This window comes from Meriones unguiculatus, chromosome 21 (genome assembly GCF_030254825.1).
Source record: "Meriones unguiculatus strain TT.TT164.6M chromosome 21, Bangor_MerUng_6.1, whole genome shotgun sequence".
Classification (NCBI taxonomy): Eukaryota; Metazoa; Chordata; class Mammalia; order Rodentia; family Muridae; genus Meriones; species Meriones unguiculatus.
This window is the reverse complement of record NC_083368.1, coordinates 35093205-35165293: the sequence shown is the minus strand read 5'-3', so window position 1 is coordinate 35165293 and position 72089 is coordinate 35093205. Positions and strand designations below refer to the sequence as shown.

The following is a 72089-nucleotide window of genomic DNA, read 5'->3' as shown; positions in this document are numbered from 1 at the left end:
AGGATCATAGAAAGAACTAGTCTAGTCTAGTTAATAACAATGATGTTTATTGGCCTCTAATAATAGATGTTAGATGGCAGCACAGAATTCCCAAAAGCTACTGTAACCTAAAGTTTTCAGGATAGTTATGGGGGTATGGTGAGAAGGAACAGGAGAGAAAGATATTAAAATACAGTATTCCTAAGTGTGAAGAAACAAACAGGATGGAAACCACTGCGCTACTTGGAATTTAGGAGAAGCAAACAGGAATGAAGGAACAGAGATTAAGAGCAATATTTTAAAGGAATGTCATAATGTCTTGTTTAACTTCCAGACCTGGGATTGCTCAGATCAGGAACCCACCGACTATAAAGATTTCTTCAGTCTTTTCCCCCATACAGTTCTGTGAACACTCATGTAGTTGCTGCTGTGAAAATGGGAAATAAGCAGACATTTTGAAGAATATATGACATTGATAACTAGAGGCCCAAAGATTATTTGCCATTGATACATTATGGTCCTGGAGGTACAAATAGGTCACCCAGGAGTTAAGTAAGGTTCTGGCTAAAGTGAGTTTACTAGCTCCGAGGATCCGCCCAGTGCTTACCTCTCTGGAGTTGCCACAGTAGACTTTACTGGATTCTGGGTTGGTCTCGTGTAACAAGAACTACCATAGAGGCTGACGTGAGTGGACGACCCTGAGACTACTCCCTTTCATTGGCTGTGGTGGTAAGTTACAAACAATTCTGTCACCACTCAGATATTGATAGTTTGGCCACTCTACAGTGCCCAAAGGTGTGGGTTGGAAGTGGTTGCATTTGTCATGTTTCCATACTGTTAAAATATACCCGGTCGACTGGGTTGGCTCACAGTTTTAGAGTTTCAGTCCAAGTTCAGCTGCATCCATGGCTTTGGGCCCGAGACACGACCAAGTATCACAGTGGTAGGAGTGTGGGATAGAGAAGGGGGTTTACAGGATGGAGAGAAACAGAAAGGTCTGAAGACTAGACACACGGCTTAAGTACATACCTCAAGTGAATCACTTCCCCCAACCAGGCTTTACCATTGGGAGTGCTCATGACCTCCCAATAATGCTGTTAAATTATGACTTCATCTTTGATTAGGTCAGAGCCCTTGCGTGACAATCAGCTCTCAACAATTGGATCTACCAACAGGACACGTGGGTGGGTTAGCTTTTTTTTTTTTTCTTTTCTTTTTTAAATTCTAGAGACAACATATTCTTCTCCAAAGACTACTGCTCTGGCCATATGCCAAGTGCCAAAAGAGACAGACAGTTTTCAGAGGAGTTCTGAATAGAAAAAAAAAAAAGTTTTGCAGAATAGAATGCTTAAAATATGGATTGTATTTTTCACATCTTTTCATGTTTTCTTTTTTCTCTTTTATTGAAAATATAATCATTTCTCACATACTATACCCTGATATGCTTTCCCTTTGCTCTACCCTTCCCGTTTCCTCCCCAACTCCCCTCCCATCCAGACCTACTCATTTTCTGTCTCTCATTAGAAAAGAACAGGCGTAAACCTCAGCCTCCATTCCTGGAGGCCTTCGGCAACCAGGGACAGACAGACGCCTGAGGCCGTCAGGGATCCCAGCTCAGCCTCCATAACCGGAGGCCCCTGGCCTCCTGTGACAGACAGACAGGCGCCTAGGATAACTATCTTCTGCAACACTTCATCCAGCAGCTGATAGAAACAGATGCAGAGATCCATGGCCAAAGAACAGGCTGGAGTTTGGTGGAAGAGTGAAAAAAAAGGACGGGGGTCAGGGAGCCTGAGGGATCACGGACGCTTCAAGAAGTCCTATAGAGCAAACTAACCTGGGCCCATGGCGACTGAGAGAGACTGAACCAAAGAGCTTGCATGGGCTGTACCTAGACTCCCTACACATATGTAGCAGACATGCAGCATGGTCATCATGTGGGTTCCCATACAATGGGGGTAGAAGCTGTCTCTGACTCTGCTGTCTGCCTTTGGATCTCTTTCCCCTAGCTGGGCTGCCTTGTCTAGCCTCAGCAGGAGGGGCTGTGCTTAGTCCTGCTGTTACTTGAGGTGCCAGGGTGGGTTGGTTTGTACCCCTTAGGGGCCTTCCTTTCTCTGAGAAAAAGAAGAGGAGGGGCTGAGGGGGAAGGGGCTTCAGAGAAGGACTTGGAGGAGCTGAGGAAGGGGCTGAGATCAAGCTGTAAATAAGCAACTGAAATTTTAAAAATAATATAATCTAGATAACTTGAGCTAATTCACACAGAATTAAAAAAATAAGCATTGAAAGCTAAACAGCTTCAAGAGCAGTGTGTATGTTCCTTTATTAAAACCAGAAACCTAAGAAAGGAAAGAAAAAAAGAAAGAAAGAAAGAAAGAAAGAAAGAAAGAAAGAAAGAAAGAAAGGAAAGAATAGGATTCTAAGAGATAACAATGAAATATAACAAAATAAAATTAATAAGATAAAACAAAATTATCACATAGCTCTTGAACAAGATAAACCCACAGAATGAAAAAAGCCTAAGAGAAAACTTAAGAATTGGAAACGCCTGCCAGTGGATTTTATTTTTTAAATTAAAGTTTATATAAGAAATTAAAAGTCAGACTAGAAGGCAAGTAGAAACTGGGAATAGTAGTTTCAAAATTAGAAAAAAGGGTTATCATCCTTATTATACCAAAATGCTTATAGATGACCAAGAAAACTGTAAGCCTGTAAGTCCCATAAGATAAGGGAAACGAACCAGCATTTTTCTATGAGAACTGCAAATTGCTAAATGCAGTTTGACTCTCCCATTGACCCCCTGCCACTGCCACTAAAAAGCCACCTTCCTTTAAAGAATTCTTTACAGTGATGTGAATTCCTCAAGCGGCCTTTTCTGATCCTCCTAAAGAAGGGGCTTCTCCTCTGGTTATTTGGGCATGGGGCAAGGAGACCAATAGTCTAACTTCTTGTCCTGAGTGGCCATTCGGTCACTGCGTATTCACTGCCGTCTTCTCCGCTGTTATTTCCTCTTTGTCATAGGCAACACACGTTACGCACTCACAGATGAAAGCCTTTCTTAAGGGCAATAACATTGGGTCACCAAAGAAAGAAGGTATTCCTTCCAGAGACCAGCATGTCATTTCAAAGAAATTCCCTGAATCTTTTAGGATACATTGACGCACAGGAGTGAGGAGGGAGCAGGCAGCAATATGAGGACACCGTAGAGAAAAAGTAAGCAAGCACACAAGAGGGGCCTATTGTTCTGTGGCGGCAGGCATGTGCCACCACCTGTGGCTCATTTTCATTGCTGTTGTTGACAGAAATTCTCAGACCATAAGGCTACCTTGTTTCATATCTTATAGGTCTATATAAGTGAGTATATCCCATGTTTGTCTTTCTCCTTCTGGGATATTTCACTCAGAATGATCTTTTCTAGATCCCACCATTTGCCTGCAAATTTCATGATTTCCTCCTTTTTGATTGCTGAGTAGTATTCCATTGTATAAAAATACCACAATTTCTGTACCCATTCCACCGTTGATGGACATCTGGGTTGTTTCCAGGTTCTGGCTATTACAAATAGAGCTGCTATAAACATGGTTGAGCAAGTGTCCTTTTTGTGTACTTGAACAAACTTTGGGTATATACCTAGCAGTGGTATAGCTGGGTCTGGAGGAAGCACTATTCCTATTTGTCTTAGAAAGCGCCAGATAGCTTTCCAGAGTGGTTGTACCAGTTTACATTCCCACCAGCAGTGGAGGAGGGTTCCCCTTTCTCCACAACCTCTCCAGCATGTGTTATCGCTTGAGTTTTTCATCTTGGCCATTCTGATGGATGTAAGGTGATATCTCAGGGTCGTTTTGATTTGCATTTCCCTGATGGCTAATGAGGATGAGCATTTCTTTAAGTGTTTTTCTGCCATTCGATATTCCTCTGTCGAGAATTCTATAAGATATGATAAACATAATGAAATCTATACACCTAAAAAAGATAATCAATTGAGCGGACATGGGGTAAGATGATCAATCCTCGTTTAGAAAGACAGATGGGATGTGCATTGAACGTATGACAGGAGTCTACTGAGCGCATCTGAAAGACTCTAACTAGCAGTGTTTTCAAAGCAAAGACTCATGACCAAACCTTTGGCAGAGTACAGGGAATCATAAGAAAGAAGGGGAGTTAGTCTGATGGGGAAAGGATAGGAGCTCCACAAGGACCAAATATATCTGGGCACAGGGTCTTTTCTGAGACTGACATTCAACCAAGGACCATGTATGGATATAACCTAGAACCTCCACTCAGATGTAGCCTGTGGTAGCTCAGTAACCAATTGGTTTCCCAAAGTGAGGGGAACAGGGACTATTTCTAACAGGAACTCAATGACTGTCTCTTTGGTCTCCCCACCCCCGAAGGGAGGAGCAGTCCTGTTAGGCCACAGAGGAGGACTTTGCAGCCAGTCCTGAAGATACCTGATCAAACAGGATCAGATGAATGGGGAGGAGGTCCCCCCTGTCAGTGGACTTGGAAAGGGGCACGGTGGAGATGAGGGAGGGAGGGAGGGACTGGGAGGGAATGAGGGATCGGGACACGGCTGGGATACAGAGTTAATAAAATGTAACTGATAATAATAATAAAAAAAAAAGGCTACCTTGTTTTTAAGACAGGATGAGGACAAGGCAAAATGACCTCATCTGAAATCAACCAGAGAGAACAAGTGGCCAAGAACAGGGATGATGTGAAGAACCAAGTTTCCTGTTCTATGGGACAGATGACTTCCTTCTTAGTTCTTAGTAGTAAAACTTGAAGGCCAAGTTACAGCACAGCGGTGTCCGCTATTTGTTAGCAAGGAAACTAGAAGTGCTCCAATGTGGCCAGAATGGAATAATCAAAAGTGCATGAGAAAAGCTCGTTGAACACACTCAAGGTTCTCGGTGACACAATGGTGACTTTCATAGACTTGTTTTGTAGGATGAACGGCCACACAGATCATTGTCTTCAATACAAGAGAGATTCTGGGGCTTGGGCAGGAGTTATTATCTTTGCTAGGTGCCTGGTCAATTTAGTTCTGATGTACCATGCTGGAGAATTGTGTCAATTTGATTGGAATAAGAAATGTTTAGGTTCATCAGGGAAATGAACCTTTGGGTAGATCTGTAAGGGCTGTTTTGAGAGAATAGTGAGGTGGAAGACCATCCATTGTTTGTTTTTGTTTCTTTTTTATTATTATTCTTGTTTTGTTTTGTTTTTGGGAGGAGGGTCAACTTAGGCACTGGGTAGCCTGGAACTCACCTTGTAGACCAGTCTGGCCTCGGATTCACAGAGATCTTCCTGTCTCTGTGTCGGTGCCACAGCAAATAAAGTTACCTATTTCACACTCGGCAGAACATTTAAATATAGGAGTGCATGTGTCTTGGATTAATGTACTAGATGGTGGGGGGGGGAGGGACTTGGGGTGGGGAGGAAGCCAGCTGAGTGCTTGCTGGTCCAGTGAGCTGCCAAATAATTCTTGCAGCCATGCCTTCCCTACCAGGATGAGCTGTATACACACTGTGGGCCAGAACAAGTCCCTCCCCCTTTAAGCTGCTTCTTGCTACATATCTGATCACAGTGACAAGAAAATCATGCCGTCCAAATCCATTTTAAAGAATTGGAAGAAGGAACAAGGCGAACATTTTCAATATTCCATTGCAAACTGTTTGCTGCAGCCAAACCGGTAAACTATTTGTGTTACCATGTGGAATTCACTGAGGATAGTTTTACCTGGAGTTCAACTACCCCAGGGTCCCAGAGACAAGCATCCTAAGACACCGGGCAGGAGCGACATCTTTTGGAGAAACTTACAGTCTAACACTCTAGAGGTAGGCCAAGATTCTTTTTGGGAAGAAAAATAATATTGAATCTGTGTTCTCACACAGACAGATGGGCCATTTAGTTTCCAAATTTCCGCTAAATATAAGCTAGTCTTAATTAATTTCAGTTTGGAAAAGGTTGAAGGAAGAGTAAGAAAACACAGGGTCTATTAAGAAAAATTGCCCCTTCTCACCAGCTCCCAGAATGAGCCATATAGAAAGACTGTATTTTGTATGCTGCCTTCCTGATGTTCTTCCAAGTTAAAATATTTGTGCAATATACATTAAGGTGTGTGCATTAAGTGGCCTTCTGGACAGAATTAGCAACCAACTAGAATCTGGAGACAGCTTGGTATTTTTGTACCATAAGAGTCCTCTATATGCTCAGGGCATTAAATTTCTGTCAAATAGTCATGTTCTGAAAATTTCCAGGTTGTATTTTTTTTTTATTTGTGTCTTTTGGCGTGTTTAGGCTTTGACTTTTCATGTAGTGGAATTTGGAATTAACTTTTAAATTTTCATGTGCTGGAGTGCAGTGACTCTGAATTTAACTCTTGATTTTCCTTCATAGGGCATTTCTCATTTAGAGACAAGATCGTCATATTCACATTTCTGATTATTTGTGTAATATTTGGGCTGGCACAAGAATGGCAATTTAGCGCTTTCATCCTCCACATTAAACAATTGTTCCAGAACCATATCTAGTCTCTGTCTGTCCTTCCCCAGTAAAAATAACTAAAATCTGAGAAAGTTAATCTTCATTACCAGCTGCACCAGCTGTGGCATCACCATGGAAACACACTTCTGCCAGAACCTATGAGGTGTTCCCAGAAAGGTTTCACGGGGGTGGGAAAACCCGTTCTAGTGTAGGCATCGCCATCCCACGGGCCGGGGTCTTCAACAGAGTGCAACAGAGAAAGTGAGTGCCAGCATCCACCCATCTGCTTGCTGCCTGCCAATGGGATGTGGCCAGCTGATCCGCCCACAATGGCTTTTTCACTGAGGTGCACTATCCCGCCATGAGTCAACAGAATCACTTCCTTTAAGAAGTAGCTGTTGCTACAAACATGGTTGAGCAAATGTCCTTATTGTGTACTTGAGACTATTTTGGATATATGCCTAGGAGTGCTATAGCTGGGTCTTGAGGGAGCGCTATTCCTATTTGTCTGAGAAAGCACCAGATTGATTTCCAGAGTGGTTGTACAAGTTTACATTTCCACCAGCAGTGGAGGACGGTTCCCCTTTCTCCACAACCTCTTCAGCATGTGCTGTCACTTGAGTTTTTCATCTTGGCCATTCTGATGGGTGTAAGGTGAAATCTCAGGGTTGTTTTGATTTGCATTTCCCTGATGGCTAAGGACGTTGAGCATTTCTTTAAGTGTTTCTCTGCCATTCGATATTCCTCTATTGAGAATTCTCTGTTTGGCTCTGTTCCGCATTTTTTAATTGGATTACTTGGTTTGCTGCTTTTCTGCTTCTTTAGTTCTTTATATATACTAGATATTAGGCCTCTGTCAGATAAAGGGTTGGTGAAGATACTTTCCCAATCTGTAGGTATTTGTTTTGTTTTGATGACAGTGTCCTTTGCTTTACAGAAGCTTTTTTTTTTTCATGAGGTCCTATTTATTGATTGTTGCTCTTAGAGCCTGTCCTGTTGGTGTTCTGTTCAGGAAGTTGTCTCCTGATTGGCCTGCTCTTTGATCACCTCACCCTGATAGGGGAGCAGCCTTACCAGGCCACAGAGGAAGACAATGCAGCCACTCCTGATGAGATCTGATAGACTACTATCAGAAGGAAGGAGAGGAAGACCTCCCTTATCGGTGGACTTGGGGAGGGGCATGCATGGAGAAGGGGGAGGAAAAGTAGAATTGGAAGAGGAGGAGGGAGGGATTTATGGGGGGATACAAAGTGAATAAAGTGTAATCAATAAAAATTAAAATAAAAAAAGAACAAAAAAGAAGACGTAGCTGTTGTCAGGTATTTTGCCATAGCAATGAGAAAAATATTTAATTTGAAAATATTTAAATGTCTACAGCCATACCACCCTGAACACGCCTGCTCTCGTCTGAAAATATTTAAAATTGAAAATTAAAAATATTTAAATTAAGATATTTAATTTAAATACTTAATTTAAATAATTTAATTTTTAAAACTTTATTTTAATGTCTTTTTTAAATAAAGTAAAGCTTCAACATAGATCTATGTAGTCTTTCATTTCTTTCCACATGGACATCATTGTAATTTAATAATGTGCTTAAATGCTTAAATATTCAACTATGTAAGTCTTACCTTCCTCATTATTCTATCACAAAAAAGATATTTACTGACCAAAACAAAAAAGAAAAAAAAAAAGATATTTACTGACCAATCTGGTCTACGTACAACTTCTTTACGATTTCAGTTTCAAACTGTGAACCTGAGGAAGGCCTCCTGGCCTAGTTCTTATGCACAGGGGGGCCTTTTGCAACTGCTAGACGAAAGATTTCAGGTAAAGGTTTCTCCGTGGCCGACTCTCTGCAAATGAATGGATCCTGAGATGGAGAGGAGGAGGGGGGGAGGCAAAATGAGGCGGTGGGTGCTTGGTTCCAGTTCCCTACACCAAGGTCACCTATCACAACTTTACCCTAACCCCCCCCCAAAGAGAGAAAAAGTGTCAAATTGTGTGAGTTGTAAAGAAGTGAACCACAATGCATTTAAATTCCATGTCTTCGTATAACACCGCTCATTTCGGTTTCACTTTGCCAGTCCACAACACGCTCTACAATCAGACTGGCCAGTTAGTGACTTCGTTCACGAGTCGTTCAAGAGTCTGTTCACCCAGCCCGTTAATGAGCACTTGCCTCAGGAGGAACTTGATAGGATTTGGGAGCACTCGATGATGAGAAGGCCCACTGAACAGATGAAGAGAGAAAACGCACTAGCTCATGCTCTTGATTTACCTAGACTTGGGTAAAGCATCAAAGAAAATGGCACATATTTTATCTTTAAGAAAGCTTTGCTGTGAGATAGCACCCCGTTTTAGTATGTTGAGGATACAAGAGTGTTTTCTGTCAACTTCATATTTTCAAAAGCTCATTTTTTTTGGAATGTAATTTTTGTTATAACTAATGTGTAAGTGTTTTAATGTCGTCTTTCACTTGTTATATATGTACATCTGAATTTCAGCGTTACTACATATTTTCAACTATTTTTATTTAAAATTAAAACTTGTTTTCAGGCTCTTTTTTTCTCCCAGTTTATTGATCTATTTATCTATGCTGGCTTTGCATATGCATTTCAATGCCTCAGCCCTGGTTTTTGTATCATTTATTTCATAGTGGTCTTTTAAGTAGTATTCATTTTACAGTCATCTTTTCTGACACACTTTTGGCTTTCACTGAAATTCAATCTTTTAAAAAAAATAAATGGTTTTCTGGTATCTTTTTTTAATTATTTTTCCTACTTATCAAGGATATTTAAGTTCAAAGAAATAATTTACCACTGCAAGAAGCAACAATGAAAGGCGATGACAAAATAGAGAAAATAGAGTGGGGAGGAATGCTTTACTCTGCAGCAAGGCGAGTTCAGGTCTAGCTGGAGTTTGCCATTGAGGATCCGTCTTCATGCAAACTATTCCCCTATTTAAGATGTTAGGGTGCAGCAACTAGCGCTGTAAAAGGCACCTAGAGTTCCAGCCCGTGGTCCTAAGAGAAGCATTTTCTCAACTGTCTCAGGCTGTGCAACTCTGCTTGCCCACTTCAAAAAACAGGCTCAGTCCTTGGTGACTTTGTAGCATGGATTGAGTGGATGGCCTCAGCAAGTGCTGTGCACTGTTACAGCAGCAGGACAAGTAGCAGGGAATGAAGAGAAGGCCTCTTGTCTTCATAAACATGTTTTAGGGGGGTGAGATAAACAATTAAAACCCAGGACCAGTTCAATTCCCAGAACCTCCATCGAAAAGCTTAGGTGTTGCTACATGTCTGGAAGGGGAAGCAGAGACAGGTTAATCTGCCCCAAACAGTGAACCCAGGCCAGTGAGAAACCTTCTCTCAAAACAGGGGACAAAAGGCTCTTGAAGAATGAGACAACAGGGCTCTATACACACAGACAGCCCCTGCAACAAGAAGCTTAAAACAACTCCAAAACCAAACAAGTTATAGACGAACAGTGATCCAGGAGAGAACAGACTCTGGAACAGTGGTCACCCTGGAGAGGATGACAAGTAGATGAATTGTGGATGTCTTCTGAGAGAAGGCTGATGGGATATCCTGACTGTACAGCAAAGTGTGTTTGGATAAGGGTATCAAAGAAGAGCGTCAGGACAGGAGACCACCACAGAGGGCCTCTGAAAGACTGCTGATCCCGGTATCTAAGGAGAGGCTGAGACTCATTGCCAAATTTTGGGCAGAGGGCATGGAATTTTATGAAAGAAGGGGGAGATAGAAAGACCTGGAAGGGACGAGAGCTCCGAAAGGAGACCAAGAGAACCCTAAAACCTGAGCCCTGGAAGCCCTGACGAGACTGATACCCCAACCCCATAGACTCAGTCTCCAAGTAGGGTCCCTATTAAGGGGAGTAGGGACTTTCTCTGGCATGAACTCAGTGACAGGTTCTCTGATCACCTCCCCCTTTGGGGGGGGGGGTTTGCAGCCTTGCCAGGCCCCAGAGGAAGACAATACAGCCAGTCCTGATGAGACCTGATAGGCTAGGGTCAAATAGAAGGGGAGGAGGACCTTCCCTAACAGTGGACCTGGGGAGGGACATAGGGGGAGAGGGTGGTATTGGAGGAGATGAGGGGGCAGCCCACAGTTGGGATACAAATTGAATAATTGTAATAAATGATAATAATAAATAATGTTTAAAACAAAAAAGAAGACCTTTGCTGTTTTTTTTTGGGGGGGAGAGATGTGGTTATTTGCCCTAGTGGGGAATGACTGGCAGATTTGTTCTGTTTCTGGGTGGACACATAAACAAGACTGGCTTTTTAGATAGGAAGGAAACAACCAAACGGAAATGGCACACAGGTAAAATGGAAACTTCCTACCCGGGGATCCAGGAAAGGACCTGTGCTTAAGGAGCAGTGATAGTGGGATTTGGCAGGATGGAAGTCATTGATTATCCTGTGAAGAGCAGTTTAGATTGCAAGAGAAGTAAAATGAGGTCTGGGCCTTGGGTGGACAAGACAAGAGGAATTTTTTTTTTTTAAGATGGGGGAATGAAGCCCAAACTTCTTAGCTGATGGCCATGGCTGTATCTACTTTACTTCCCGTACCCCATGTTCCTAAGAGCACCCCATGTTCACAAGACACGCCCATCGTTACTCTGGAGTTGCAAGCTTTACTGTAGTGATGGGGTCTGGTAAGATAATGGGGCTGGATATTTGCATAGTTTTGAGAAGAGAAAACATCTGGCTTCACAGAGATGTTTAAATTTCACTTTCTAAAAGAAATTGAGGTAGGTAGGTGAAAAGGGTCAGAACAAAGCACCACAAGGAGAAAGAACAAACATGGCCTTTCATGGCTTGGAATTCATAGAGACGGGTGATAACACAGAGAGCTTTGACCATCAAGTACAAGGGAAGATTCAATTTTGCCCATGGGAGTTAAAATCTTTTCTAAATTTTTTTTTTAATTTTTATTAATTACACTTTATTCACTTTGTATCCCCCCATAAACCTGTCCCTCTTCCCCTTCCAATCCCACCTTCCCTCCCCCTTCTCCACGCATGACCCTCCCCAAGTCCACTGATAGGGGAGGTCTTCCTCTCCTTCCTTCTGATCCTAGTCTATCAGATGGGAGTCAAAATCTTTAAAGCATCTGTACTCATTCTGGAAAAAAAATGTTATGTATTTTTAATAGTATTTTTGAGATAAAACTTTTAATCAACTTTCATTATTAGATAATTCTCTAAAATATAAGTACCAGTAGATATTAGTAATTAGTAATGAAAATCTCAGTAGAGATGAATTTTTAAAATACTCTTAAAGATTTTATCTGAAATGAGGTACTTCTAAATAATCATAGAGTTCCTTTTTTAAAAAAAAATTACATTTAGTGTTTGTGTGTAACACACACACACACACACACACACACACACTTACACTTTAGCACATACAGAGAGGTCAGAGGACAACCTGTGAAAGTTCTATCCTTCTAAGGTCCCAGGGATCCTACACGGGTCCTTAGACATGGCAGCAAGCAACTTACCCACCGAGCCATCTTCAGCCCCAAGCTTCCTTTACAAATATTGATTTATCTCATTTTTTATTCTAAAAGATTTAAGTAGGTAACTTCTAATTAAACTGCTAGGGACTTTATAATAAATAGCCTCAATCCTTTTGAAAAAAAAATTAGCTTCTTGTCTGTACTGCTTCATGAATCTTCTAGGGAATTTAATGGTATTTTTAATTCCTATAATACACAAGACTGGAATAAATGTTATCGAATAAAAGTGTTTACCAGTGCTTTAAAACAATGAATGTCTAAAGTTTTTATCAGTCCTTACAAAACTACCCTAAATACAGCCAAGCTTAGTATTTACAACTTTTAGAATAATTATCAATATAAAATATTTAGGAAACTAGCAACCCATCAAGATTTTTTTTTTTTTGAAACAAGGGAAGCTGTTAGGTTGGACAATGCGAAACTTATTTCTTTATCCCCCAAATACTAGCATATTAGTAATTTAATATTCTTCAGCATAAAAATGCCTATTTTGTTCTTTCAACACTTGCAAGATTTATAGAAATACTAATTTACAGAGAAGGAGTTCTGATAATATTACCCCTCATTTAGTGTCTACTACAGGAAGTACTGTCCTTGCTTCTGTAGAATTTATTTATCATTTATCTATCTCTCTATCTATCTGCTTACCTATCATTATCAGCCATCTACCCATCTACCTATAAAATATTTGTAAAAATTAAAAAGAAATACTGATATGCTTATTATTAAAATAAAGTTTATCAAGTTTAAAAGCTTCCTCTTCTTGAGATAATAAAGAATTCATGGAGGGAAAGAATGCATCCATTAAAAAAACTGCAGTGTTATCTTCTGGTGAAGCAAGCAGTGCCATATCAACATCTTTTACTACCATCACAAAAACTAACAATGTGAGCTAACACAGGTATTAGATATTGGGTAGGCTACAGGCTGGAAATTCAACGATTCTTTCTCGGAGACACAAGGGGAAGGTTTGGTGCAAGAAGCTGGAAGGGATGTGGGAAAAATTGAATCATCAAAGTAACCTGGAGGCAGAGGATGGTTTCCTGAATGTGATTCCTACTAGAGCAAATCTGAGAACTGTATTCTATCCTCATTAGCACATAGAAGCTGCGTGGTATGGAGCGTCACATGTCCAGCAACTGTCAGTTTCTATACCACGGCCGACATAACAATTCATTTACCCAACACAGATGCTTGGCAAGTTCTGCAATACCCTCTTCTCAAGAGGACAGCTAGAGCCAAATTAAATATAATACATTTCAAGTAAACATTAAAAAAAACACGATGTTTTGATTATATTATGTATAGTTCTATCTTAAAAAAGTTTTGCAACTTAATAAAATATGCCATAAAGAAATAGCCTTCTCACTTAAATTTTAAGCTCGGGTTCAAATAGAATAGACAAACTTGGATTCTCTTGGGCATCATTACTGAAAGACATAGTTGCCTCCAAAGCACAGAAAGAACTGCTCATCTTTCTCTTTCAATTGTTCCATCAGGACGAGTCTTCTTCAGGTGATAAAACTCACAAGCTAAATTAAAATGCACTCTGCTCATTGGCAAGCTACATGAGCAAGAATGATGCGAGCACACTGCTTGGAAGTTTTTGATTTATAACTATACGAGTCTCTGCTTACAAGGCGGCCGTCCAAGAGGCAGAGCAATGAATCATTACAATTGTCTATCTGGGAAATGTCAAAAGATTAAGGAAGGGCAGCAGAAGAGAGAAAAAGAGAGGCGCATTTCGGGTGTCGAATAAATATTTCCCTGTTAATGGGAATGTATCAGTTGCATATAAGGTTTGTGGATTATAAAACTTTTAAATAAAGCTACAAATAAACCACACTGCTTACGTTTCCTGGTTGGAAGACAGATTATCATCACAAGCCCTAATAACTAAATTGTTCTTCTCAACTAGAACTTGGTGACTTACCCCTACATAGTAATAATTTGATAAAGAGAATAATTTTTTAAAATTTGATTAAAAAAACCACACATGGCTTGATACTTTGCCAATACAAAAATAAGCATCCACTGAATGTTTATTTACTGTTTAAATTACTCCTTATTGTCACACACTATGAACAGAAAATATATCTTACCACACACAGAATAAAAGCAAGTAAGTACAATATTTCATACATTAAAAATCATAATCAGATCTGTACAACAGATAAATAAATGTATACCTCTAACACCTTATTAAAAAGACTGAACAGATCATTTGTTGTCCAAAGTCAGCAGTTTACTTAACATTTTACTATGATCATACATTTCAATCAACTTCATTATGTTGCACAGGTTCAGGCTGATAAATATTGTAAAAAAAATATATGAGGGAATAATAGGCAATACCAAAATGGTTATAAAGAGCTTTCCAAACATTGGAAATAATATGTAATACTTAATTAGTGGCCAGAAAATATTAATGGATCCACAGGGTAGATTATTTTTATCCTGGTATAGTTTAGGGAAAAGAACTAGAATGTTCAGATTGGAAGGAAAATTTGGCCTTTTAAAAAATAATCAACGACAACATCCACAATAACAAGACCTTGACACAGAGCTTTAGAACAACTCTGTGAAGGGCAGAGGGTACAAAGATACAGGCTTACACACCTGCAAACCACAGTTAGAAAAAAAAAGCACGTTAGGAAACACACAGCGGATAGACTACATATGGGTTACAGACATACTGCTTCTCATTCCGCATCATTGCACGTAAGACAGAAAGAGACACTGCAAGTCACTTCGGTACTAAGTCTTCAGCGAACGGGAGGTTCTGTGAGTACAGAGGCAGACGGGACCATTACCACAGAGTTACAGGATATCAAAACACTCAGTGGTGTCACTAAGCTAATTGGGTAACTTACATGTTTTTACTGGAGAGTCATCGTTTCCCTGCCTTCATTTGTTAACTATCATCACCTACAAATGGAGACCTAGATCCAGTAGAAAAGTCTTCTCCACATGCACTCCTCTATGATACATTCTGGTTCATTATTTTTAATGCATTTCACATCAGATATATACAGTGCTGATATATACATTCACACAAGTTCAACGGACACCACAAAACTGTCCCCTAGCCAAATGTTCATATTTACAGTCATTGATAACTTTAGACAGATGATTTTCCTGTCTAGGCAGATGCAAAGTAAGCCCAAAGAGTTTGTTTGTAGGGTTTCAGGAAGCTAGGGTCTTGATTTATCTTGAATGGAGGATAGGACGAGCAATCCGCCAAAGAATGCAAGCGTACATGCCAGCCTTCTAAAGAGAGACGGGTTATCTTTAGGAATGATGACCTGCGCGAGGTCAGTAGTGATCTGAGAAATTTCATGAGCCACACAGACGAAGATGAAAGTGCTGACGATGATGTTGAGAGTAGGGTTTCCAGGGATGAGGACCAAGATGCCCCTCGTGTCTGCTGCCAGCCATATGTGATACTGGCAAATAAACAGCTGAGAAAGAAATGAAACACTTAAAGTTAGCTGACTAAAGTTAGGGCACTGACCAGATCATGACTTCTTCCTAGTTGAAATATATAATGCTTTACCTTAGGGGGGCTTTTGGGACCCATGTGATTCTCATATTGGCCCTAAAAGCCTGCTCCTGTACAGCCCTTCCTCCAACTGAGAAAACCAGAAAATGATAGAATCCTGAGCAGGGACCTTGGAAAAACTTACCTGCCCTATTGAAGAAGGTAACTCCACAAACCACATACTCTGAAATGCACCTGTTATAACTGCAATATGGACTATGTGAAAGTGTCATACTCCAAATCTCAAAGGCCAGCGTCTGCTGGATGTGCTTCAAACCCTGCAGCTTAAACTGACTTTGTAGATAGTTTTATCTTTTATGGCTCCCACTGCAATGAATTTTACTATCTTCCCACTGTGTCCAGTCCTCTGGAAGTTACATTTACTGCCGTAAACATTAGAGATCTGGATTCCAGCAATATTTAATTATGGAGATGAACAAAGAGTCAAAACCTCCCCAGTGTGAATTCATCTATATCTGGTTTAATACTTTGCTCTTCACTCAAGCATCTTAGTTGTACTCAAAGCTTGAAACAACGTGAAAGAATGCTTTGACAGTTACCTACATCTAGCTATTGTTAAAATGGCTTTTAAAACATTTCTAAAAGCTTTATGACTGTTCAAATTCCACATAGAACATAACTTGTATCTAAAAAATGAATATGTCAGATTTGCACATTCACACACATACACTCAGCTGTTTGTGACAAAGCAAAATATTAGAATACCAACCTCCAGTGAAATTTTTCCAAACCAAGCAAAAAATGAACTGTAAACAGAACGGGCATATCCAGGGATATTTCTTATTAGGATGAAGGCCACAATCTATGAGGGAAACCCAAAAAAGAGGTAAACTGGATTAGCACATTTATTTAAAATACTTTGAATGAAGCCTATGAGGTAGCTTTATTGTTTATATTCTTGAATTTGATATAGATTTTTTTTTAATTGATATATATTGGCAGGGTATTTTGGGTAGAGTGCATCCAAGCTGGGTTCCTCAACACTTAATCTGTCTACTGAAGAGTGGTGGTGTGTATAAGAGAAACACTTCACATATCATGGAGAATATGTAGCCCCCACCGAAGCCCGCCCCCAGACTCTCTGTGGAAAGTTGATATACTTTTGCTCCATTCATAAGGTATCTTCCAGGCCAGTGGCTACTCTCTACATATTTCCAATTCCTGTAATGGTTTGGATACAAAGGCTCCCTGAAATAGAGTGACCCGCTGATCAGTTCCCGGCCAGGGTAGTCTATTCTTGGTGGGGCCTGGGGAGAGGAAGTAGACTAATGGTGATACGCCTCTGAAGAGCACGCCTTGACTCTGGACCTTCCTCTCTGTTTCTACCTCTTGGCCATCATGGGGCAAGCAGCTTTGAGGGGCCACATTCATGCTGAGGCGTTCTGCCTCATCGCAGCCCAGACGCAGCAGCACCCACAGACTCCACTGAAGCCTGTTAAGTCATGAATTAAAGCAAGACTTTCCTCCTTTGGGTTGCTTTTCCTGAGTATTTTGTCACAGTGACAGAAATCCAATGAGCACAGTCCTTCCTGCTCTGCCAGGGGTGTCTGTATGGGAAACAGCGGGGCCGTGGATACCGTCAGGCCGCCGCCGCACAGCCTGATAGATGACACACACCTTGCACAGCATTCATATGCAGTAGTTTTCTCTCTGGGTTGTTACTCCAACATAATCTCTACTTTGGGGGCTTCTAGCTGTCAGCCCTTCCCTGTGTCTTACTGCACAAGGTAGAACAGGATTTAAAGCTTCCAATTCACAATTTCATAGCCAATAACCAGTTTATTTAAGCACAGTACTATCCTTAGAACTCTTCTCCTTTCAAAGGAGCAAGACATTGTACTTTTTTTTTTTTTTAAAGACACTATTTTCATTACTATCTTTTCAAAACTCTCTTATAAAAGGGTGGGGACAGCCATTTAGACTTCAGAAAAGAACTCCTATTGACTGCTGTTCATGCCGTGCCTCACTCAAACGATGCCAGAATTCTCTGGGGAGCATAATAGGCGAGGAAGTGAAAGGAGGTATATGGATAATCTGACCAGAAGAAACTCTCAGACACAATTCAACTGATGGATACCTGTGGCCCTGGCATCAGTGAGATTTCAACCTGGCCTACATGTGCCTGAGGAAAGGTACTTAACTTGGTCTGATTTCTCATCAACCCAGATGGGGATGTAATACAGCAGCACGTACGGACATTTATTGAGGCATACCCTGAAGATCTTTAAAGAAACTTTGAACACAGTTAAGAGCAGAAGCCTTACGCATTTAGAGGGAAAGATCAAGAAGGGGACACCTACGCCTGTTAATTTGTGCTATTATAATGAGCAATAAAACATAGGTTTAATGCTAAATACTAGAAAGACAAGTCCAGGCTGAGCAACATGGTATCAGGGAAGAGCACCAAAAAAGCTGCTTCTATCTATCTGCACTCTACCGTTTCCCAAAGTCTATTTCATCTCTTTATCATAGTGAAATGTTTTGTATCATGTATTTAATAAATAAGGGAAAGAGAAAAGTCAAAGAGAAACTAGCCATGGAGAACATAGCTGAAGCCTGGGAAGTCATTATTAACTTCAAATGAGTACAATGATGATTAAAGTTGGGTTACTGTTATAACTTTCCGGGTACTAGTATAATCATTTTCTATACATTATTTATGCTTAATTACTTGTTCTATACCTAGTCACTGTTAGAAATTCCTACAAGTCTGATAGGCAAAATCACTAAGTTCAGATTCAAAGACTGACAAATGTTGGGGGTTCACTCAGCGCTAATGTGTTTGACTCGCACCTGTCAGGCCTTAGGTTTGATTCCTAGCAAAACACACACACACACACACACACACACACACACACACACACACACACTATAGAAATGAGGAAAGAAAAAATTCTCATGAGTTAGGCTGGGGAATATTTTCAAATGAAAACAGCAGAAATTGTGTACATGGTTAAAATCTTAAAGAAATTCCCTCAGCTGTGTATGTACTCTCATGTCATCTATGTATGTATGTGTATGTGTGCATCTCTCACTCTTTCAGCTCTCAGGAGACACACACATGTCCTCTACTCACATCTAAGAATAATTTGCAGTTAGGTTGGAAGGATGCAGCAATAACATTTCAAGTTCTTAGATGCAGTTGACCTTTAGAAGGTGGAACAAATATCCTTAAAAAGAAGCAAACAGCCAAAGCAGCAGCTACGGTCCTCACAACAAAGGTAACTGCAGACACATGAACATGTGGAGGTGGCTAAGTAGGAAATTATTCTGCTTGCTGCCACTCTCTCCATTTGTTCTCTGTAAATTGTTCTATCTGCTATACTATGAGTGCTAATGTTCCCTCTCATCCTGTGAGTCACAGCAATGACATTTTATAAGTTGTACAAAAAGCTAGTGGTAAGTAGTGTGCCGTTGTCTACGGAAGTAAGAGAGATGCCATTCAATGACAGCACTGAAAACTTCACTGCCAATGATGTCTGGAGAATCTCTCACCTGCTTGGCGCTATAGAGTACACAGAAGCTGAGAATAAATCAAACAGTCCCTGCGCCAAAGAACACTCAGGGATTAGGAGAAGACACTTCAGAAACTCTCCATACCCCTCTGGGCTGGACTATTCATCGTTTAAATTTTAAGACATAATTTCCTCCAAAACCCCTGCGCTTCCATCAACAAAAGTTAGGAAAAATACCCAAGCTTTCAAAGCAATCTATATCTACTATCCCCACACTGATGATCATGCCCTAAGATGGCCTGCAACTGACCATCTGCTTTGGAGATCCGATTTGAGTCCTCACCAGACTCTGCTACCTTTCCAGGCACCATCCACACTTCTTTATACCTTGGCACTCTGACTTCCAGCTCCAGTGTCCTGCTTTAAGTTCCTTTTACTATGTGGCCTGCCCAACTGTTTCTTCACCCCTTCTATTCTTAGGGAAATGATCCATGATCCCTGACTCCATTCCTTTCCATTCCAGCTAGGTCATATACCAGCCTTTACTATATTCTCATAAAGTATTATATACTTCTATTCACAATTATGTGGTTATTGAAATAATTTGTTACAGAATAGTATCAGCTCCATAAGAGCAGAAACTGTTCCGGATCTGGCCATCACCAGAATATTTCACATACAGAATCAAAAGACTATCACATGAGTACAAACCATTTAAATGAATCAATGTGTACTGATCTACATTGCCATTAAACTACACAATTTTTGAGGCTAGGTGTCATATTTCTTTTAATTCTGGTCCTTTTATGATTAACATAGAACTTAGCACAGTAGATAATTAATAAACAAAATTAAATAAATTCAAGAAAATATTTAAAAAGCGAATATGAGACGAGAATTAAAATGTTTTGTGTCTGGCATGTGTGCCTGCAAATGTGATTGTGTGTGTATGTGTGTGGGCTAGAGGTTGACAATGAGTGTGTTGCACAGTTACTCTTCATCTTATGTTTTGAGATATATCTCTCATTGCGCATGGAGCTCGCCAATTTGGCTACACAGGCTGGACAGTAAGTTCTAGGGACCCTCCAGCATCTGCTGCCCCAGAGCTGAGATTTTATTCACATGCTGCTGCACCTGGCCTTTTACATGATGCTGGGGATAGAACTCCAATCCTTGTCTTTGTGCAGCAAACATTTTACCAACAGAGCCCCCATCTAGTAGTCCTGGGATTAACATTTTCTAAGTTATAAATGCTTAGCTACATAACTTTCAAGCATGAGTTACAATAACCCTTTGAGGATGATTTAATATCCCTATTACTGGAGAGAAAGACAAGGCTTAGAGATTAGGTAACTTCCCTACATTTCCTGAGTTTAAACTTTCTTCTCTTTTCTTTTGAATACAATATTTTTACAAAACCTTTTCAGTGAATAATTCTCTAAAGCGAGATAATTTTTGGCACCTTGTGTGGTGCTGAACACCTTAATTTTATCATCCGAGGGCAAAAGGATCATGAGTTTGAAGCCAGCCTAGACTACACAGTGTGAAAAGGATCTAGAAACTTTTTTTGAAAAAAGTCAAAAGAAAATCAAGAAAGATAATTACCTGTACCACAGACACAGATGGGTGGAGCTCATTACACTCTGCTTTATTTTTACAACTGCTAGCCCAGATGGAATAGGTCTAAAACAAGAATGTACAGGTCAAATCACAAAACAGCTGACCCTTAAAGAGAATGTTTTACTGGTTATCTTTTTTACAATGTGGTCGCTCACTGTGGTATAAAAGGAACTACTAAGAGCTTCCTGTAGGTTTACTCACTTATTTCAGTACGATCAACAGTATAAGCATGGGAAAGCAAAAAGAGAAAGGGTGGGGGCAGAGATTTGGACACTTGTGGTAATCTGGCCATCACCAGGCAGTGCTAGCTCTTCACGTTAAATAGTACGTGGAGTTGGGGGGAGGGGGGCTGGTAGTGGTGGTGGTGCAAGCCTTCCAGGCGGATCTCTGAGCATTCAGGGCCAGCGTGCTCTACAGAGGGAGCTCCAGAACAGCCAGGGTTACACAAATCCTGTTTCCAAACTAACAGATAGATGGGTAGATGGATAGATAGAGAAATAGACTATAGATAGATAGATAGATAGATAGATAGATAGTACATGGTATATTTTTTCCCAAATTGATTGTTGCTTTTAAGATTTCTACTTCACTGTACTCTCAGCTAGTGTTCGTACTTGACTTATATAAGCATTCTATTGAGAACTTATATCCAAGTAGAAAAACATACAGTAAAACGTTTTAAGGTATTTATTTAAATCAGTTGATTAAATTTCTTTGTTTTAAGGTTAATTTTCTCTATCAGCTAAAAATTTAGACAATCAGAAACTTATATTTTGAAACTTACCAGGAAAGACACTACTGAAATAAACAACAGAAAGTTGGAAATTTTGTTTGAAAAAAGAGGTTCACCCTTTCCTTCAGAAAGTATCTGACGTCTCTGTAAAGCCAGATAAATGAAAGCAAACAGCATCCCATGGAAGACCACCTGAAAACAACACAGAAATTTGTTCTGAAGAGTTGCTTCTCAATTACCAGTGACAGTACTTGGTTATTTAAAACTGAATTCATGAAAGTAGGTGGGCTAGAAGATTAAGACTTTAGAGTTGCTATGAAACTCTAAAGCAAACTCTGACAGTAAGATAAAGCCAGTGACTGAGTGACTGCTAGAAAGCACAACCAGGAGAGCAAGTGTGCCGCAGGGGCAGGGCTCCAGGCAGCAAGGCAGAGAAGAAAGACAAGTGGTAGTTTCAGCTGAGCCCAGGGCCTTATACATGAGAAGCACAAACTCCTCTGCAGAGCGGCATCCTCAACCTTAACACTGTAAACACAGCACACTCTCCTAACATCCTCCATCGCGTTAAAGCACATTTATACACATCCCTCCAATCAAACCAAGCAACAGGACTGCCAAGTCACAAGGTTAAAAGGAAACAGTGCACATCAAACAACATGGGGGAGAAGAAAGCAAAGAGCTAAGACAACAACAACAAAGAACCAACCAACCAACAAACAAATACAAAGAGACACGAATAACTATAATGTGATTTATCACTGCAACGGACTGGACTTTTGTGTCCCTCGGTCACTTCTCGGCCCCCAAAATTATAAACTCCTGTATGTTTAAAATGAGTTTCTATCTGGAATTCGGAGGTTTTAGGTGGGTACGTGGGAAGTGGTCAGATCACGAGGGTGGAATCTTTATGAGTGGGGTTAGTGCCCTATAAAAAAGACTCCAGAGACCATTCCTGGTGAGAACATAGCTGCCCATGATCCAGGAAGCAGGCCCTCACCAAACACTAAATCTGCCATCACCACAAACTTGGATTTCCCAGTCATTGGAGCTGTAAGAAATACGCTTTGTTGTTCAGGAGCCAATCAGGTTATCATGTTGTTTCAGTTTCCCAAACAGACTAAGATAAGCACATCCTAGCAGATTAAAGAGACTTCTAGCAGCAGCACTTTATTTGTATGTGACTTAGAGATGCAATAAAGCTACACCGGAAAATGTACAATGTTAGAAACCAAGAATGACACAGAATGGTTATCATGCAAGCATAGTGAAAGATGGTGAAAGACAGAAAGAAAGGAGCTAAGGGCAAAGTATGTAGCATTGACTGATGCTCTGCTAGACAGTTTGCATTTTCTTACTCAAAGGTATCTGAGCTATTTCAGATTAAGTGCATGGAATAATGCACTATGCTGTTGCTGCTTGCATGTCTATTGCCAAATGTATACTGCATAGCTTATGACCCCATTACAACAGTAACCTTAGAGTTGAGAGTAGATTGGAAACACTGGGCAACTCAGAGGTATGTCTTTCTCTTATATTTTTGGTTGTGAGCCTAGCCTTTAACGGCTGAGCCATCTCTCCAGCCCTGTCTTTCTCTAATACACAATTCCCAACATCAACATCTTATGAAAGTCAAGACACAAGGTAAAACTCAATAAATATTATTCTGAATGGTGGAGCATATATACAGGAATCACCTATAAATTACAATTGTCATTCAGAGGCTACTTTATAGACAACATTTAAAGTATCTTCCTGCTGATAGACATGCATACTCATTTCCTGCTGTAATGAAAAAGAGTACATGGGTAGTCTGCTTTAATTTACTCTCAACATGTTTCTTTATTCTAAAATTAAGCAGAAATAGACAGGAGTGCAAAAAATTTTCTAACAGTATAATTTGAGGTATCAAGGTATAACGAAGTAAATACATACGTAACGGTCTAGCCTCCATCTGAACCACCATTCATATACATTCCCTTTCAGTTCAAAACACTTGGAAAGTGGCCAAAGAGAAAAGATCTTCTCAAATGCACCCTAAGAGAGGAATCCACACAGTTAAGACAATACAAAGCAATGGTTGATTTGAATTTATTACAATCTGTATAATTGTTAAGTTAGGAATAAACAAAGGCCATTCACATTCTTAACTTCTGTTCAATTCATTTGAAAATATGGCACTTAAGAATAAGTTTACTTTAGCTATGGCCAAAAAAGAGTATTTAATGCTTTCCAAATTTACTTGTCCTTCACATTAAATCTACTGAAACTACAAAATTTTGAAAAGGTAAAGAAACTAGTAATTAGAAAAGCATTCTATTGCAGAGATTAGTCTAATACACAAAGACACTAATATTTACTAGTCACACAAAAATACAAAACGCTTTAGCTAATATAATATCAATATCCAAAAATTATTAAGGTGAAAATGTAATTTATTTTCCTCTAAATGTCCTTAATTATCTATAATTAGTAGAGTTGAAAGAGCCCCTTGGATTAGCCACTCTAATCAGCCAGCCCAAATGCTATTACTAGCCACAGTTTCCAGTTTTACTCTGTCCAGTTAGTGAATAGCCCCCTCTTATTAATCTGACAGCCAGGGAAACGTGGGAATGAAGGGCCACAGTCTTGGGTACATTCCTGCACACTAATGAAGCCTTTCAAAGAGAACAAATCCTCAATATCGACCAAAGAATGCCAGCGAGTTCTACTAAAGAATGTGCCATCATTAGACCTACTCAACAGCACAAAAAATGATTACCAAAAAATAATTACTAAAAACCAAAGGAAAATAAGATAATACTTCAGGTATTGCTGAATCCTTGTGAAAGAAGAATTTAATCACTTTAACAAAATGAAACTGTTTCCATTTAACCACAACTTCAACCATACATAAAATAGAGCTGTATCAAAATTTCTTCTGCAGAAAATGCAGGTTCATTTTTACCAAGAATTGCAAAATAAAGTCTCTTGGCATATAAATCACATATAAATGTGATCAGATATATAATATAACAGGTATGGATCTAGTAAATATAAGCATATGATCTTAGTGATGATACATTGAAGGATATCTCTATTTAAATGCACTTGTAACTTAAAATTTTATTTACTTTTATTAAGTACTGACTTTTTGAAAAGACAGTGGGCTGCTCTGAACTGGCTGTTTTTCCCCTTGTTCTGGGGTCAGCAGTGACCCAGAACTGGGGAGGTTTTTTTATCCTCACTATTTAGTAGTGAGGATAAATAATAGGTTAGCTTCCCCTTTTCCATTCAAATGTTGGGTATTTGTTTTTACCTACTTATTTATACATTTGCCCATTGTTTTATTATTTTTATTTATCTCATATTGGAAAGGAAACTGGATGCCACACACAAACAAAAATGTTTGAAACACTTCCAACTATAAAAGTAGGTATAAAACCTAAAAGCCCCCCCCCCAAAGGCTCTGCAGATGAGCTCACACGACACCCCCACAAAGACGAATACACCCAATGGGCATTTACACTTGACACAGTTTATGCAAAATGTAACCCTGAAGGTCAACTGCAGCTTATGTCAAAACTATAGATATTCAAATTAAAATATCTTGTTATGAATATCATACTGCCCAAATAAAATGTCTGCCTTATGGATTTAATCAGCAGATAACAGACTGCCATTCTGCTAAATCTACAGAAAATCTCAAACATCAAAATAAAGGATATAAGGACGGAAGTACAAAAATGAGCCGAATCTTTAAAATTAAGCATATAAGGCATCTGCAGGCCCTCTGCACCCAAGTTCATTTTACTGTCTCAAATTTACTTTGCACATTTACAGAAAAATCAAGTAACAGCTTGATGCAATGAATAATGCACAAACTAAGCTGCAAATTCTGTCAAGAGAATTTTGATCCTCACTTAGAGTATGTCTCATAAGAAGCATTCAATAAACGTTTGATTGATCAAAGTCAAGTAAAATGGATCTTGAACAATTGCCAGAGGAAGAGCTTAAAATTGCTCTTACAACAAAAACAGTGGTAACAAAGTAGGTAGGGTCTCAAAAGAACTACACTGAGCAGTCAACTACAGAGTGACATGACACTTTTATTACAGTCATTAAAACATGAAGCTACGAAAAAAAGCTCCAACTCTTCTCACATACCTTAGAAGACTTGAACTTTAAAATATTATAAACTATAAACCGAGAAGACCATACAAACCTGAGAGTATGCCAAGAAACATATGCACAGCAGCAAAAAGGCTAGTTTCAACAGTAAGCCAAGATGCCAGAGACAGTTTCCTAGAAGAGAAGATAGGCAACATGCGAAGCAACATAAATTTTATGTAGCAAAACATCGAGGACACTCTGTTCAACGTTTCTGTATCTTAAATATTTCTCAAAATAACCCTTGAATCTGGTGCGTATAATCGTGTGTAGGGGCATACATCAAAGGTAGGGCCAAAGGAAGCAGTGGAAGATTATTGTGAGGAGTGGGGCTACAGTGTGTGACTGGAGGCCCGCACACCCGCTCTTCATCTACTGGAGACGCACACTTTCAGGTTCCTCTTGCACGCCATTGCAGCCATTCACTATTGAATGTTTCACAAAGTATACTCCGAATGTTCAATGCACTAGTCAAGCTCAGCTTTAATACTAGCTTAGGTAACACTGCTTATGCAGAAAGCTCCAGGGAGTGTAAGCTCCCCAGGTGGCCTAGGAATTTACCCATAAGGCACATTTTAATGTATGCATACCTCAAAGTACATGTTCAAAGGTTTTTGGCCAGCATTTTCATTGATGGCCAAAGTTTCTGTAAATAAATTATACTCTAAATTTACAGACTTTCCAAAGATACCAATGAATCTTAAAGGGGCTGTATTGAAACTTTCCTGGAAACTTAATATTTTAATGGAAGTCAAGGAGAAAAAAATTCTGATAAGCAATATTTAAGTTGAAAGTCAGATACAGCTTTAATATTAAACATTATTTTTTTGAAAAAGAAAACCCAGATTTTATTTAGATGGTATGGTCATGGGGAAAACAACATTAAGATAATCAGTTGCAACCTTACTTGAACATGATCAGTAAGAGACTGAGAAATTTGCAAAGACAGCCTAATAGGTAGGGAAGTTGGTTCCTTACATGTAAAATTGGTAGAGAATAATGCATAAGCAGATGTGCAGAAGGCGAACTACAAACTCCTCAACACATGAAAGCTTTTGCAATTAAATGTTTACTCAAACTCTCCACATAGGTAGAAACCACACAAAACGGAGTTGCCAGTGTGGAAACCCAGTGTGGGACGAGCCTGCAGCCACATGTGGCTTCTCCTCCTCTCTTATACTTCCACCACTCTGCTGCATGCAAGGCCATTTCTAAACTGCCTTCTTAGTAGGAGGAAAATACATAATACAAATGTAAACTAGCATTCTGCAGTGTTACATTATATTACGCAGTGAGCTACTTGGCTGTATTACTCTAGAAACGGCCTTAAAACAAAAATGCTAAAACCACACACAAGTTTAAATGGCCTACCTCTTTTAATAGTAAACAGCCTTTAACAACCAACAGGAAATCTAGCACACTGAAAGAATATACTTATGAGCATTAGTAAAGACAGTCTATTTACCATTTGCCTTTTTTTGGATTATTTGTGGCCACAGCGCTAAAGTGACATATATGACCATGAACCACACGGTGACCAAGGGGACAAAGTAATAGAATTGATAAGGTCGATCCATTACGATACATAACACCACAACCAGGAAATTGAGACGAAATAAGACCTATAAAAATGGAGAAGAAAATGGTTTTCATTCCCAGGATATGTGAAAAGCAAAGACAGATTTTCCTGAATGCAGCCATATACTTATGACTCAAATAATGACTAAACAAGTGTATTTTACCAATCCCCAAAGTTTCATTTGCCTCACGATCACTGCAGAGCTTAATAAAAAATATTTATGTATTATTACACTAATGAATTTTCAGTAAAAAAACAGCCGGAGCAATCCTGTAACTACAATTACAGGAAGTTGTCATCTTTTTAAACACAGGGAAGAAATCATACAGCATCGTCCTATGGTTATATATCACAGGCCAAGTCTCAATTGCCTCAAGAAAAAGGTGTCCACTCCATCTCCTGTTTAATGATGATTTACACATTTGGGGGAAAATGGATACGTAATAGAAATACCAAGTATCTCTATTCAAGTTTTCAAAAGTCTTTGTGACTTTCATGACAGTCATTTCAGATATCAGTTTACATTTACTAACAAACATGGAAAGTAAACAGACTTCTGTCAATCCTGTCAGCTGCCTCTGTGGCTCTGGGTAGAGCATTTGGGCTCCCCCAGTCAGTCTCTGCTCCCATCTAGGATCATGAGGAGCTCTCAGGGTTGGAAAAGAGGGAAAGTAACGTTTAGAGACTCCTTAGCAAGGGGCAGAAAGTAAGTATTGACCCTCTTCTCAGGCAGGAGAAACAAAAAATACAAAAACGCATGATCGTTTCAGGTAACTCTGCACCTCTCTACAAAACTGAAGACCCAACACTGTGGTCCTTTGAGCATTAGCGCTCTCATTTATGCATCTAGGTCATATTTTCCTTCCATCACTAATAAGTTATCCCAAACTGCTAAACAGTCAACACAAAAATACAACCTTAAAATGATATTTCATAAATCCTAATGATTCATGACCTCAAAATTTTATTTTTTTTCCTTAACAGATGGACAGAAAATCATACTGAGTTGAAAGAAAAAGAAAAGAACAGACTGCGTTCTTACCTGACACACTCTGTGGATTCCAAAATCCCCTTTGATCCAAAAGTAAGAGAAATGCCCATAGCCTGTCTGAAACAGATATGCAGCAACCAGAACTCGGATGTGCATGTACACAGGAAGAAACTGTTGATGGACATAAACAGGGACAGTGTGTGATGGCATAACTACTCTTAGAGTCACCCTGAGCTTCATAGTTTTCTAACAGATAGAAAACAAAACAAACCAACCAGAAATCCCCTACCTTCGGCAATGGCCAAAGGACTGCTTATAGTATTTAATTGACTTAGCAAAAAAAAAAAAATCCATTAGAATATTGGAACATAATTTAGAGATATCTCTCCGCACCCTTCCTCAGGAAAGCATCTGGTTTAGAACTTCATGACTGCTCACCAGCCTCTTTGTCATGTCCAAGCAGCGGAGGTGCTCACGGCATTGTTTTCAAAAAACTACATCTTCCCAACTGAAACACTGTACACTTTAATCTACACACGGCAGTCACAGAAAATGTCCCCTCATTTCCACATGCTAAGGAACCCAACCTTACTCCATCATCTGCTTTAAGAGTGCAGCTCCTGCCTCTGCAAAGAAACTCTCGGACCTTTTTTTAAAGGCTGGTAACCACTAAACTTCACTGGCTCTGATTTACAGCCATCTGGTGACCTCTGCAACTATCTAGCCTTAACACTGCTTAGGGCCACTGTAAGATAATGTGAATTTCCCAAGTGATTCTTTGTAGGATAAAATAACTTCAGTGGAAACCTTAAGTAGACTCTAAGGCCTCAAATGTATGCTTTTTGGGATGAATCTCTTTCCTTTATGAAGGATAGCTTACTTGATGGGGGGAAAAACAGACCAGCAAAGCTCAGAGTGAACCTTTGAACCTACAACATATCATATACACATCTGCATAGCCTCTATTCTAAGCAAACTGAGACTCTATCTCTGAAAGGCACTTTCATATGCTTCTTTGTTTCCATGTCATCTATCTTGTTTGCCTGTCAGTATATGCGCAGGGTCCTTTGTAAATGTTTCTGCATTTACTGGAATCCTATTTGCAAGCTAGGAGGTGATGGTGTCTGTAACCTTAGCACTTGTGAGGCTGAGGGAGGAGGGCTACAAATTCAGCCTGGGCTACCCATTGAGTTCAAGGCCAGTGTAGCTTCCAAAATAAGGGACTATTTAAAATACCTAGGGCTAAAGGCTAGCTCAGTGGCAGAGTGCTCACCCAGCATGCCCGGTGCCTCAGGAACCACCATAGGCACTGCAAAACCCCCAAATCCTAGTCTCAGAGGCTAGTTCAAAATCTCAGCTTTCGCTTCTCCTGCATTACAATAGTGGAAATGATCTGCATACCAAACAGTTTTTGATAATTGTATTTCATCATTAGCTTTTTCTTCAAAATGTCTTATGTCATTATTAGATGAGAAATTCACACGTTAGAAATACTGTTAGAAATAACACATTAGAAATTACAAACTAGAAATAACACATTAGAGTCTCAGATCAGAGAGAAGAACAGTGGAAGCTCGGTGCTGAGCACGCCCTCAGTTGTTACACATGTATGTTTACTCTATTCTCGAATGTTCTCTGTAGTAGCTCCTGTCTGAATCTAAGTTGTTTTCTGTTGCTGTTGTTTGTTTGTTTGTTTATTGAGACAAGGTTTCTCTGTGTAGCTCTGGTTGTCCTGAGAGATCTTCCTGTCTGTGCCTTTCATGTGCTGCAATTAAAGGCACTTGGGTTTGAATCTGTTTAAAGATTTATTTTGTTTTGTTTGAGACAGAATTTCACTATGTGGTCCAGGCTGATCTCAAACCTGGAATCGACCTGTTTTGTATCAGCTTCCTAGTTGTAATTTTTCAAATGGAGATAATCATACCCATGCTTAAGCACATGCAAACACACACAGGAGTTCTTTTCAAATGTGTGTGTGTGTACATTTGAGTGCAGATGTCCGTGGAGGTCACAATAGCAAGCTGAACTCCTGAAGCTAGAGTTACAAGTGTCTATCCATACTGAGGCGTCTGATTTGGATGCCAGGACTGAATTTGGGCCCTCCAGAAAAGCAGGACACTCTCATGACCACTAGGCCATCTCTCCTGACCATGTATGCTTTTTAACAGCAGAAAGTATACTAACTATTAAGGCAAGCTACTCCATCATCAGATGGTCACTCGCTGCTGTGGAAAGCTGCAGCTATACATAAAGGCCGTAACCTCTGCACCCCACAGCAGTCTGTCCAACCCAAGTAAAGAGTAAGTCCTCTAATGACTTTTTAAAAATGGCTTCTAGAGCCTTTATAGGTTAAAAAAAAAAAACAAAAAACAGATGAGTCCAATTTCAATAAATATATCTTATCAACAACTAACATATTTTAAAAACTATCATTTAAACATGTGAATGTAAAGGCAATAGTCTTCATTATTTCTAACTTGAAAACTTGCACTTAGTGTAAATTTGTCATACTTAGTCGTACTTAATCTGCTTTCTTCTGAACAGCCCATTCAGCTCTGACTAGCTACCGTGTCAGAGGCTACTTGGCTCAGACAGAGGAGTCTGACTGCAGAACCACATATCCAAGGTGCCTCTCTCTTCACCTGACAGCTCTTTAAGTATGGGAAAAAAAAGATGTCAAACCTATGTTATCCATTCTTAATGACTTCAACCACTCTTTATAAAGCAAACTCTTAAGTCCCCTCAAGACTCAGGCTGGGACTACAGAGTTGGGCTTGTTTATTTATATTAAGCAATACAATTCTATTACAGAAAATTTCCAAGTTCCTATCAGTGTGGGTCTGTTATGAATCTTACATAATATTTCTAACTTTTGTTTGTATATTTCAAACCAAAAGAAAAGCTGCAAGACCAATATGAGGAACACAAAAACACTATGATAAAAACTGGTAGAATAAGAGTACTTTGGAATATTTTACCATGGATCTCATAGGAAGGAAAACAGTGCCTTATATAGCCACATTATCATTATAATGGCCAAGAAATGTAATAACAATATAACAGTTTCTACTACACAATCCATATTATTTAATCTCTGAACATTTTGTATGGTGGACATGGTAGTTCATATCTGTAATTTCAGCAAAGGCAGGAAGATAAAGTATTTAGGATGAGCTTATGCTATAAAGAGAACTCAAGACTCACCTAAGCTATCCAGCAAGACACTGTTTTGACTGTCATAACACTTTAGTATCTTAATACATAATTCCCTTTCATCTTTCATGTATCAAGATTATAACAAAGTTTAGAGTTGAAATTATACTTGGAAATTCAACTTCATTAAAGAGCTAGGCTTACTTTCTAGCCCCTTACAATCTTTCATGAAAGTCTCAAAAAAAAAAAAGAAAGAAAGAAAAAAAAAAGAAAAAGCATAATGAGAAATCATTGTCTCCTATAGATGCCAGCCTTGCGTCTCTCTGCATGTTAAACATATTTCATAAAAACCTTTTTGTCAAAGAATGTTTATGCCAACAGTTACCATCTGCCTAGACTGTTTAATAATTCTCTGGGATTTCATTATACTATCCCTTGTAGCATGAAAACTATAATACAACTATACCTTGACGTAGTTTATTTAAGGCATTACAATTGGACAATTAAAATACCACCGCAGTTAAAGTTTTAATTTCTCAACTACCCATGAATGGAACCCTCAAATATCTTGTAACCTACATGAACAATGCTTTTCCAGTAAGGACACAGGTAATTTTTAACAACAAAATGTGTATAACGGAACAGGGACACATGATTAATCATTACAAATGATCTTCTAATGAAAAGTATGTCCTTCCAGAATACAGCTTTTTTTTTTTTTTTTTAATTGTAAATGAGAATGTATTGAGAGGCAGTCTAAGAAGATGTATTAAATGTTGGGTTGGTAAATGATTATACTAGAATGCCAAATTGCCTTCATCTTTTTACGATGTAATTCCTTTCTGGAATCACTGAATTGAGGAACTTAATCTGCCATTAATTTTTTCCTACCTAATTTCTTAGATAGAAATATCACCATTTAATATGTCAGCAATTAATTACGTCTCTAAATGGCATGTTTTTAAAACAAAACACCCCTCCCCCTGTTAACTAAGTCCTTATTCATATGCAAGAGGTATTTCTAGGCTTGACTAGTCACCTCATTTTATTTCCTAGAGAATTGATGGGTTTATGCCATGAGTCCTAAGCCATGTCCCCTCACTGGATTTCTTTCACTGTCTCAGCTTTATTAGCTGCAGCTCAAACATACAGCTGCAGGGACCACAGGAATCTCATGGCTGTAGCAAGGAAACATAGCACAGCCATAGAGCTTCAGAAAGGAGCACATTTCATCCTTTGCTCTCTGTCTTCAAACAAATCACCCGTAAAACTCAGAAGTTCAACAGCTTTCAAAAGTGCAAAATAAGGAAGAGTATGGTTTTGATTTTTTTTTTTTTAGAAAAAAATCCAGTAGTAATAGTATGTACTTCACTAACTGCTAGTATAGAATGCTCAAAATATATTTTTCTGAGCACTTTTCTCTTATCTGAATTTATCAAGTCAAATACTAAATATTTATAGATGAATTTTGAGTAAGCAGAGAAGCAATAAAACAGCTTGGTACTTCACAAATTATGAATGAGTTTCACACTTTAAATTTTAAAACATTTTTCATGTGAGTTTGACTCTTCACTATCGAAACCTATACAACAAGCAGCTGTCAGGCTCATTCACAAAGGCTTGTTGTCTCAGAACTACAGTTGGAATGTTAAAACACAGAAGGACTATAGTTTTTCTTAACCCTTCCATATCCAAAGCAGTCCAGACTACAAAATTCCTGGGAAGGAGAAAAAAAATGAGGCCAAAAAGTTCTAAGTTTTAAAGTTTTTGGCTTTTTTTTTTTTTTTTTTTTTTTTTTTAATATAGAAGCAGTAGGAGCTGGAGAGATGGCTCAGTGATGAGGAGCACCTGCTGCTCTTGCAGAGGACCTGGGTTTGGTTCTCACCACCCACATCTGGCAGCTCCCAACCTTAGCTCCTGGGGATCCAGTGCCTGTGGCGTCCACACGTCCTGGCACTCTTGTGCAGAGGCACAGCTACACACAATTAACAATACATTGTATTTTTATACTATAAAACTAGTAAATCAGACTTCAAAAACACAATGAGAGATAAAATATAAATTTAATTTCTTTTGACAGTTACCAGCCTATTCTAAATCCTTTGCTATTTACAAAGCTTTCTGATGACTCTACATTAACTGTTCAACAAGCTATTTTTTTTAATAATTTTTATTTTTTATATTAATCACAGGTTATTTACTTTGTATCCCAGCCTTAGCCCCCTCCCTGTTTCCCTCCTAATCCCACCCTCCCTCCCTCATCTTCTCCCTGCCCCTTTCTAAGTCCACTGATAGAGGAGGTCCTCCTCCTCTTCCATCTGACCCTAGCTTATCAGGTGGGAATGTAAACTTGTACAACCACTTTGGAATTCAATCTGGTGCTTTCTCAGACAATTAGGAATAGCGCTTCCTCAAGTTCCAGCTATACCACTCCTAGGCATATATCCAAAAGTTTCTCAAGTATATAACAAGGACATTTGCTCAACCATGTTTATAGCAGCTTTATTCGTAATAACCAGCTATTTCTATAAGGGCAAATAAATACAAAGTCGAATTTTTGCCTCATCTTTTTCAAAGAAAACTGATTTTGTGTTTTTTTTTTTTTTAAACAGGGGAGACGTGGAGGGCTGCACAAACAGCTGGCTAGGAATGAGAAGGCCCTCTTGAACCTCATTGCTTCTTATGTGCTTCTTAGACTCAAAGTACTTACTGTACTTGCTCCTGAGATGTGATAGATCAGAATCACCAGCTGCATCCAGCCTTTCCATTCATCTGTTTGTTCTCTATTTAATACTTTAGTCTGCATAAAGGAACCAAAATCTGCTTTAAAAATCCACCAGGAAGTAATTATTTGGACAGAACATATTAAGAATGCAACATTCTCCTTATAGTATTTAAAGCTAATGCCTCTGTTGAAGAATCATGGTTGGAGCAAACTGTCTCTATTTCTCCCTAAAAGAAATACTAAAACTATTTTAAAAGTAACATAAATTTGAAAGACAACTCTAATGAGATCTTGAGGCGCTCAGGTGATCCTTCTGGTTTTGTAAAGTGGCACTAAGATTGTGACAGATATATTTATAGACCTAAAAATGGCCTCCCACAATTTTCTTTACAAAATTTTAGAATTTCAGAGTTAAAAAAAGATCTTATAGTTCTCTTACACTTCATTGATAGAAAAATGTTCTATTATTAGAACTTCCTTCCCTTAGCATCCTTTCACAGGACTGAAGAACTGATCAGCCGTCCTCACAGGAGTTATCTTTCTTTTGCAGAAGAATTTGATAATCCAAATAAGATACTCTTAGAGAGAAGTTATATAAAGAATTCTTCCAAACAATGGACACACTTCTAAATTAGGAAATGCATGAGTAGAAGCCACATCATTATATAAGTTGTAGTCTGTCTGTACATGTCTGATAAATATATAAATACAAAAAATTTCCCTCATATAGGATCATTTCTTAATAATCATATTTTTACATTATAATTGACAGTCAAGAGCATTCGGTACTTGAAGTAATCATTCATCATTCTCTAGCCTCAAACTGGCAAAATAAATGAAGTCATGACATCTCTTCACAGGCCATATTTCCATCTTTTTAACCTTGTGAATGTGTTAGCTGCTTTAAGAAAAGACATGGCTGAGTGTCTCCTAAGCAGAGGATAACTACAGAATCCTTCTTCCTCATGTATGAACATGTTTCTAAGTTCTGGCATGATAAGTGACAACAATTCCTGAATATACATTTTCTAATGAGACAGGATGAGAACATGAACTAATGAAAATGATCTTACCTCTTTTGTATTCTCATTGTAAAACACTCCCAAAACCAGGATGTAGATAATTGGAATAAAGAATGACGAATGTGTATAAAATTTGTTTTCCTTCATAAACAGGTTTGCACGGTCACACATATAGAAATAAGCCATAATCAGGCCAAGTTTGCAGAAAGACTGTAAAAGTATTTCTAATGAAGACACAGGAGTATTGATAATATTCTTCTTTTCCTCACCACTTTCCAAATCAGTACATGGTTTATTCTTCCGGTGAGTGTTACGATGAATTACATAGAAAATTAAATACCCAAATATGGATAAAGTGAAAAAACAAGCAGCTAGCTTCTGGATGAGAGTAAGAGGAGGCCGGGGCTGACAACAGGAACCATCCACAGGCTTCAGGATTTTATTACAGTACACGTTCATGAGAATCATTGCACTCTGTGAACAGAGCCAGTTATTTGGTTATTATCTTGTCAGTGATGCATTTCACATTCCATTTTCTCCTGTGAACGGTGTTGAGGTTTTTGACACTGAAACCAAATCCTCTTGTACTTTTTGCACCCACTTCCCAAATACACATGCAAAGATGGTATTCCTGCACTTTGGAAAAGCTAGTCTAGGTGTCTCAAAATTCTCAGCCTATGGTCACAATGTGAAATTCATTTTAAAATGTGACCCACAACACAAGGGAAGCAACACCTCCTCCCTGCTTAGAATGCACTGATGTGGTTCTGTTCTTTTAGAAAACAACAACAACAAAACAGCAATGAAAAATATAGCAAAAAGCTCATGGCTACTAGTATATATATATATATATATATATATATATATATATATATAGTTTAAAAAAACAAAACAAACAAAACAAAACAAAACCTGACAGATGGCAATGACCAAAGAATTTTAATTGACCAAAGAATTTTAATTAGCAGACTTCCAAAACCATAATAGTTAAGACAGAGTTCCAGTTCTTACATGACAAAAGATCACAATAAAGGTGCCACTGAAAAATTAGTAATTTAATTCTTAGCTAGCAATATTGACAATATGTCTTTCATTTACTTCACAGCTTATAAATAATTTATGAGTATAATATTAAGATATATTTTGCTACATATAATGTGGAATGCACAACATAGTTTGAGTATAATAAACTTCTTTCAGGCAAACTATCAAGATTCTGTTTAGTTGAAGGTTTGGTCAAACTCTAGATTTATGAAAACTATAATTTGGGCATCTGTGGGAAACTGATGGCATCACTTGAAAATACGTTTTCAAAGTACCCAAATGTTTAGAAACGCTTATCATTTTAGCCCTCAGATTCAGGAAGTTCTCTAGCAGGCATTCCCATAAAATTCTAGTCTATAGATTTTCTCACAAGGTTCTTAAACTCTCTCCCAGAGTCTTCAAAGCCCGTTATGTATATAGAAAAATGTGGTCATACAAACAAAGATATTTTCCGGCAGGAGAGGAAGGGAACCGAAACGTTTCACATGAGCCCTTTGACTATCTGATGAAAAGTGGCTTTGCAACCTAAACCTAAAGGAAGAAAAGACTTTGTGGCCACACTACCTCCATCCAGTCCATAGACTAAAGCAAGTAACATGAGTTCCTTTTTGTTCTTAAAATTTGAACTCTTCCTTACAAACACATTTTAAGTTTATAGAATTCCTTGCTGGATTTTGCTATAAGAAAATAAATATTCAATGCCAAAAATTTTAACTGGGTAGAGCATGGCAAGATATTTATGTGATTAATTCTTCTACAAATACAGACAGCCAGACCCTTGAGATCCACTGCTTTTTCAGAAAGTTAAAAACCCTCTAAGGGTGGATCACCACTGCTGAAGACACCACATATTTAGGACATAGGACTCTGATGATTCTAGCTGGATCTGCCCCTAAAGCCTCCAGGGTACCAGAAAATACTGTACAAGCTGCCAAAGGAGGGAAGCGATCAAACAGTCCTACCCACATGGAACACCTATGAACTATGACAATGACAAGCATGTCAAGATGTCTGTAAAGATGTCTGTAAACTTTGGAAGTGCCATTCATGTGCTGGTGGTAACCAGCAACTGTCTGATTGAACCTAAGCCCTCTTTTTTTTTTAAGTTGTTTATGTACTTTACATCCCGCAGCTTCCCCTCCCAGTTTCTTCCTTTCACTTCCCCTCCCTCTATTCATCCTTCTTTCCCTTCTCTGAAAAGTGGAGCCCTCCCATGGATATAACCAGCCTTGGCATATCAAGTTGCAGTAGGACTAGGTGCATCTTCAGTTGAGGCTAAACAAGGCAGGCCAGTTAGGGGAAAGGGATGGAAAGGCAGGCAATGGAGTCAGAGACAGGCTCCCAGGACAGAAGCCCTCTTAACACAAGGGAAACTGTACTGAATCCTGGCCAACTTCCCACAGCTAGTGAGGTCATGGACCTTAAAAAAGAATCTACTACCAGCAGTTTGCTTAAACAGCATAATTCCTTACAAAGAAACTTCTCTTTTATAGCAAATTGAGATCATCACAGAAATCCACAACTGGAACCGAGTCAGAAGGACATTGGGGAAGTGTAGCCTCAATGAACAGCACATTTACATCACGCTCTCTACATCTATAGCTCAGAGAACATTGTGGAAATAGGAGTGGAAAGGCTGTGTGAGAGAGAACACAGCAGAAAGTGAGTTGTGTCTCTTCTAGAAATCACTGTGTAAACAAGACTGAGAATGGCAATATCAATGGACATATTAATGTGGAAGGCAGAAAACTGTGCGGTCCTGCTCCTAGACAAAGTACTATAGACAATTAACGGCTGCTTCGAGAAGGACAACTAGGTCTCTCCCACGGATGAGCTCTCTTACTGGTTGTCCAGCCTTGAAACCATATACAGCTACATACACACAAACAACAAAACCAAACTCGGCAGGTTGTATTTATATATTTGTGCTTATATGTGCATACATGTGTGTATGTGTGTGCGTGTGTGTGTGTGTGTGTATAGCTAAAATAATTTTTAAAAAGATGGTATGAACTTTAAAATGGGGGGGTGTGGAACATGGGAGGGGATGAAGGGTAGGAACCTGTGAGGGCCTGCAGGGAACAAAGGGAAGAAGAAACCTGATATAATTATATTTTAATTAAAGACATATTTTAAAACCCTCTAAATATTCTGTTCTACAGTGTACAGTGTTTACTTATGAAGTTAACATAAAGGTTTTTTTTCCATCAGTTACCCTAATCTGTACTTTGAATAATGCAGAGAAAGAACTGTAAGGCTATAATTTTTTTTTTTTTTTTAAATTTTGAAATGAGTGCTCTTCACTGCCGTTGAGTCCTGCACAAGGGCTGGAGAACATAAAGCACTCCTTTGGGCGTGCTGAGAACTTAGAGGCCTCTCAATGTGACTGGTACTCCAGATGAAGTTTCACTTTCCCTACCATAGTTGCTGCTTCTCAGAGTTTTAGAGCGTAGGACACTTCTTACTTAGTCTAGCTTCAGTTAGGTGACAGAAAGCAAAATTACCCACATGCACAGTTAGATAGAATGAGTAGTTAGGATTGCAATGAGACAAATGAATTGCAGTCCTGTTCTATGACTATTGGCTATTAGCAATTGAATTCAGTCTCCTCCTACTGACATACAAGAACTCTTACAGTTTCTCTGCTTGATTCAGGGAGGTGTAAGCCATCCAAAGACTCCATGATGGTTTCTTGAGCAATTAGTTTGGAAACACTGAACATCTTGACATTAGACTTTGAGTTTCTGGTGCTACTGTTCAGAATGCTGACTGCGGCTTCATTGTACGCATCTATTTTCTCATTAGTGATCATTTTTCTATTTTCACTTAAGAGATCTTCATAAACTGGGTCTGTACATTAAAACACATTTAAAATAACAAAGTTCAAAGCTTCTTAACAGCAAAAGCATGATCACACATGTTAGTTAATCTACATTTCACAGTTTATTCTTCACCTAGACGTGATGCCAGCTGCTTAATAAATCCCTTTTACATAAAGCTGGCTGAAGACGGCAATGATTTTCTATCTTACATTCAACTTGTAAGCCAATTTCTCCCTCAAATTTAAAGAAATTTTATCACTTTCCCATGTATATTGTTTCGGGGAAACATTTTCATGTCATAGCATGCCCAAAGAGTTTAAAATTCTTGATGCAGATTACAAGAAATTACAACTGGCCTATGGAAGAATGTCTAATAGGGAGCAATAACCAATCTGCTTTCCTGAGATCCCTGTGCAGCTCTGGCAAGCCTGAGCAGACAATATGGAAGTAATACTCAGGATCCAGGTCTGTCTATTTGCATCAACTATGATATGTTAATTCTTTCTCATTTTCAGAAGAAAAGGCTTAATCATGAATCCGTAAGTTAACATATTGTAGACTTACAACATAGTCTTACTACCCTTTCTTATTCCTTCCAACTTGGAAATAATCGTAAGAGTTTTTGACAAATATATTGAATTGCTAAAATATCTAAGGCATTTCATATTGTGTGGAGTTTTAAATAATGGGCATTCAATAAATTCCTGAAATGAGCTGACTTAATGTGGCTTTCATACCCAGTATAAACTAGATGGCGTCAATTTAAACATAGTATATTGTTTCCAAGTATATTAATTTCTAATGATTTCAATATTATACAAAACGTGGCTAATATCTTCACTGCATTTCCTAAGAACAGTGAATATACTCGCAGAAAGTAAAACACTAGGAGCTGAACCTCATCTGCCTTCAGGGTTTATTTCTTCACTGTATTTTGCAGCTACTCTGCTGCTTAGAGTATATTTTTTATTTATTTTATGCTTGCTATATTTATTAGTTTGTTCCTTAAATTTAAAAAGGTAAGCAAGTTCTTCTAGTTTATTCTAATCTTGCAAACATTATTTCAGAATTTATTCTCATAAGGTAGTAATTTTGTCTCTTGAAAGAGGGTATAATAAAACCCTCATCTTTAAATATATATAAAATGACATTTTTTTCATTACTCATTCCTTACCTTGTAAGACCCAATAAACATCACTAGTCTTGGCCAATTTTTCTAAGAGCGGTGCTATGGAGGTGATGTTCGTTTTATATTGAGATAGTGCTTCCTCGCTGCCATTGTGAATCTTGATGGACCACTGAGAAGCAGTGAGAGGTGAGCATTAATCCAGCACCCAGCACAGAAAGGAAAGTATAGGAGCATTAATCCAGTACTCAGCACAGAAAGGAAAGTATAGGGTGCGCCGATTGTAACAGGGTAAGTTTAACAGTTCTCATCTTAGTTAACACTAGAGTAAATTTAGTCAAATAATTCAGTGAAATACATACTCACAATTATAAAAAGGTACTGTAAAACAGGTTTTGAATGTATATTACTCAAGAATATAATTCTAGTTATAAAATAATACTGAGATTCAACATGAAATTCACTCAGTTCATTCAAGCCCTTTTATTAAAATTCATCAATCCGGTTAATTATAATCGAAATGGAAATTAAAATATAAATACAATCAAGAATTCTATTTAATATAAATTAACTGTTTCTTAGCATGCTCTTAAGATTGAAACAAGAACAATTCTGTTAGAATGCAGACAAGAACTCACCGTGGCTGCTCCTGCTACAATCACATGGGGTTTTGCAACTGAGTCCTGGAGGAAGAAAAGCCTTAGAGCCATGTACATCCAGTTTACGGACTGAATACAAGCAACAGCAGTCATGTTTTCCTTGTATGTCTTGTCCCTTACAAATGTACTTTACACTGATAGACTCCCTTACTGGATTCTTTTTTACAAAAAGACATTCAAGAGCTTATGTGGCTACATGGTTACACTGTGTGGCATGATACTTATGCAGTTTAAATTTTAGCGTTTTTTATGAACACACATACACACACACTGAACATGACCTGCTATTAGTTCTCAGTAAAGTACTTAGAGTAAAGCTCTACTGTATCCTAACAGTCAGTTAAGAGGTATTCATGGCTGGCTGCAATGTCCTCCTCTGTGGCCTAGCAAGGCTGCTCCTCCCTCAGGGGTGTGGAGGTCAAAGAGCCAACCATTGAGTTCATGTCAGAGACGGTCCCTGTTCCCTTTACTAGGAAACCCACTTGGCTACTGGGATGCTATAGGCTCCATCCATGCATGGTTATACCCATACATGGTCCTTGGTTGGAGAATCAGTCTCAGAAAGACCCCTGTGCCCAGATATATTTGGTCCCTGTGGAGCTCCTGTCCTCTCCCTGATCTTAATAACTCCCCCTTCTTTCATATGATTCCCTGCACTTTGCCCAAGGTTTGGTTATGAGTCTCAGCATCTACTTCGATACACTTCTAGGTAGAGTTTTTCAGAGACCCTCTGTGGTAGGCTCTTGTCCTGTTACTTGTTTTCTCCTACTTCCAATGTCCACCCCATTTGTTTTTCTAAGTGAGGACTGATCATCTTACCCCAGGTCCTCCTTCTTGTTTATCTTCTTTAGGTGTACAGATTTTAGTATGTTTATCCTATCTTATGGGTCTAGTATCCACTTATAAGTGAGTAGAGACCTGATAAGCTAAGATCAGATGGAAGGGTAGGAGGACCTCCCCTATCAGTGGTCTTAGAGAGGGGCAGGGAGGAGATGAGGAACAGAGGGTGGGATTAGGAGGGACTGAGGGAGGGGGCTACAGCTGGGATACAAAGTAAATAAATTGTAATTAATTTTAAAAAAATAAAAATTTAATAAAAAACTGACCATATAGAAAGCAAAAAAAAAAAAAAAAAGGTATTCATAGAAGCCTACAGGGTACACAGTCTAAGAGTTACACAGAATAGAGGGTCAGGACCCTAAGGAAACATAATTCGTCAAGAAGGCTAAATTTATCATATAGTTAGCATAATACACTGATAATTATTAAAGATCACATGTGGAAAAATGTAAAGTCTCTTGAAACGTTTGCCAGCTGAAAGATACACTATTTGTATCACAGTTAAATCGTATATTAGTACCACAGAATTTGTAACATTTATATAGTACTGAGTTTTTCCTACCTTCTCTTAAAATTTCTCATTTAAAAAAAAGATTTTTTTTTACTGCTTTGTGACATAGGCAGGAATAACACTGAATTTGTTCAGTAAGGACCCATTTAGAAAAACAGTAGGGTATATCTCTTCCCGGCAGAACAGTCAAAATGCTAATATTCTAGGTTTTGAGCTTAGTGCCCCTGTACCACACAGAAGAAATGAAAACAAGCACTACATTTAGTTAAAACAAAAACCCAACTTGTATAAAAGTTAACTGTCAACTGTTCTTTCTCATCATAAAGGTAAGACATGCTAACTGGGTCCATTTCCCTTCAGAGAGACAAAACTTGATTCTATAGCACCATACTGCTTAAAGTAATTCTCTTTTTCCTCATCCCTAGGTAGCTTTCTTTCTGGCCCTTCAGAGCCTGGATCCCAAGTCTTAGATCCCTCCTTAGCATACAGTCTAGCCATCCAACATCATACAGAAAAGAGGACTGGGACGGCACGTGTATGCTGCCCTCTCAAGCACGTCTCCAGCTTCCTCGCCACATTCACTTGGCTTGTCTTCTCATTTCTCAACCCTAGCCCAGTCTCCCATAGTCCCTTCTGCAGCTCCGATCCACCGGTCATTTCCTCCAAGGCTCCTCCTATCAATCCAGTCCTGCTCCGCCTTTCTTCCTTCAACTAAAGATACCAAGCTATTTTTATTCTCCATGGTCTTTCCTCCAGCTCTGACTCCCTTTCCAACCTCCTCTACCTCTGAGCAAAAGCTTACTTGGAAGAATATTCTCCCTTCTGCGCGCTGGCTTCTCTTTCCCTTGTCTATACCTCACTTTACCAGGTTCTGAGCTGCAGCCCCATAGCTTTCTTCAAGTCATCTAGTTATTTGCGCCGCAGCCTACCCAACCCTAAAGATTGGAGCAGCTCTCCCTGCCTCTCACTTTTCTTCCTTCCCCTTCTGCTGCCACTTCAAGATAATTCAACTCCCCAAAAGCTTTCCTCTCTAATCTCTAAGTTCTATACTTATTCAATGTTTTCTATGCAAATGATACCTTCTAAGAACACCTTAATCTATACCCAAACTTCCCAAATTTACTCAGCATCAGATTGACTTTTCACTCACCTAACAAATCCAACATGAACAGCTAGTTTTGTCATAGTTTAATCACTTTCCCATTTCTTCTCTGCTGTCCCTCAGTATTCTTTTTACTAGGTCCAATAGATGTCTACTACCCTCAAAATACAAAGTAAATGCAATCCAATATCCTTTTAGGAAATCCACTCTGAAGTATCTAGAAGCAGTTTATTATTAAACGATAGGTAAATAAAATTAATGTAGTTTTGACCACAATTCTAATATCTTCTCACTGTATGTATTATCAAGTCTCTGCCAAGCGAAAAGAACCAAAGCCAAACACAAAAAAAGAAGTACTAGCCTCTGAACAGGCTGCATCTGTTCTCAGCTGTGGTCCACACATTTGAATACATATCTCAAACAAATGAATTATAAATGTTGGCTAGGTTTCAACATGACTCTAAAAATGCTTATCTGTTCCATGATGTGGTTCAGATTTATTTATTTATAATCTTTTATTTATTTTTAATTTTTATTCATTTTGTTTTATTTTATTTATTTTTATTTTATTTTATTTTATTTTATTTTGAGGCAGGATTTCTCTTTGTAAGCCTTTGCTGTCTTGGATTCATATTGCAGACCAGGTTGGCCTCAAACTCACAAAGACCCACCTGTCTCTGCCTCCCTGAGTGCTAGAATTAAAGGTGTGCACCACCACAGCTGGCTTTGAACATTTATTAAAAAAACAATGGGGGTAAACCGGTGAAAAAATGTCATTATGCAAAACAATGTCAACAATACTAAACATTTTTTTATTCATGCCAAATGTAAATGCCTCTCGGGGGAAAAAAAAAAAACATCCAAAGCCTGACGAAAAGCTTACAAGAACCTAGAAATTTTCTGACATCAAGAACACAGTTGCTGTCCTAATTTATTTCTACAGATTATATGCTAGAAAACATTAGTTCTATCTACTCAGTCATAAATGCAATGACACAAGGAAAAGAAATTTATAAAGTAAAACCAAGACAAACATTTTAGTGTCTGGTTATGAATAAGAAAAGTATCAAGAAAATATGTTTTTCTGTAAGATCATTTATGTTTATTTATTTTTAAGATAGTCCTACTAGATACCTCAGCCTTGCACCAAATCAATCAACCAACCAACCAATCAAGCTTTTCATCAATCAATTAAGCAATCAATCAATCAAATCTCAATTGATGTCTCTCTCCTTTTCTCTCTTCATCTCTCTTCTCTTCCCCTTTCCCCCTACCAACAGAATTTAGGGCCTAAGGTATGCTAGTTCCTTGGCACTGGCTTCCAGGCCCCACCTCTGGCCTCACCTTCTTTCTTATGCGAGCCACCTGCTTTGTTTGAGTTACTAGGGTGACAAAAGTAACAGAGGATCTTAGACGTGGAGAGTCTAAGTATTATCTACATGGTGAGGTCAGGCAGAGATACTAAATAACATTTTCTCATCTCAGCCAAGTACAAATCAGTCCCACACACCTTCAGAACAACAATGGTTTTTCATTGGCTTGTTAAATTTAGTCACATAGACAAAAGCCTGTTTTCAGATACAGACCTCAGTCCACACCTTGATACACTGTTTCATAGAACCATTAACTTCTGGATGCCAAAGAAAATCCTGGAAGAAATGTTAGAATAAAGAAAAAGTAGAACAAAACAAAACAAAACATTTATTTCCATTATACAAAATAAATGTTAACATTTTCCTAACTTAAAAGTAAAATACCAGGTTGTCTAGGACATCTTTATTTGCCATAGCAATTTGACCAAAATCTCATGGCAGTTCTTGTATCCACTCACCTCCTTTTCTACTCCCCACATATGAGCAGAACAATCTCTACTCAAACCTTTAACTGTCCTCAGATAAAAATCCCTTAAACTTGCTGAGAAAACAGAGAATGTGCCTGTACCTGCCTTGCCTTCTTTCCTTCTGCTAATTTCATCCTTGCTCCCCTGGAACCTTTTGGGTCACAGTGAACCCCTGGGAGTCACCTTGTCCAGAGTTTTGCATGTTCTATTCTTTTACGCAAAATGTTTGTGGACTCTTCCCCTGACTTTGGCTCATCCTCCTTATCCTTGAGGCCTGGATGAAAGCATCATTTGTTCAAAAGGAAAACTTTCAATTCCTTCCTCTGTATATTCCTTCTCCCTGCTCTTTCTTTGCACTTACCCTACCCCACTTATATTGTGTGTCCTGTAATTTCTTTAGGCCAAGAACATTTTCTTTTTCTTGACTCCTCAGTGAATTCTCACTATGATTGAGAATTCAGAAAATTTATATTCTTCTTTAAGTACCTGGCATTAATAATTTATTATTAATATTAAATTACGAAGCAAAACATACTAAAGCTACAGTGTTGCCTTCTTTCAAGCATTTATTTTTTTAGAGGCAGGGTCTTAACTCCTTGACCCAGGCTAACTTTGAGCTCTATAAGTTTATGAACATAAGCATGAGTCCCTAGTCTGACTTCCAGAATTTTCTAGTACTTATATTTTGAAACAGATATACTTTGTTTTTCAAAGCTCAGTGTGATAAATTACATTTTCTAGAAGTCGCTACAACTTAACTGATCCATGAAAAAGCTGAGTCTATGACCATCTCCCTAAAGCAGGGTAGCTCTGACTCTAAACTCTCATGGAGACACAAAAGTCTGTGACTTTCCCTTTTATTGAAAAGAGATGTTTTTATTATATACTATATCCTGATTAGTTTCTCTCCCCCCTCTACTCCTCTCAGTTCCTCCCATCTCCCAATATATATATGTATATATATTCTTTAATGGACATTAATCCTAAACTCACACTGGTTTCAAATTACTATACAATATTATTGTTTCCTGGATAAAATTCTGAGAGAGCAAATTTTTCTATTTAATACATTAAAAAATTCCATAGGCATTTATTCTACTACTTTGCTATCCATATATACTCGAAAGAATACACGGAAATATATTTACTATGGAACAAATATACAGAGTATTAGGTGATCTACAAATAACTATCTTTGAATATAGTCTCAACATTTGACATATTAACAAAATGAACTTACCACTTTAACTGATGCAATCTTATCTTCAAAAGGAATGTTTTCATGCTGTCATGGGAAGGAGATGACAGACAAACAGTATATAAATATAATGGTATAAATTAATCATCTTGTTATTTTTCCAGGAGGCATTTTTCTTATGTATAGAACTTTTCCCTACATTAAGGTAATAATGATTTTCTCCTATTATCTTTTTTTCAAAAAGTTTGAAAGCACTGACCATTCCAAATTCACCTAGAAGATATTTTATTTGATGGTGCAATGTAGGGATCAAATTTTTCTTTTCCCTATACATACTCGCTAGTGCTTCAGCAAAGTGAACTAAACAGATATACCTATACCCAGAACTTGTCAGTAGTGTGTGTGCTACTTATTAGTCTCTTTATGTGCTTGTCTCTTTTCAGAGCTCTCTCGTTTAATGATTTGATTTCTTTAGCTCAACTCCATGATATAGTCTTATCATTATTTCAACAGTTAAGAGAAACCATCTTTAAAGAACAGATTCTTATTCTGAAGATTTACTGGAGTTACTGATGGCGTATTGCCCTTCCTTATAAAATGTAAAACCAATCCACATAAAATTCTGTTAGGATTTTACTGGAATTATATTGACCCTATAGATTAGTCTGGATATAACTAACTTCCTTACAATGCTGGGTCGTTTTACGAAGGACATACCTAGCACTGAGTTCTATCATTTTAAACTTTCAGCAAAGTTTCACAAGTTCTTGGGCATACAGATATACCATATTTACTGGTTGCCTTTTTTTTTTTTTTAGCTTAGTATGGTATAACTTTTAAAATTTCAATGCCCTATTGCTGTTACTAAATTGTAACTGAATTGTAAAACCTTTATTTTAGCTGTGCAAGTGATGTTTATATGCCCATCTCATCAGCAACCCTCCTTTTCCAAGCACATAACTGTATCATGTGGTGTCTTCTGAGCTTCCTTCTCTCCACACCTAATTTCTATACATTTTTTTCACCTCATCTTTATAAAAAAATAATGAGAAGCAGCAACAATGAACACCATTGATTTCTTCCTGATTTTAGTGAAAATTTGTCTAACATTTCGCTACTAAGAAATTTACTGTAGGCTTCTAGAATGTTTGTTAAGTTCAAGCATAAATTGCCTAAAAGAGAAAGAATGGTATCAGTTTTCTGACACAATTGGGCTATGCTTATTAATGGAGTAATATGTGGTTAAAAACCCAACATAGTCTAAGTGTGATACAATAGACTCTTCATACTGACCCTGTAAGTTATTCAGCTACAAGGCTGTAGCGTCAAGAGTGTCTACAAGTTAGCCATGTTTGCTAGTTTTCTTGGCTGGACTCTCCTTTATTGAGAGCAATGGGAAAGTTTTCCACTATTATTTCTCAACTTTTGAGAAATAACCTTCATTTTAAGGCTAACTTGATAAACATGGCAATTTTTACATCTTCTCAGTGTTGATAATGCTTCTACTTTAATATCTATTTAGCCTTGTATTACTTGCTTACTACTCTTCAGCAGAAATTTGCTCACTACTCTTTTCATAAATAAAACCTCCTGCTCTTTATTTTAGATGTACTTTCCTAAGTAGAAAAGTGTTCTTTTCAAAAGAAATCTGGAAGTCTCTGCTTAGCTTAAATTTTTAGGTTACTTGTATTTATTTTTATTTTAAAAATTCTACTATCTTGCTTGGTTTCCACCTTCTGTACCTGTAAATCTTTTTATGTATGTACAATCTTTATATAATCACATTTTTACATGTACACATAAATATATATGTATATGTTATATATGGGTATATATGTAAATGTATGTGTATAAAACTTTACACTAGACTTAGGGTGTAGTCTTTGCTTATTTTTTTCTACTCTGTTTGGAATTTTCACCTCTTAATTCTATTCAACAACAACCAAAACAGGATAGGCAATTTCTACATTCATGGCATATGGGAACACAGAATATATAAAGTATAATCTGGCAAATGTGTCATCATCTGCTGGAATGAATGAGTTCTTGGTATTTACAACTTTAAAACTGGGACCCACTGTCTTTTGTTGTTTCTTTTTAAAATGTGTTTGTTAAAATGTATCTTGTCTGGTAATTTGTAGGACTACTAGGTATCCTTACAAACACCTGTAAACTTAAGTATTCCACTAGGACTTAAAACATTACATATTGTGTGTGTTTGCATATATAGAATTACATTAGAGTAACATATATGGTTTGTAGACTAAACCATTGTAGCTTTTTCAAATAACAATTGTCAAATTCATTATACTCATTTTCAGAAGGAATTCTAAGCCTATAAAACTGTTTCTTTGAAATACATTTTTTTCATGTATAAATATTTATGGAATATGTTTACAAATACCAAACACAATATATATCAATCTTCACTGTTTTTATTATTCTTCTAAAGAACAGTTCCTAAAGACATAGGACCCACTATGTAAATAGCTACTTAGCTGCAAAGCACCCCATTTCTCAGCTACTTAGCACAAGGTAAGTTCACTTGACAGACAGAGCCCCATTGTAAACTCATGAGTTGCTCCTACAACTCTGCACTCTAAGTCTCCACTTTCTACCAGGTGCCATTCCCTATCTGTAATCCCAGGCAATTTGAAGACAGGATTAGAAAGACAAAGGTGTGTAAATAGAAGGCTGTAATGTAATGAGACAGGTCACTCCTCCCAAATTAACTAATTAACATATGGAAAGATATTAATCTTTGTTAGTTTTCACAGGAGATCTGTCTTTAAAATGAGAAAGGAAGAAGAGATGTGTTATACTGCTGTCTCAGTTCAGGGCTCAATGCCAGGTCCGGAAGGCTGCAGCAGATAAGGTGCCAGTACAGGGCTAATTACGGTACATGTTGAAAGGCCCAAGCAAGAGATAAACATTTAATTGCTTATATTCTTTTACTCAATATTTGCATTTTAGAAATTCTACACTAAAAATTTTTAAAAACAGAGTTTTTACTCAACAAAGTAAGAGAAAAAAAATCACTTTTTTAAGTCAAGAAAACTATAAAAACTAAAAAAAAAAAAAAAAAATGGAGGAAGTATATGGAATTACATATACCACTCAATAATACGTTGCCACTAAGAAGATACTTAAGTTGATTACACAGGAATACGGTGGACTATGATAAGCAGTGAAAAAAAGCAGGATATACAACTGTAAGCATTGAAAGATTATATTAAAAACAAAAACTAAAAAGAAATGTGTTGGGTACCAACACGGGCTAGGGTACTTTCTCCTCGTATTCTTTCTAAGGAAGGAAGGTTTCCAGAACTGACAATACCTACCCCTCCACGTCTTTCCCTATGTTCTCTATGAGAGCAACACTCCCTGCTTCTCCTCAGTTTTCCCAAAATCAAAGGAAAGGTTCATCTTCCCACTATCCCTAGGCGCAGGGCAGGCCTCCTGTAGATGCCCACTTGACAAGTGTCTGAAACAGCACGGGGGAAAGGGAAGGAGGGGGCCGGGCGCAGGCCGCTTTACCTTATTTCCTTCTTCTTTAAACTGGGGGTTAATGATTTTTACAAAAGAATAAAATAATTGGCGGATCCTGGAATCTCCAATAAACGCAATGTGTTTATCTACAAGGCAATTCTTTGCTTCACTGAAATTAAAAATCAAACATTAATTAAAACAAATAATGACAATGTGATTAAAAGTAAAACCGTACAAACTGTAAGATGGCCAATCGCACAGCTCTAGAATTAGGTGGCCAGGCTTGCTTGACTTACTAGGCCATGTCTTCATTCCCCCATAACCTCAGTAACACCGCCCTAGGCGGTAAGTGTTCAAGACGTGCCCGGACTCTCAGGGCTCTCAGGCCATCATTCAGAGTGCTTGGGGGACCAGGGATCCAGGTTACAGAACAAGTCCTCCTCTGACGCATTCTGGCCTGGAAACCTCTTCCCTGAGGTAAAGGTGTTTGGCCAGAGCCCTTCCTGTAAGGCCGTGGGGCAGCAATGGACACTCAGAAGTAGCTCCAGGCCAGGCCAGGCCAGCCTAGGCCTCTACCCGGAAGTCTCCACCCCACCGCCATGGCGCGCAGAGGAGCTCCCTACGTGCGTGCGTCACCCCTGCCTCTCGCTGTCCATTAGGATGGCTGCCAGGACGGAAACAAAATGGAGAGCGCTTTACCTTATTTTGTACTTATGCATCATGCAACTGTGCGGCTGCCAGACTCTCTCTCCAAGGAATCTGCCGCTTGAGAGAAGGTATTCACAGGAGTCATTGCCTAGAACAGTCAAGCACCGTGGCGTTGTATTAGTTCGTGTGTTTTTATGCGCTGTTCATCCAGGTCCTGGGCAGCACAACGCTCCCTAGGCTTCCTTAGGCCTTCCAGATGCACGCAAGCTTCCATGAGAAGCATGGCAGATCAACACATTAGCGTGCTAGCGGAGAACGTCCACTTCAATTAAAATAGATTCTTCTCTTATACATCTTAACCATTTTTTAATCCTCACTCCACGCCTCCTAGCCGCCGCCCCCCCCGAACAAACACCCATTTCCTCCCGTTGCTTTTTCAGAAAGGAGTGGGCCTCCAAGACATGATTCTCAAACAGGACAGAAGAAGAGACAATAAGATGAGGTGAAAGCCCTCCTATCCGGGCAGGCAAGGCAACCAACAGGGGGAGACAGTCTCAGGAGCAGCCAAAGGCGTTTTTAGAAGTCTCACAAAAATGCCAAGCCAACAGCCATAACATACACACCAAGGACCCTGTCTAGCTGATTTGGTGGGCCGTGTTCTCCTGCTGTCCTCCATCCCCTCCGATTCCCAGTCTTTCCTCCCCATCTTCTGTGTGGTTCCCTGATCTCCGGGGGGGGGGGGGGAACCAGACAGAGACCTCCGTTTAGACTCTCTCTCTACATAAAGTCTGGCTGTGGGTCTCCGCACCTGCTCCCATCTGCTGCCAGAGGAGGCCTCTCTGAGGACCGTAAGGGACTTCTAACCCTTCAATGCAGTGGCCACCATCTTGGTGGTTCTCCTACTTCCGCTTTCCTCAGACCCTTTGGTCTGAGTCAACTGAAGGAAGCTTTTATGGCATTTGGCAATCCCGTTTCTAAATGAGAAAAATAAAAGCTTATGGGCTAAAAGAAGTATTTTGGGAATGACCTCTTCACAACTGCATGTGTGTTCTTATGCATGTATTAGGATACCTAGAAAGCCTGTTTTAAGCCTAGTTTTAGAGATGCCTGGCTAGGAAATCACTCTGGCCCTCTATAAATTGGGACAGCCATTCCACACTCTTTCACCATGTTATTTTACTTCAGCCAAATATACAGGACCAAAAGGATGAAAGGGGAGATACTTGTATCAACTGCAGATTGCAGCAAAATAGAAATCTAGGTTGATCTCTAGTTCCTCCGTAACAGTTAACAGCAAGCTAAATTTGGCTTGCAGTTGCTTCAGGTTGGCTAAAGGACTACTACAGAACTGGGCTAGGACTCCAGGAACTCAGAGCTGGCTGCTGCTTCTGTTTGCTTGCATGCCTGGATCCAGTCCCGGCTCCCTGAATGACACAGGAGCAGTCCACCACTGCACTTACCATCACACCCTTTTTTTTTCTCAATCTAGTTATTATTTACTTATCTGCTCTGGCATAATACATAAAAAAAAGAATAAATGTGCAAGGCAGGCATGGGTCAACACAGCAGTGCTATAGCTTCAGTGTCCAAAACAAAATGGAAGAGAAAGTTCACAATACTGCACTCTCTTGTTGGTAAAACTGTATAACAAATATAGGATACCAATGATTAAATTTTGTAGTTATAAATATTCCCTAGGCAAGATCTTTTTTTATTTCAAAGATTTTAATAAGCTATCTCTAAACACAAATACTTCTTAATTCTTTTCAATTTAAAAAAGTCTAGTTCTAAAAAAACAAAATTAAAGCACAAAAATGAGCAAGGGAAGGATTACATTATTTTCCTAAAAACAGCACTCCTGCAACAGCAAGTATTCTTTTATGATGGTCCTATAGCAAAAATTCTATTATAAATTAGAGTACATTTAAAATGAAAACAAAAGTTTGATATTTATTGCACTTCTGCCTTTTCAGATATATGTATAAAACCAACTTGTGAGTTAGTTTCAACTAATTTTAAAAGAAATATGAGCAAAAGTGAGGTATTGAACCTGTGGTGTGTTCCTGTCCTTTTGTTTTCTAATTAAAGCCTAAACAAAAACAGTGATTTTAATCAACTCTTCATGTTTCCACCTATGGAGATGGAAGTGCCATGCCCATAGCTTAAAGTATGTTCACCAGAAATGCTTGACATGCAAAGCTCTTATCATTCTTGGTACTACTGACCACACCTGGCTCCTCAGGTTATCTCCTGAAAAACAACAGGTCTAATGTCTTGAACCCATCTTAGGAAAATCCTGTAGCAAAGGAGACTTGAAGAGATCAGTAACAAAGCTCTATCAACATTTTAGAGACAAATGCTCTGTTCAGGAACAAACTTCTTTCATCTGCCAGTGCAAGCTGGTGGGTGATGACTTGGCTTAATATGTAAGAGTGGCCTTTTCACATTTAGCAAAATAAAAATAGCAGGAACAAGTACCCGTATATTCTAACTAAAAATAAGTTAACATGATTTACAAAGTTCTCTAAAACTCCATATTCTAAAGCACATTCTCTTTTCTTAGGGAGAAAATACCTTTAGATAAAAATCATTATTTGATGCAATATGATAATCTACCACATTTTATTATGTACAGTATATGTAAATCTCTTTCAAGGATATAAAAAAACAAAGAAATACTGGTTGCTGTTTTTAATTATCTAATATAAATCTGGTAGTTACTTTAAAACTACCAACTTGGGCTGCAAAGTACTAAGAGAGATTAAACTAGGAATACAACTTTTAAAAGGCAATTCCAAAAAAGCTGGCTCCAATATTCAGGTTATTGAGATGGTTGGTTACTTCTTTCTCATTCTGTTATCATTCTATCTTTCTGGTCAGTGGAGGTACACGTTTGATTTTTATGCATGATTTTTTTCAACAATAGAAAGTAAGAACAAAACAAATAAATAAGCGAACCAGGAAACTAAAAATATACCAGTAACAACTAAAGAAAACTTTCAATGTCGTTCATAAATTACAACTTGCTTTTTTCCTTTGAAGAAAACACCATGAGACAGTGACTGCCTTTAGATTAAGTCACCCTACTAAAATTGTGCTGCCTACTGCCAACCATGAAAACACCATGTCATGCAGCTTATATACATAGAAGAGTAGGTCTAAGATTGCACAGGGTTATCCTGTGCTGAAGACATCACTGAAATGTTTCCTTTAGAAAGCTGAGCATAGTAATCCTAAGGTTTGGGAACAGAGGCAGGAGGATATTTCACATTGCCATAACATAGGCTCAATCAGTTTCAAAAAAGACATTTGAAGTAAGTTAGCTTTACCACTTTAAAACTTTGCTTGAAGTTTCAGATACTAGCCTCTAGTCAGAAATCATGCTTGTGCTTTATAAACATAACATTAATGGCGGTTTTTAAGAAAGCATTTTAGTGCTCATTCTAACATATTCTACGAAATATTAATAATTCAACTTTTCATCCTAAAATTGAGATTGGAATACAAAATTCACTTTGAATCACAACCGAACCAAATGCAAATAAAAAATTAGAAGGAAATACTTTTTGCATACCTATTCACCCAGTAGGTATTAAGGAGTTCCTACTGTGTGGTAGGCCCTGGCTACTTAAAAATAGTTAAGATGCACTTGGAAGCTTTCCATGTGCGTGTGGAAGAGGGCACAGATATCAGTTCTTAGAGTCACAACATGGTACGTGTGTATAAGTTGCTTTGGCAGAAACTGAATTCCTCAGTCTTGCTTCTGTGAAGGTAACATTCAAGTCAAGCATAAAAAAAAAAAAAGCACTTTTTATTCAAGGGAATGGAAAAGCCAAAGTGCTCTTACATTTTCAGTGTAACACTTAGGAAGAATAAGAGGAAAAGTAGGTAACAAAAGCAAGCCTTCTGAAGTTCTGTACATGTGACTTCTAGAAAATGATCTCTTCATAGGAAAAAAAAAAACAATGGGAAAATGCTTTACTAAGTAGTAAATTAGTACTTCTGATCTAGCATTAGATTTAGCATTTAAATTTACTTCATCTTCCATATACCTCCTAACAAAGGCAGTCTATAACAGAAGGGTACCAGCATGCTAACTGGTACTAAATCGCAGCTCAGCCATTTACTAGTTGCATAGTCTTAGGCAATTTACTTAACCTCCCTGGCTTCATCTTTAAAATGTAAATAATTCTCTAATTCACTGAATCTAAGACACATCATTATTTTTTCATAGCAGGAAAAAATGTTACCAATTAAACTTTGACATGCAATCAAAGTTTTAAAGACTCTTCTTGATTACAGAAATGTTAAAGCCTCACAGAGGCTGTAAAGATGGAATGAAGTATGGAAAGCCCTTAAACACTGCCTGCATGCAGTCAGAGCTCAGTTTAACGCACAGTATTGGGAAGCTTTACGTTCTAGAATGCATAATTCTTTCACATTGAGTAATCTTCAAAGCAAGAGGTGTGTGTGGCGTGCACGCATGCACGCTCGTCCAAACTCATTCTACCTTGCTTGACGCATGTTCATACACACACCCAAGATCCTAATATGTAGCAGACTTCCCACTATTGGTCTAAGATGGAAAGGCCTTTCTTGCTCTAAGATTTATACAGGATTCGAGCACAGGTTGATCTGTGAAAGGCACTGCACCTGACGTGGTCTGACACTGCCAAGGCATTCGGAGGGCTAAAATGTTCCTGTTAAGATATTTAGTTTTCCATCAAGTGACGCTGGTTCAAGTTCTTGATATTTAATCTGGGCAAGTACACATGGCAGGTGTACTGCCCCACACCCCAGGCCCTCAAGTACCTTTGGAAACCGATGACTCCCTTCTGGAGGAGGCCTTACCACCCGAGACTGCTGCCCTGGCTCCCAAGGTGCCATGTGACACTTCTATTTTCCCTACTGGTGACAGACAGATCTTGATAAGATGGAAAATACGACGTAAATTTAAAAATTAGCATTGCAAGCTTATCAAAAGACAACAAGAACGATGAGAGAAGAAAGCAGGCAAGGCATATGTTTACATTTGGGACAACACCATTACAGTTACAAACTTCAACATCACAACATAAAATTGAGATAGAACGCAGCCATCTTATGCCAAACCAGCACAAAGTGGTTAGCTGTATCTAAAAGAAACGTGTTCTCCATGCTATCACAAATTCAGGGTGTCGACACTGCTAATTGTATTCTGTATGTGGAGATGTGGGCTTTCTTGATGGCGGCTGTAACAGATGAACAAAGACTAGGGCTAGGTCATCGGCTATGACACTGTAGAGGACTGGAGGATGACCCCAAGGATATAAGGAATCTTATCTTCAGTTCAGTTTCATACCTTGCTAAGAGAGCATACAGCTATGGCATGTGAAGTATGAGATCTGGAAAACTCAAGAGAAGGCACAAACAGAGAGCATCGAGTTTGACCAAAATGGTGGCTACTTTGAGAGAGCACCTGGAATGGGAAGAGAGCTTAAATTCTAGCAGCCTGGTGACAGGAGACTTGGTCAAAGTGGTTGTACAGAATGAAGGGGCCCAGCGCTAACGTGCACCTGACAATCACACCTAACTAATTATCTCACAGTCACCATGAGCTGTCCAAACAATGACTTTGACGGTACCAGGGGTCAAAAATAAAAGATCCCATCAGTCCCGTCTCCCTCCTCCTGTCAGCATATGTCCTGGTGGCATTTTTCATAAAGAAAGGGGGGGGGTGGGGTGGAAGATCAATCAGAAAGACAAGCAAACATCCCTGATAACTCAAGGATAATTCCTTCTGAGATGGGGTCCAGGTCCTTTCCAGCTTGCCACCAGCCATCTCAACCCATATGGCAGGTCAGCTTTCAAAAGGCTTGCTCCGCCTGCCCGTGCCTACTCCTGTCAACCCCTAACTTCTTCAACAAACAAACAAACAAAACCAAAAGCCTTGCCTCGGTGCCTTTATTTGTAAAAAAGTGTGCAACCCAGTCTTGGAAAGTGTAGAAAAGGCTGGTGGCACCTCCTCCACGGGAGGGAGGTGGGCCACCGGGCATCTTTTTAGCCGGGGTGGCCCCTTGGGCAGAGGCAAACGGGACGGCCCAAGCCGCCGCTGTCCAACCGCTGGAGCCCTGAAGTTGCAGGGGCAGAAGCCAGACCCCTCGGGAGAGCCCCGCGCGACCCCGGCGTCCCGGAGGCGGTGCCGCGGGCCGCCCCCCGGGGGGCCTCGCGCTCGACCTCCCGCGCGGCGGGAGCGCCGGCCGGGCGCGGCGGCAGAGCCCGGCTCGGGCGGGAGGAGGCCCGGAGGGCCCGCCGGGGTCGCTCGGGGGCACGTGGGGCGCCGCGGGAGGCCGCGGGCGCGTGGGCGTGCTGCGGCGGGGGGCGGCCTCCCGCGCTCCGGGGCCGCGGCGGCGCCGCCTCCCCCCGGCCGGCCCGGGCGAGGGGGAGGGCCCGCTCACCTCGGTAGCGGCGGGACGCGAGGTGGCACGCGGCGAGCAGCAGCACGGCCACCAGCGCCAGCACCTTGGCGCTCCTCACGCTGAAGTAGTGGTTGATCTCCCGCTTGCCCAGGTTGTAGGCCAGAGCCGCCATCTTGGTTCCTCCATGACAACAGTGCGCGGCGGAGCGGGGAAGGGGCGCCGCGCAGGGGCAGCACTGGGGCGGCCGGCGAGGGGGCCAGCCGAGGAGCAGCCACCAGCTCCCTTGCCCGTCGCCCGCGCCGCCCGCCGGGGAGCCCGAGCCCGCGGCCCCGGTGCCGCCGGCCTGCCCCGGGCCCTCGTCGGCCTCCCCCCAACCTCGCCGCCGCTGCTCCGCCGTGCCGGTGCCCCAGGCGCCCTGGCCGCCTGTCTCCTCCCCTTCCTCCTCCCTGGTAGCCTCCTGCCTTAATAGCGGCTGCGCCTGTGAGGGGGGTCCGGATGCCCGGGGCTCCGGGGTCACCGGGCCCAGACGGGCCTCCGGGGTCACCGGGTCACAGGAGGCGGCGGGCGGCTGCGGCTGCACAGACATGGGGGTGTTGGGCCCTGGCCCAGATGCTGGCTCTGGGGCTGCCTCCAGGTGGACTGGCAGCTAACCGAGCCCAGGTTGGGGCAATAGAACTACTGTTCCGGGAGAAAGTACACTCCCTGCTTCCCTATCACACCCTCTTCTGAACTTTCTACTCCCCTGTGCCACCCAGGACCTATCTGGCCAGTTCCTCTGCACCTAAGATGCTGGCCAGGTGTTGGGGGCTGCTGTGAATCCGAACACTACCCAAGAACAAGGCCTGTCCCTACTCTTCGTACGGCCTAGGCTAGGTTCTCTTGAAACTTGTAATGTCCTGTCTGTCCAGTTGCAGTACAGTTTGTCCAGGTCGGCGTAGAAGTACCCAACAGAGGCTTCAATTAGCGTAGGTGTCAGTATGAGGGCCGCATTCTCCTTCCTGTTTACACAAAGGCTGGCCAGGGTGGCACATGGGTGCCCATGACAACCCTGGCTCCTAAAACTTGGTTAATGTTTTGTGATTGTCAACAGAGCCAGCACTCCCTGCCCTTGGAAAGGCATTGTTTTCCTGACTAAATGTGTCTCGTGTATTTGGTCTCAAGATGTCTTGAAAACCAGAGAATAGACATTGTTGTGCTTAGAATCCTTGTTGAGTTGGAGGTGTTTGCAAGTGTTCTTTACAACTCTCAGCCACCCCCAAACTTGTGCCTCTAGGCCTCTCAACATTCTCGAATGTTAGCGAGAAGGGACTTTACAGAGCCTGTTGAGTCATTCCTATCCTCTCCGTTGAAGGGGATTTTTTTTTTTTAAATTATATTTCCAGCCATGAGCCTCATATCATGAAAGATTCTTGTCGCTTAAATGAAATCACATACATCACTGTCACAGATATAATGCTAATAAGCAATAAAGTTAAATAAGTGTACAAACACTTAGGCACTGCTCCCTGCAAATGGCTGCTTAATTTTGGCTGTTTCTCCTGATCTGTGGTTGATCGCATGCCGGCAGAATTGAATCAGATATGGTAACAACCAGATAACTGGGCTAACAATATGTGGCCTGCCAATCACATCCTAGACAACTCGTGATGTCACCAACAGCCCATTAGAATTTCTGATCCACCTTCAATAACGGGTGTTAGCCCCCGGGGTTGGTGTAAGGTCTCAAATACAGGAAGCAGCTGGGAAGCACTCAAATCCTTTCCTCTGTTTTAAAGTTAACCCTTCTACCTATTTTTCTCTACCTCTCCTTTTAGTTTTAACCCACCAGTAGGTATTGGCACATAAGATGCTCCCTTCCTGTGCCATCTGTAAGTCATCCTTCTCTCCCAGCTTTTGCTTTTCCACAGATAAATGTCCCTTTTTAATAAAAACCACCAATGGATTCTGTGTTCCAGTGTTTGTCTCTTTGGTTTTTTTGTTGTTATTGTTGTTGTTGTCTTTAGAAAGAATAGTTAACCAGAAATTTTCACTTGCTTGATTTCCATTCTTTCCTGAAGAACTACATAGTCCTTCACCAATGCTACCAGGAAGGATTTCTTGTTAAATCCAAAGGGCACTTTTTATTTTATTTGACTTTCTGGACTGGTTTGTAGCTTCCAACACTGTTGACCATTCTATCTTGTTTGATACTGGTCCAAGTTTTCTTCCTCTTCTAGACCTGTTTGTTGGTTCCTCTTTAAGAGAACTAGCCAGGTGCCCATTATCAGGCTGATTCTGGTGGGACCTGTGGTCTTAGCATCACCTCTCCATCACTCCATCAGTTGCCTTCAGTACACACACACACACACACACACACACACACACACACACAAACTGTGTCAGGCTGTATTTGTGTGTTCATATCATCCCTGTAGAGCTGTCCTCTGGTTCTCCCCAGAAGGATAGCTCTTAGCATTTGTTGGCCTTTCTGATTTAAAATCATCATTGGCCTTCTACTTTCAACCTAAAAACCTCATCATGTCACTGAATTATCCAAGTAAATGTTTACATTGTCCTTAGTCTCTTCTAATAATCCTGCCCCCTCCCCCATCCCCACCATCTCCTAGATGTTGTGTTGCTTTAGTTACGTGTCTTTCCCTGCTGAATGCTAAAATCATGGAATTAATAGTGCCCTGTTTATTTGCCTAACCCTAGGGGACCTAGAATGTTTATTAATCCATAGCTGGTTATTTCCTTTCTATTAACATATTGAGGGGGAGGAAGGACTAGGAGAGGAGGGGAGAGAAACATCTGCTGTCTCTTTCAGCTGTATATTACTTTAAAACAAGTTACCAAATTACTCTTTTTTTTTCTTTTATTTTGGTGGTGGGGGGGGGGCTGACCTTTCCATTCAAGCTCAAAGGAAATGTCTTCACTCCCCTTTCCTGAAGATGTCACTTTTACCTATGCCCATATCCCCCTTCAGTTTGCCAAATGCTCCCTACCTTCAGATACTTCTTACTACACCACACTGTCTTTTTGCTCAAGCGTCAGACTTCCTGAGGGGAAAGCAGTATGGTCATTCTCTTTTAGACTACTTTTGCTTTTGTGGGCGCAGAGTGGGCATGATCTCAGATCTCACTATATGGCACCAATGTCTGCTAGGGGCTGGAGCAGCAGTTAAGAGTGCTTGAAAACTACAAGCTGCTGTCCGGAAGCCATGTAGCTCACAACCTCCAGCTCCAGGGAATTCAATACTCTCACCTGGCATCTGTGGACACACACAAGCACACATGGACACATAGAAACGAATCATTTTTAAAATGAATACTTGTATATATAATATATATTATATATGTAATATATTACATATAATTATCCCTAACATCTCAAGAAGTCAGCAAAAATGAAATTATCAAGACTGCTTGAAATAAGAATTTATATCCACCTCATTGCTAAGGATGGAGTCTGAGTGTGAAGCGTTTTGATAGGCAATTCGTCTACTGATATGAGGTCATCAAAATTAAGTCATTTAGAAACTGAGCATCTAAAAAATGGATGAACAGATTTTTCTACTCTTTGATGCCTAAGATTGTGTAGTCATGTGACTACACTGGTTGAACAGTACATGATGTATAGATAAATGTGTACAAGTTGGAAGGATACATGGTCGACTCTTTAATTGATGAGTACACTATCTCAGAAGATGCAGCTACTTATGAATCACCATGTTCTGATCCCTCCACCTTCCCCAAAGCTTGTTCCTTCTCCCCAGAACCCTTCCCCAGTTTAGGTTCTGGCCATTGCAACAGGCTTCTCCTGGTCCCCGTCTGATTTTTCACTTTTAAAATCTCTCCTTTTCCAATTTTTCTGCCTCTTCTCCTTCTGGTCCAAGTTTTCTTCCTCTCTGCTTTCCTCTCCCTCTCTCCTCTTTCTCTAATTGCTACTAGAATCATTTGACATAGCTGATTGGTCACTTCCCTGCTTTAAAACCGGGGTGGTTCTCCAGGGAACAAAACCAGTTTCCAACCCTCCAGCATGTTTAAGATAGTCTGCGATCAGACCAAATTTACCCTCTCCTCTCCTTGTATTTTATCTAGTTATGCTAAACTGGGAGCCATGGCCTGTGTATGAAGTTTCTCTTTCTGTTCCTGTTAACGTGTAAACATGAAATGCTCTGCACAGGCTTGTGTGCTTGAACACTTGGTCCCACAATGGCAGGGCTGCTTTAGGAGGTTGTAAAGTCATTTAGCTGGGAGCTTAGCTGCTCAGCCTAGCAAGGTAGCTATTGGGCCAGAGGATTATAGGCTGTTTTCATTTCAGACTCAGTCATTACTTCCTGATCCTCGGAGATTAAGCAGCCTCCCAGGCCTGCTGCCACTGCCTTCCCTCTCACTGGACTGCATCCATGAACCAGGAGCCAAAAAAAAATGCTTCCTCCCCTTAGTTTGCTTTTGTCAAGAATTAGGTCATAACAAACAAACAAACAAACAAACTAATTCAATCTTCCTAGCTTGAACTATTTTTTTTACCTCCCATCAATCTATTTATTCTATCATTTAAAATCTTTCTCTTTTGAAGGTTTGCTTCTTCCATTCCTTTGTGCCTAGAGCTCCAGAGGGAATATGAATCTTTGCCTCTTGAGATCTCTCATAGCACTTTCCTCCTGTCAGTGCTTAAGTAGCCATCCTACAGAAAGCCTAAGCCAATAAAAACAGCTTTCTCCCTTTCCTGTCTCATTGTAGGCACGGAGACACCATCACTCCTGTTTGGACGGAAGGTACTCTACAGTGCACCTGTGATCCACTTAGTCACTGCATTCATCTCCTTCATCACTTCTGTTTTATATTATATTAAGAGAAAACTTGTGAAAGACTCACAAATAGATGAAAATACTGTAGGTATTTTCAATGGAAGATTGACCATTCTCCACACGACCTGGTTCTGTGGGGCCTTTTATTGTCCTTAAGTTATTTTACATTGTTGTAAATTGGGTACTACTTGTAACAATGCAAATGACTCATCCATACAAATGCAAATTTATGTCACTTGGGATTCAATTGATTATTGCATGTGCCTTTTCCTGTGTGCACTTGTATGTGGAGGTCATAGGACAATCTCTAGTGTTAGAACTCAGGAGCTGTTCCTCTTTTCTCTTGAGACAATGCCTCTCACTGGCCTGGAACCCAGCCCGTAGGGTTAAGATGGCAGCCTCATAAACCCAGAGTTCAGCATGTCTCCATCTCTCCAGTGCTTGGATAACAAGTATGTCTCACAATAGTTGCCATTTAAAGACATTTTTCTAGATGTAGGTCCTGCGTGTTCAGCCTTATTCACTTGTATTATTTGTCATTGGATTGTTACACTTGAGAGTTACCTATAGATCTCTGCTTCTTTCTACCTAAGACTTGAGAGTCACCTATAGATCTCTGCTTCTTTCTACCTAAGACTTGAGAGTCACCTATAGATCTCTGCTTCTTTCTACCTAAGGCTCTCCTTAACCCAGGCATTGTTTTTTCTCTCTCTCTCTTTCTCTTTTTGTTGTTGTTGTTTCTTGGTAGTTTCCTTCTGCTACCAGTATAGGGAAGACTAAATATCTGGCCTCCCTAAGACTGCACGTATGTCCGGTGGAATAAGTTTGTTCTAATGGTTTGGACAACATGGGAGTAAAGTAGAAAAAAAAAAAGTAGACAGGTTAAAGACAGTTACAAAATTTGCCTATGAACTGCATTTGGATGAAAAGGGGGAATCATGACAAATTCTGTGTCTGGCTTGTGAGGCTGGAGTCTTCAGGGAACCTGGCTGGATATAGGCAGGACTGTATAGATGGTATGGGAATAAGCTTGGCAAACGTTATTACAATATTGCTTTTAAAAATTGCTGTTTACATTTAGGCATATTGAAAGTTAAAACTGAAAATACCACCCAGCACGTGGTAAAGATTCACGTATGAAATCTGGCCTCAAGTTATCACCCTTTCCCCACCCAGAACAGACATCCACAGAGGCCATCCATCTACTCTGTTTCCAGCTTGTAGGCAGTTTTTAAGGCGAAATTAGCATTTTCCACCAGTGAGTTTTGTTTTCAAACTGGAAAGAAAGACATGGTATCCCGACAGTTACTTTGCCCTGAAGTTACCTCATAGACTGAGAAAAGTTCTCCTTTCTGTGGAGTAGTTGGTTTCAACTCGCTAGAAATATCCAGTTCACTGCTTCTTAAAACTCACATTGTCCCTTGGGGAAGGTGAATGTCACTCTTTCCCATTGCTTTAAGGTAGAGGAAATGTAGCCATTGGTTAGATCAGAGTGAGGCAACTGGAACCTGGAAAAGAAAACTGTCAATGACTTGCTTGACTTCACAGCCTCTTGGCCAAAGTGGCTGTAACATTTTCTTTGAGCAGGCAAAGGAAGAGCAGTAGCGGTTAATTCACTTAGGGGTGCTGCAGCTGAAAGGTCCAAACTGCACTAGGCCCTAGGTGAGTCTAACACTGTTAGGTGCAGCTGGTCTGCTCTACGGAGGAATACCTCAAATGTCTGTAAACAAATTAGGATGGCTTTTCGAGTAGAGCTGCATACCTCACAGGGACACATGAAAATGTGTTTGGTAATGTCTGTAAAGCACTTAAAATGTTTTTTTTTTTTTTTTTTTTCTTTAGCCATTTTTTACCTCAGGGATACGTTACGTTGTCTCCCATACTTCTAATTCCAACGAGTGCATTGATAAAGAGTAATTGTCAACTTAAACACTTAGTGGGTTGCACAAGATGACGCAGGGAGCTTTTTACACTGCACCCAGAACTCATGATTACATTTCTCATCATGAGGCTCTGCCTTTCAAACTTGTGACATTTAGATACAACTTTCAGCTTACAGAGTGGCAGCTATAACTTTGCGGTCCTTAGGGTAAAACTTTACTATGGGGGTAGAAGAAGGTTGTAAGAAGTGCGTAGGTTTTACAAAGAACGTTTGGTACCTGACACCTGACTCTCACATTTATGAGCTAAACAACCTGGCAAGTCATTTTACCTCTTGGACTCCAGTTCCCTTACTTGTAAAATGAAGACAGTAGCACCTGTCACTCAACGTTGTTTGTATGTCTAGGTGAGTAATGTATAGTTCTTGACAGGTTGTCAAGTTCATGCCCAATGAAATCTTTCTTCCCTCAAAATCCATTGCAATTAGTCAATGCATATGCAATTGCCCTTAAATCTTCCATCTGTCTATGCAGGTCAACATGTGTCTCCAAGATAGACAGATAGTAACAAAAAATAGCCAAGTCAAACACACATACCTTAGCTTAGATCATTAAATAATCCTTGGTTGAACCTAAAAACAAACAAACAAACTAAAAGACAGTACAATATTAAAGTTTTAACAATTTTAACACCTTTTAACAATTCACCTAAAAAAGTCTTATTTCTTAGTTTTAAGAACTTTTGCTTAACCATCCAAATTTGATCACAAATAAGCTCTTGAGATTGTGTCTTTCATTTGTGTGTGTAAGTGCTAGAGTTTTAATCCATGTCCTTCCACATACCAGACAAAAGTTTCTAGCACTGACCTGTACCCAACTTCGTAGGGGCTGTTCTGATCACATGCAGACATGCACATGGCCAGGCACATATACAGAGTCTCAATATGTTTTGGTGTGTTGTTTAGATAGTTCAGCAAGAGATAGTAACTAATGAGATGTGCTTCCTTAAGCACTCAGTATTGATCCACTATGGAGGCCAAACAATTAAATCCTGCCAGGTAATTTCATTAAAGAATATTGGATTGGTGATTTAAATGTCTCCATTATTTTTCCATCTATCCAAAGACCAGGAACGCAAGCCCACTAATCTAACCACCAAGATTTTGCCTTCATTACTTTTAGATTCTGAAAAATTCTCTGCCACTTGAAGTATTCAGTCCAGTCAAGGGGACCAGCCGACCACCAAATGATGCTGCTTCTCACTGGGAGCCTTTACCTTGTAAAAGCCTCCGGTGACATTGGTAGACATTGTCCTACAATGATAATCTCTCCAAATCTGATTAGATGTCATTTATTCTCAAACATGACTCCAGGTATAATCTTTTGAAATTCTTTATTGGGGTGCACTATATACTTTTAGAAGATTTTTATTTCCTTTTAATTTAGTGTGTGTACATTTGTATGCACACATGCCGCAGTGCACATGTGAAAGTTACAGAGCAACTTGTAGGAGTCAGGTTTCTTCTTCCACCAAATGAGTCTAGGTCAATGAATGCAAAGTCTCAGCTTTGCAGTTAATGGATTTACCTGTTGATCCATCTTGCCAATATCTATATTGATTATCTATATGTCTATGTAACATCTATACTTATCTATCTCTACAGAAATATATCCCACCAAAACTGAACACAGTAATATTTTCTTTGAGGGTAAAGCATATGAATTTGAGATTGTCTTTCTAGAATATGTACTGTGGATAGCGAGGTCTGTCTTGGATCTCTAGATGGCCTTTCAATGCCATCTGTAATGGGCATGCTTGAACACATGCAGGTGAAGACTTTTATGTATGAAACATCCTATAATTTGACCACTCTTGTTCAATGCACATTACCATGTTGATATCATGTTTTTAAATGTCTAGAACAATAATTCTGTGCCTCACTTCTTTCTTCAGGTAAAAGAACAAGCTTTCCAGATTTTCCAGTGACCTTATTAAAAAAAAATCTTAAAATCTTTGAAATTTATTTTTCTTAATTGAGAACACTGTTGTAGAAAATTATAATCAAAAGAGTCATCAGAGTACCTCAGATTACCTATAACCATGGATGTTTAAGAAACAAATATTTATGTTTATCAGAGCAACCATACAATACTTTAAGAAAAAAAAGACGAAAGAAGTCTTAAGTCTTTCATTCAATGATGGGGAAGGTTTTGTTGCTTTATAATCAAAACATTAGCAAAGTCCACAAGACAGAAGACTCTCTTTTTTTCTGCACATCTGTAACTTTCTATGTCCATTAGGTCTTATATTACATAATCTTTTAAAAATATCTGTTAGAAAACCAGAAATTTTTACTTCAAAATAACCCCATATGTATTCCAGGCCTCAAACTTGGAATCTGCCTTTGGCAGTATCCTGTGTGCTGGGGTTACTCTGAGTACCACCATGTCTAGGTATCTTCATTCCCTCAAATTAAAAACAAAAAACAAAACAAGACAGATATAGTTCATACTTTGTATTGATTGCTGCACTTTTCCTGAGGTTTTGTGTGTGTGTGTGTGTGTGTGTGTGTGTGTGGGTGTGTGTGTCTATGTGGAGTATATACACATAATTTCACATGCCCATGGAGGCCTGAACAGTGTTAGGCCTCCTGGAACTGGAATTAAGATAGTTTGAGCCACTAGGCATAGACACTGGGAACCAAACCCAGGTCCTCTGCAAGAGCAGTGTGTGCTTTTGACTCAGTGTCATCTTTCCAACCCTTAGTTATACTTTGCTGCAATGGCTTTAGTATAGCCTTTAGTTACTCAGGAGAGAATATCTTTAAGCCAAACCAGTTTCTATTTCTGATCGAAAACCTTGAGTTCAAGAAATGCTTTTTTTTTCTCCACAGTCTGCAAATTCCGTGACACTCACGAATAATCACATGATCACTCAGAGTCATAAACATCCATTTTTCAAATGTTTGCAACGTAAATAAAATAGTTAATAAGGCCAGTTACCAAACAATTGAACATATTTTGAATTTTGCTGTTGAGCAAATTTCAGATTCTTTTTTGCTTAAAAATTTCCCAGTGTTTAGGTACTTCACTGAATCATTTAATTGTTTAAAGGTCATTTTCTGGACCATGTGTTCCTGTATGCATCATTAAACTTCCTCAGAACTACCCACTTCCCTTTGTTGTACAGAAATACGGTTATAAATACCTCTAAATAATGCTGAGCAGGTGGGTAACCACCTATCCATGATGTTTTTCCCATGATGTGATTTTCCTCCTTTGTCCATCGTAGACAAATGTTTATCCAGCAACAGAGCTGCTATGATCACATCCAAAGATCTTCTAGGACTGTGTGATCCGCCTGGAATGCTGACATGCCTTTAGTACACACCTTTAAACCCAACCATAACATCTAATTGAGGGACAGATAAAGTGACAAAGCAGAGTAGGATTTGACAGAATAGGATATACCCAACTGTCAGGAGGACAGCACGGGAAGGAGAGGCCATTTAAGAGACCACAGGGAGAGGAAATTGAATGGGGTTGGGTTGAGCACAGTTCCACCGAGCGAGTGCAGTGCAGCGGAGTTGAGTTCATCTGTGAATTTGTGCAGAGGCAGTGGAAGCCAAAGAATGAGAAGGAGCCAGAAGATCAGAACAGATTGTTAGAGTTTGTTTAAGACGCAGCAGAGCAATTCAGTCAGAAGTGAGAAAAGCCGGTTTGAATCAGTCAGCTTGCAGAGGAGTTTGAGCCAAAACAGCTTAGTTGGACCTGCTAGCCCAGAGTTCAAAAGAGCCAGAAAGAGTGTCTATGAGACAACAATTAAATCAGGAGGATGAAAGTTACTTTTACAGTCCATTAGTAAATGTATATGCATTTTTTCCTAAAGACAAATAAATGATAACAGAATAGTCTAAACTTTTAGAGTTAAATATAGATCTTGCTTAAGTTAGCAAACTTCATTTTAGAAAATTATGTGCCAATAAAGTATCATTTGTGTTTCTGTAGCTGAATAGTTGGGGCTAAAATTTATATCCTTTGTATAAGTTTTTTTTTCCTTTATTTTTCAATGTTATATCAATTTTATTTTATTATTTGTTTGTCTAGGAACTGTATACTACTAAGTAACTTCACAATTTCCACCACAGATTTTTAAATAGTAATTTCTAGATACAGTTTGTTCATCTGGCTAAATGGTCTCCTATAAGAACAACAAACTGCTTACCTAGCCAAAAAGTTAACTTTTAATTTTTAAATTAAATAGAACCTGGTTCAACTTTAACAATGACACACACACACACACACACACACACACACACACACACACACACACAAAGACCAAAAAGTCAAGTTAACAGCACACATGAACTCACAGCAGTTATGACAGCTTGAGTAAGATCTGTGCAAGCCTAAAACTCACTGGATCCCAAGCATAGAGAGGGGAGTTAGCTATGAGGTTCCACCCTAGTGGAGAAGCTATTGGCTGTCCTTAACCTCTGGAGAGGCAGTTTTCTCTGAAAGCTTAGCTACTTATATGTCCATTACACTCAGTGGAAAGCTACACATCCAGGAATATTTTGGTAGCACAACTCAGTCTTGATGAAAAAAAGTGGAGGAGGTGTGTAGAACAGAGGGGCACCTGAAGTTGAGTGAGAAAGGAAGGGACTGAAATGGGAATCGTTGGGTGAGGGAGGTTAACTATGATCAAACACATTGTATAAAATCCTTAAAGAACTTTAAAGGAAAAAAACAAAGAGAGCTATGTTGAGAAGCTGGCTTTCTCCACGTCTCTCAGTCCTCAATGATGGTGACATAGCCTGTCCTCTAGCTCAGTTAGTGTGCTGTCTTGACAACACGGCTGTAACTGCTTATCCAGCTCCAGTACCCAGATCTTACGAACCCTTTTCCTTCCCATTTAGAGAATCTCTCCTGATGTAGTTCTCTTTACTGTAGTGCACCTAACACATTTACCATCCGTGTTTCACCAACAGTATCTGTGAAATAGGAAACATTTGCTATGTTGAAAAGTGTGTGATAGAGTTATGTAGCAATAGGAAGTAAATTCAACCACATCATTAAAAGCAGAAGAGTTCTCCAGCTGTTTTCAACCCAAGAGTTGTCGAGCAGTAGGTATGAGAGTCGTCCTTACAGTGAGAACTTGTGTTTTTGTACATACCTACTTCTGATGTTGAAGTCTCCCTAAGGATTCTCTAAGTTCAGTTTCATGTTTCCACTTTATCTACTTTCTAAGAAACTTGGGAACTCCACTTACAGACAAACTTTTCTTTATGAAGAGTGAGAGTGGAGTTCTTTATAACGGATTGTTTACTTCCATACTTCAGAGGTAGAAAAACATCAAATTTACATGATGAAAGTAAAGGTTTTCCACAAACAAAGATTTTCCACAAGCACACCTACTGAGAATTGATGTCCTTTTCTACAGACTCATCTAAGTCAACAAGAAAGGCAGTCCTGTAAAAAAAAAAAAAAAAAAAAAAAAAAAAACTACAGCAGATGGCACAGAGATGCAGTACTATTTAGGAAACACAACATGTTTTTTTGGGGGTGAGTTATGCTCACAAAAAGAAGGTCAAATAAATTGGGAAAAATGGCTGACAAAGATTTATCATCATCTCTCACCCTGCAACAATTGATCCATATTATTTCCTGGAAGATACTGCCCAATGTTACACCCTCAAGGTGGATCATCAAATGCTGCATCATCAATGAGGAATTAGTTGTTCATGTCAAAGCCAAACATACATGAGGACTCTATTGAGTCTGATGCTAAGACTGTCCTGGGGTGCTGATATTCCTGCCGTCTTCTCACTGAATTCAGCTGTGGTTCCAGACAACACGGGAACATTTGAAGAGTCTTAGTTAAGAGCTAGAGAAAATAAAAGTTTTCACATAGTACTGAGGAAAAATGATTTTGGCTGTTTAAATATCACTTTGAACCAGGAGTGGAATAGCCCAAAGGATGTGACAATGTGTCACTGTTGAATATGTTCAAGAAGAATTGTGGAAAGGTTAAAGGACCGCTGGGTCTATAGCTCAGTTGTTGAGCATGAGCTTGGTATATGTAAAGGTCTAAGTTCCATCATTGCACCATAATAAGGAAAGATGAATAATTTCATAATCATTTAAAAAAGAAATACATAAAGATCTTATTTAATTCTAAAGGGAAAAGGTGAAATGTTGCATGTTCAATTGAGAAGTTTTTAAAAGATCATAAATCAGGAATGTCTGAATAAATGTGCAAATAAATAAAAGTAAAACTGGTCCCTAAAAAGGGCAGGTGGAAAAGGTAAAAAAAAAAAAAAAATGCAGCTGGCTATCCATTACACAAGGTTTAGTCATCCATAGAGGTTATTATGCAATCAGTTAGCCATGGTTTACAGTTGTATAAAGTATTGCAAAGACAGTGAAGGGTGGATATCAGACACCTGAAGGGCTGTGGTGACAATAATTTGTAATATTATTTACTGGACCACATTTGTTTCCCTGTGTGAAGCTGGACCTGCTTTATGATAGGAAATGGTGAAACAGACTTGTGTGCTCCTGTAGATTAGAAGCTATACAGATGGTTAATTTTATGGATATAGTAATCATAAAATGATTTTTTTTAACTTTTAAGTGTTTATTTAGATGTTCACCTTACATCTCAATTGTAGTACCCTCTCCTCCTGGTTCCACTCTCCCTCTCCTCCCCACCACATTTTAACCTGCAGGAAAGGGGGACCCACCACTAATCCACCCAAGCATTTCAAGTCTCATCAGGATTGAGCACATCCTTTTCCCTTGTGGCCTGGCAAGACATCCCCACCAGGCAGAAGTGATCGAAAAGCATGCAACAAAGTACATGTCAGAAACAGCTCCCTGCTCCCCTTACTAGGTAACCCACAAAAGACCAAGTCGTCCATCTGATATGTATGTGTAGAGGGCCTAGGTCCAGTCTATGAATAGTCCTTAGTTGGTGCTTCAGTCTCTGCAATACCCTCTGGGCCCAGGTTACTTGGCTCCATTGGTCGTCTTGTGAAACTCCTGTTCCTTTTGGGTCCTTCTATCCTTCTCCCAACTCTTCCACAGGGCTTTTCTGCACTCTATCCAATCTTTGGCTGTGAGTCTCAGCATCTGTTTCCATCCTTTGCTGGGTGGAGCCTCTCAGAAGACAGCTAAGCTAGACCTCATCTGCAAGCATAGCAGAATGTCGTTGTTAGTGTCAGGGGTTGGCTCTCTCTCATGGGGTGGGTCTCAGGTTGGGCCATAGATTGCTTGGACATTCTCTCCATCTCCACTTACTCTTCATCCCTGCACATCTTGTAGGCAGGGTAAATGGGTTATTAAAGATCATTCATGGCCGAAGTTGTTGATGAGTTGCTTCATGTGGTCTAGACTTACACGACGCTGGAGACAATATGGGAGGAAGTGTGCAGCAACTCAAGAAAGATCATTTGAAAAGGAGTTCTATGATACTGAAACAGTGTGTCTTGAGGGGGTGTTCCCATGCACACCATCAGTATGAGTCCCTTCTGACGGCTACCACAGCTAATACTGTCATCTCAGCTGCTGTGCTCCTGGATAAATCTCCTGCCCTCCCCGTCAGAACTGATTGCTCTGTATGTGACTAAGAATTGCTTATCCCGTGAAAAGATTTAGAAGGAATTCAAGGAGATCTTAAAGTGAACTGAAGGAGTCACTGTGCGGTGTCTTTTTCACTGAAACACATTTGACCTGTGAATATTCTGAGTTTACAAAATTATTTGAAGAAACTGAAGAAACATTAAACTATATTGGGACATATTGGAAATAAGAAAATGATGTATCCAAGGGTCTTATATTAAAGATTTAAATAACTGCAGATTATTTCTTTAAGTAATGTGACTATTTTGTCTACTTTAAGGTCATTTGAAACAAAATTACTAATTTGACTAGATTTTTATAAATTAGTCAACTCGCTGTTCTGGTTATCCAATATCTTGATATTTTGACTTAAAATAATCTTTTCCATTCATACGTGAATATTGGATATTACTTTTTGTTCCTTGTAAAAAAAATGAAGAAGAAGAAGGGATGGAGGAAGAAAGAAGGAAGAGAGGGAAGATGAGTGAGAAGCAAGAGGGGGAAGGTTGGAGAAGGGAGAGTCACAGAGAGTTGAGGTGAAGAGGAACAGTAGTCGACTCCCACCGGAGCTCCGTTGTTGTTTCTCACGCGTGTGGAGGAGTTAGTCTGTTCACTCTTCCAGTCCCAGGTCTCCCTTTCCTTTCTTCTTCATTCTCTTCTTGTAGATTGAATAGTAATGACGTCCCCAGCCTACAGTCTTCATTCAGCTTCATTATTCTTTTTTTTTTTTTTTTTCAATGCAGTTTATTCAGGAACCTTGAACAATCCTCAGACCCTGGGGAAAGCCAGCCCACAGCTTAAATAGCCTCTGGGTAGCCAACCCAGGCGTGCCACGGGGGCAATGCAGATAGGTCCACATACATGGAAGCAAGCCAGATCCTCAGCCTTAGCCAAATGTGGAATTGTTCGTGACAGAGAGCACTCACCATCGGGAAGGTGGAAGGCGGAAACCAGCTCCATCTTTAAGGTGCGGCATTACGCAGCTCTCTACAGTTCCCCCTTTTTGTTTTAGACGCATCAGGCAAGAGTAGAGGTCTGATCTCTGATATTAGAAATAAATTGGGACTTTGTACCGATGTTCATTTAGGTGTCATCCACCCAAAGAGCATCAGACCCGTCCG

At 39.5% G+C, this 72089-nt stretch overlaps 1 protein-coding gene across 1 annotated transcript; it reads right to left on the bottom strand.

Annotated features, from left to right (window-relative positions):
* Window positions 1-14015: 14015 nt before the first annotated feature.
* Casd1 (CAS1 domain containing 1) lies at window positions 14016-57379 on the bottom strand. Its single transcript, XM_021650837.2, has 18 exons — window positions 56713-57379; window positions 50327-50423; window positions 49676-49796; window positions 46181-46225; window positions 44687-44749; window positions 40627-40671; window positions 40037-40160; window positions 38676-38890; window positions 35048-35470; window positions 33960-34049; window positions 28148-28267; window positions 26992-27148; window positions 25582-25661; window positions 23313-23414; window positions 21432-21572; window positions 20633-20710; window positions 16282-16374; window positions 14016-15471 (listed from the first exon to the last, which is right to left on the bottom strand). The coding sequence occupies exons 1-18, from the start codon at window positions 57257-57259 to the stop codon at window positions 15205-15207; spliced, it is 2808 nt and encodes a 935-aa protein (XP_021506512.1). The 5' UTR covers window positions 57260-57379; the 3' UTR covers window positions 14016-15204.
* Between the last annotated feature and the right edge of the window lie 14710 nt (window positions 57380-72089).

Coding starts and splice junctions, on each gene's coding strand:
- Casd1 (XM_021650837.2), bottom strand. CDS start 57,259: ATGTCTGTGCAGCCGCAGCCGCCCGCCGCCTCCTGTGACCCGGTGACC. Junction 46,226..49,675: donor TTAAAGAAGAAGGAAATAAG/GTAAAGCGGCCT, acceptor TTCCCATGACAG/CATGAAAACATTCCTTTTGA. Junction 15,472..16,281: donor TTGGAAAAATTTCACTGGAG/GTTGGTATTCTA, acceptor TTTCTTTCTCAG/CTGTTTATTTGCCAGTATCA.